Source organism: Ochotona curzoniae, unplaced genomic scaffold, assembly GCF_017591425.1.
Source record: "Ochotona curzoniae isolate NIBS_2020 unplaced genomic scaffold, NIBS_Ocur_1.0 contig_1482, whole genome shotgun sequence".
In the NCBI taxonomy this organism is placed as follows: Eukaryota; Metazoa; Chordata; class Mammalia; order Lagomorpha; family Ochotonidae; genus Ochotona; species Ochotona curzoniae.
In genome coordinates, this window is record NW_024465100.1 from 1427922 (window position 1) to 1498031 (window position 70110).

Sequence of the window (70110 nt, forward strand, 5' to 3'; positions counted from 1 at the left end):
GTAATTTCCTCTCATGATGCCAGGTTCTTTTACTCACAGTGAGTATCATGATCTGTCAGGATGTACTTTTATATGGCTTGTTTGATAAGTGTCTCACACCTTAGAAACAATGCCTTTGAAGGCAAAGATATTCTGGCTTTGTTTGTGATTTCCTATGTAACTCTACAAAAAAGCACTGGCCAGGAATGTCCCATGAGAAGATGGCAGCCAGTTGATGCCAGCCAGCTACAGGGCACTTGATGCCAAATGTCAATGGTTCACATTCTGTGTGACAATTCTTTAAGCACTTGTAGAGATGAGATGGTATTGAGTAAGCATCAGAGAGACTGGGTCTAATAGGAAGGCTGGGAGAAGGAACAGCCAGGAAGCAAAGATGGAGAGACCGTGGAAGCACTGCTCCAGGATTCACATGCACAGGAGCAGGGTTTCCTGATGTCCAAGTAGAGCTTGGACCATGGCACTGTCATAAAGGGCAACAGCAGGAAAATCTTGACATTTGGATTATATGACCTCATTTAGTTCGGCAGCTAGACATCTACTCAAATATATAAATTCGACATATATTCATATTCTAACACACAGCTTCCTAAAATGAAGTGTTTGTTTTTCCATTTACATAACCAGTGGTATTCTTCTGATTTACTGACTTACAGAGGCTTCTCTAGGACCTAATCAGTGAGGCAGATGCATTATTAAAAAGACTGAGTGTAATCTAAGCATGAAAAAAAAAAGCTATTATTACGCAGGTACAGAGCCTGATAGTCAGAACACTCCTGACTAATCGGATGCACGCCTAACCAGTTAGAACACTTGTTGGCCAAATATCAGCTACATTTGATATGGAACACTTAATCATGAATTGCCTGTCTTAAAAATATCTTTGTTTTCTTCTTCTTCTTCTTCTTCTTTTTTTTTTTTTGAAAGGTACACAGAGGGAGATGTAGAGACAGACAAACTTGATGAGGGTTCATTATCAAAAAATGCTCATGACATCCAGGGCTGGGAAAGATCAAAGCCAGGTGACCAGAATTCAACCCAGGTCTTCTATGTAGTCAACAGGGAGCTGAGTACCTAACCATCACTCCTGCCTGCTGCTAGTGGCGGGAAACTCGAGTTGGCAATGACCTACAAAATGGGGAGGGTTTCTCAAACAACAACCTGGTTGCTGCAGTGAACATCTTCCTCCAGGTACCCTTTTTCATGAGATTCTCAATTTGGTTATAATGCTCTAAGGGAAGCAAGAACTCCAGTTCTCAATTTAAAAACGGAATCAAGTTCACAGATAAGAGCTCCCCAAACAGCTGAGAGTTCTGAAGCTGTGCCTAAGTTCACATTGATTGACAGGTGCCATGGGTGATGAAACAACAAAACCAGCACATGCGCTATGTGTTTGATATCTGCTTGTGACTGAAATAGCAAACCTGCACTCAAATGCTCCTTCGAATACTGAGGAACTGTGCAACTTTAGTTGCATGGCTTTACCTATCTAAGTGTACATAAGGAAACTTCAAAGAGTTCAGGGAAACTATGATGAACAGCATATGCAAGCATTTTAAAATGTATTGTTTAACCAAATAAACTTACAATCTTTTTTTCATGAACTCTTTGAAATACTTTTGGTTCTTCTTCAACTGAACGTTTGTAGCAATAGGTTCAGGTATTTGGCGCAGCAATTTAAGATGCCATCTGGGATACTCGCATCCCATGTCAGAATTCCTGGGTTTACGTCCCCATTCTGCGCCTGATTCCAGTTCCTGCTAACTGGCTAACGCTGGGATGGAGCAAGTGCGAGCTGAAGTAACCAATCCCTGCTGCCTATGCGGAAGACCTGGGTCAGCCCCAACTGTTGCAGGCAATTGGAGAATGAATCACCAGGTAGAAGATCTCACTACCCTTCTGCCTTAAAAAAAATTGTGGTACCAGTACTCATCCTTATAGAATTAAGCAAGATAAATGCAGGAAGAATACTGCGAAGAGCATAAGGAACATTAAGTCATCAGGCTCCATGAAAGCTCTGGCTGCTGGGATGAAGGTGAGAGGCCAGCCTCCTGGCACAGCTCGTGAAAACAAGGGCAGGAGAGAGAGGCAGGAGGAAACCCAAGGCTAGAACAGACACAAGCAGGTCCTATTAGAGGGGAAGACAAAGTGATGACGTCAGGAGCAGAGACCAGGGGAAGACACATGTTGAATAGAAGGGTGTTTTAGCAGGATACGCTGTGCCTTGGCTCTTGGAATCTCCAGCAAAGTTATCCAAGCCACACTGCAGCTGGTCTGCTGGAATTTTATTATTATCATTTCTAAAAATAGCTGTTGGTTTGGGGACAGATAGACACATGAGAGAGAGAAGAAGAGAGGAAGAGAGAGAGAGAAAAAGAGAGAGAGAGAGAAAGGAAGAGAGAGAGGTTTTCAGATTCACTCCCAAATAGTTACAATAGCTGAGCCCAGGCCAGATGACCTAGCCTTAAGAGACCCATACTGGAACCAGTGCTCATTTGGGATGCCTGAGTTGCAGGCCGTGGCTTCACCTGCTGTGCCACAATGCTGGCCACTAGGTGAACTATTTTGAAACATGGTGAAAGGGCTGAATTTTAAATCAAGATCATCAGGGATCCAAAACTGGGCTTTCTCTTTGCTGTGGCAAGTGCTCAGTGAACAGTAGCCGTTGCTATCTGCTGCATTACTGCAGATGCTTCAGTATACAAACGAGCTGTAACCAGAGCAGAGAGAAGGAGAGCTCACCTGCCTTGGGTGTGTCTGGTTTTAATTACACTGCTCTTAAACGCTAGTTCCAGCTAGAGAACTGCTAAGAAAAGCCTTTGTTAAGTAAATCTCAGAACCTTGGAATATTTATAGTCTATGCTCTAGAAAGTTCTGTCTGCCAGAATTCCACATGACTCTGGGCTAGATGAACCCCTCTCTTTTATAAAAGGATGCTCCAGGAACATGCACCTGTAAGTCTTGATGACAGGCATGCAACACTTGGCCAGAGTCAACTTCTCTACCACATGCCATCTTGAGCTTTATAATCCATGTACAAGACCGGGCTCCTCTCTGTCCCTTTGTGCTCACTGCCATTTGCTGCAGTATTTCCTGCTTGCTTTTTGAATCTCACGCTCATTACTGCTTCCTGTGTCTCTCTCTGGCATTTCTGTAGCAGGGGCTACCACTCCGATCTTGAGACAGGCCCACCAATGAGTTAAGGAGAAAGAAATTGTGGTTATCATGCTGCCTAGACCCTCTCTGCAGCATCTAGAACTCAGGTCTGCATTTTTTTTTTTTAAGAGGTAGAGTCAGAGCTTCCATTCCGTGTTTCATTCCTTCTAAATGCTTGTACTAGTCAGGATGGGGCTGGGCTGAAGTCAGGGCCTGCGAACTCAATCCAGATGTCCCACATGGATGGCAGGGACTCAAATACCTGAACCATCACCTGCTGCCTCCTAGGGTCTGTGTTAGCAGAAGGCTGGGATCAGGAGCTGGAACTGGGACTTGAACTCCGGCTCTGTGATGTGGGATGTGGGAATTCTAACCAGCAGCTTAACTGCTAGACCAAACACTCACTCCTGCATTTAATAAATGTGTGGTGTGGCAGAGACTGGTTGTTTGTTCCCCTAAATCATTTCCTTTTCTTCCAGGCTTCACAGTTTCCTGGCACCCATACCCTGTATTTGAGTGCTGACCACATAAACATGGGCAGAAGTGTTGTAAACCAGCAGCAGCCCTGGTCTGCAAAAGGTTCCCAGATGATCTGGGAGGCAGATGGCCCAGTGCAGGAGCGCTTGGCCCTGGGGATGCAGCAGCTGGAGCTGGAAGGAGTCTGGGAAGATTAATACTGCCTACTCTGTCCCTGCTCTGACTTTGTCATAGCAGAAATGACTCTGTATTCTTTACCACCACTGAAATTTGAGGATGTTTGTTACAGCAGTTATGTAGCCCTGACTCAGTAAAAATGAAAAGCTCTAACAGCAAAGACTGCCTTCACCCTTGAGGAGTGAGCAGCATGGCCCCGGATAATTTTCTGATACAGTGTGAGAGAGGTGGCCGGCCTTAGTTCCCATCACACCGTGTAACCTCTGTGTATTAACATCACCATGCCTCAGGGTGGCTGTATGACAGACCTAGATGCAGTGCACTGGTGAGACACCTCAGGGAGCCGTGACAATTTATAAAAGAAGGCAGAAAGGCCTGTGGTATCTGGCATACAAGTGGCGGCCACAGTGGTACTGGTTCCTGGAGGAAGTGGTAAAGTCTCCTAGAGTGGTTAGAACCACAGATGTGGGCATGGTCTCCAGGCCAAGTATTAGACAACTGGTTTGGGTCTTCCCTTGATCAGGGTAGGACACTTAGCGATTTCAAGCTTGACCTGCGGCATCAACAAGTAATACGAGGCAGCAGGTGTGGGTTCTCTATCGGTGGAACATGAGCAGGTTGGGGAGGAAAACTCCCAGTACTGGTTAAGGTAGTGAGAAAAAAAGGTGCTCTTTAAACTTCAGGGGCTTTTGTCATAGCCTCCCCAGCCACCTTTGCTTCACTGTTGAGAGAGGCCACCTAGGTCAGAAGTTGGGGAGGTTCTGCCCGGATCTCTGGTGATGTCAGTTGGGGATAGGGTGCTGGGAGGCGGGGTGGATCACACGCTCCCTGATAACTAGAGGAGCACCCAGGCATTCCCTATGGGAGAAGGAAGGGTCCTGACTCATTTGATGGTTGTTTTGAATTCTTTCCTCTAATTAGAAGAGAAGTTCAGTATCCATGGGAGACCAGTTCCAGGGCTGTGCCCACCTTCTGCACAGATGTACAAATCAGAGCGTGCTTACACAACGTGGTGCAATCAGTACTGGCATTTCACTTGCACAGTCCCCCCACACACTCTGTTTCCAGATTACTGATAAAAACAAAACCATGTAAATGTGGTGTAAGTAATTGTTATATTAAATAATGGTATGAAAGAGGTGTGTACATGCACGGATGGATGGAACTTTTAAAAAATATGCATAGTTGGTTGAATATGGGGTTAACTATACATTAATTTTAAAAAATATTTATTTATTTACTTATTTATTTTCTTCTCCTGGAAAATGAGAGAGAGGGACAGGGAGAGAGAACTCAATATTCCATCTACGGTTTTATTTTCCTAAATGTCCACAACAGTTAGGGCTGGGCCAGATCAGTACTGAGAGGCCAGAATTCCCATGTGGTTTTCCATGTGGGTGGCAGGGACGAAGCACTTGAAAAATTACCTGTTAGAGTTTGCATTAGCAGGAAGCTGGAGTCAGGAGAGGGAGGTGGGAATTGAACCCAGGCATTCTGATGTGGGGTGTAAGCATCCTAAATAACATTAGGCCAAATACCCACCTGTAGATTCCTATTTTCCTTTATAAATGTTAATTTTTGCTGTTTTCACCCACTTGAAACAGAGTCTCTCTCTCTCTCTCTCTCTCTCTCTCTCTCTCTCACACACACACACACACACACACACACACAGAATTGGTTTACTCTCCAAATACCTGTCAGCCATGGCAGTTTGGAACTCCATCTAAGTCATGTGGCTAGTAGGCACCCAAGCAGTTGAACCGTCATTTGCATTCTCCCAGGTGGCATAAGTAGGAAGTTGGATTGGAGAAGTGATAACTAGGACTTAAACTGATGCTCTTATATGGGATTTGGGCATCCCAAGTGGTAGCTGAACACACTGTGCCACAATGTCTGTCCCACATTACCACACACGGGTTTTTCTTTTCCATAACACACATTTTTTCCATGAATGCTTTGAGGTTCCTGTGTAGACATGGCCAAGACGTGTACCACAGCCCAGACAACAAAGCACAGACTTGGCTAGAGTCCATGTTTGGCACAGAGGATTAAGCTGTCACTACCATCCCATATTGCAGCAAGGAAGGGGGGTGGGGAGGGAATGTCACTGTTCTCAGAAAATTGCATCTACAAATTACATTGACTGTGTTAAACACAAACTAAAAATTAAAAGTAAAAAGATGAAAAAGCAGGTCCATAGGTTAAATTTGAGAAATACTGTTTTCAACTTCCAGTTCCTATGTTCAGATGAAAACGCAGAGTGGAAGGATGGGAGAGATTTCCAGATGAGAAAACAAAGTGGAGGAAGGACACCGGAGGGAGGGACTCTCTGGGATCTGCTTCCCCTCCTGAAGATCCCTTGGCAAGTGCTGGAGTGACTGTGGGGAATGCTGGAACGCCAGAGAGAGGAGCTGTAGCAATCTGAGGGCTTGAGGTGCCCTGTCTGTTGGGTGTGTGTCCCTACACACAGCGTACACATAGGCGCTTGGGGGGAAATGCATGTTGAGGCAATGAAACTTTAAATGGCATGGTTTTATTTCGCTTGAATGACACAAGAAGGAACTCTCCTGGAGTACACTTTGTCACTGAGAAAAGTGGACAGCTTTTTCCCCCTTCCTCCTGTCCTCTGTCACCTCGCTGTTCCAGCCCACCTGCATCTTCTGCTAGGAACTCAGGTTCTTGTTCTTCTGCCCCGAAAAGGACGCTTCCTACATCCTGTTCACAAGTAAAGGCTCTTTTCTCCAGTCTTGCTATCTCCAGAGTACGTTCTGATGAACTCATCTGATATCAGACAAGCAACAAGTGGTTCATTGTGACTTGGAGTGCTGTGCCTCTTGCGTGACCTACATAGGCGAGAGATGGGGTGTTTCATTATGTTTCCAAAGAAGTGGCAAACGGTAAAAGCCTGGGGTACGGTGGATTGTTTCAAGAAGCAGCACATGAGTAAGCCATTGCTTTGTCTTTAAATGTGGAGTTCAAATCAGCGTGTAAATGATGGAAACCATAATATTATTAATAAAAAGAAGCGCTGATGCTAACAAAACTGCAGGTGTCAGGCACTGAGCCAGTGCTTCCCATGCATAACAATAGTACAGCAATCGTTTCGTTCCTATTCGTCAGAGGAAGAAATGGAGGTCGGGAGAGAATAAGCAACAGGTGTAGCAGCTCGGAAGCGACAGAATCAGGACTTTAACTCAGTTTTAGAGTCTGTGCTCTTACGGTGCCATTTGTTTCCGTGAGAGAGGTGGTAACAGTTGCTGCGGCTCAAGGCAGGTGGGATTACCTGAACTCTTAGGACAGTCCCAGGTCCTGAGCGGTAGAACCCTTTACACAGCTGCATTAAATGGCGGACCTCTTGGGTCTTGCTTCTTGAATTTTGTAAGCTTGAAGCCTCAGAGTGAGGGGCTGAGCAGACTTGGGAAGGGCTGGGAGAAAGAAATCAGACCGCATCTCCGGGGCACTTAAGCCTGTGCCTCGGAAACCCAAACGCACTCTGCACAGTGAGCTGTCAACACTTGATACATTTTCTCAGCAAGTTCGTGAGGTAGACAAGACTGTCCTCAGACGCACCCAGCGCCTCGCCCAAGATGGCGCAGGTAGTAAGGGATGTAGGTAGCAACCCAATCCAGTCTGTCCGATACCCAAAACCCACGCGTTTTTCACAGTCCACGCCTTCTTCAATGTCTGTTTCGTTCTAGTCTTACTGCTAAGCCCCTGGGGTAGCTACAGCTTCTGCCATTTAACTGATTGCGTACGTGTGGCTCGGAGCGAGCCAGCATCCATCCGAGCACCGTGGGCGTGCACAGGGACGTCTCCGCCGCGTCTCCCTCAGGTTCAGCTCCCCCAGCGGCTCCCACCTTTCCAGGTCCCAGCCCCACTGCGGACTACACTTCCCGGCAGGACGCGGGCGCGCGCACGCGCACCGGGGGCCTCCGCCATGGCGACTGTGCTGTCCAGGGCGCTCAAGCTCCCGGGTAAGGAGGAGTCGCAGCCTCGCGACCACCCTGCCCTCGCCGGGTTTGGGGAGACAGACAGGCGAGGCTGTGGTGGGGAACGGACGAGGCCATTCGAGCCGTGGGCGCAGTTTGCGGGAGCCCGGAGGCGAGGCGGGTGCAGCCCCCGCGGGCTGGGGTCCGTGCGCCCGCAGGGGCCGGGAGGGGCGCCGGCGCTCGGTGAGCCTGGGGGGCTTCCGGGGAAGGGCGGTCGGGACCTCGCCGGGCAGGTGACCGGAGGCCGGCGGGCGCTGCTGTGGCGTGACTGTCAGCCGTCCTGGGGAGGGCTGCGGAGGGAAGCATCCTTCCGGGGACGAGGTACCGCGGGGACTCCAGCCGCCTACGCCCAGCTCAGGACCTGGGCGTGAGCAGGGGGCGACTGGACAGCGAGGGACGGTGGACGAGCCTTCCCCTGTGGTGCCCGCGGTGACGCAGCCGTGAGCTAGGTAGTTCAGTTCGTTGGACCTCAGTTCGTTGCCGGTTTACAAGAGAGGAAAATGGCAAGATTGGGAAAGGGTTAATTCGGTTGTCCAGGAGCACGAAGGCAGGCCTTCAAAAGCCTGGCCTTGAACTCAGGGGTGTCTCCAGTTCTGAAGGTTTTGATACCCCCCCAAGCCAGGCCCAGCCAGGGGATGATTTGGCTCTTGAAAGTTGCAGTCAATGTGTGGAATATATTCCTTCAAGAAGCGTTAGGTGATAACAACTTGCAGAGTCCGATTCAGGACTTTGGGCAGCAACTTCAAGTTTTTCTTTTTTTCCATCTTAAACCCTCAGAATGGGACAGCTAGAAACTTGGCATTTCCTTAGAAGTAGATTGGTTCTGCTGGCATGAATGGTGAACACAGCATTTCTGCCTAACTAGGTGTTAGCCATTAGAGATAAACAGGTATTTGCAGATGGCTGAAGGCGTTAGAGGGAGAAGCAGTGGCTTCCCCTGCCTCCACGGATATCGGGGTTACAAGGGTGTTTCACAGTGTAGGTGCTTTGGGGGGCTGGCAGTCTGCGGCCCTGAAACAGGCTTGGCGCCTCAGATAGTGCTGCTGTTGCCAGAATTGGTGACAGGGACAGATTTAAAAAAAAAAAAAAAAAGAAAGAAAACAAGGGCTCACAAGGACAGAAGGGACTCTGATGCTCTCTGTCCTGGAATGTGTGCGTAGTGGTGAAAGGAAAGAGGAGCAGTCCCTGAACCTGCAGAGTGAATCTGCTTTGAAGAGAGTAGCCTTGGGCGATGCAGTATGGAATGTTTAGCTTTGCTTCAGTGGTTACATTTTCTTTTCAGCACAGGCAGTTGATATTCTCCGGGGCTAAGAGTACAAGACAGTCTTGCTTTAGACATTCTTGCGCTGTGGCGTTATTGCTGTTGGTAGCTGATGGGCTGGGTGAAGGGCTTCTGGCAGCCTTGTCCTCGGATCTGTTTGGCAGGCAGCCTGGCCCTTCAGCAAGGTGTGTCTGATACTGTTGCCTTACCTATACTCTTCATGTGAAGTGATTTTTTTTTTTAATTGCAGTTTTGCTTGTTTTCCTCCTGCACCACTTCCTCCCACTCAAAATACAAATTTTTAGCTTTGATATTGGATAGAAGTTGCTTTCTTCTTATTATTTCCAGATACCCTGTAATTGGGGCTGTAAGACTTCTATTTGGGCTGCCTGGTCATATTAGTTTGATTACCAGCCCATTTGTGTGTGTGAGAGAGAACAAGCGAGAGCACGCACCCATGAGGAAAAACAGAACAGAAAGGCAGCTAGGAGCCACAGCTGGGCTCTGCTTTCAGCCACCTGGCTGCCTTGTCCCAGGAAGCTCGTTTCCTCAGCTACAATGCTAGTGCCAGGATGGAGCCATCAGTGTCTGCCCCAAGCTATAGGACCCTTTACCTGAAAGGGTGATTTGGAAAAGTGAAAGGGTTGGTTGTAACTGACAGGCTTGTTAACCTTTGACCAGGTTAATGACTCAGTAAAGGTTAGCTGTTACTATTATCTCTGTCAGTCCCAGGGTCATTGATGAGCTTGATGCCTGGAGGAAGGTCAGCTGCTGGAGCAATCTGAAGAGGGCAACCTCCCGAGGAAAGAGCAGTTTCTACAATGAGTTTTATCAATTTCCCAGTTGCTCCCCAAGCTCGAGGTTCACAAAACTCCCCAGCTCAGGGTTCACGAGCTTGGGGTTCACCAAGCTCCCCAGCAGCTCTCCAAGCTCGAGAGTCACTTGGCTTGGGGTTCACCAGGCTCCTGGTGGACTGCCGGCTGGCTCATGGACATCAGGTGAGGTTAATTAGTAACAGGTGCATGCCTAAAGCCTGTGGGCCAGACATCCCATTTTAAAAGTTTGAAGGTCAAACACTGAAGGGAATTTCATATCATAATATTATTGTTAAGGTTTGTTTTATTATGTGTAACTTAGAGCAATTATGTGCCATTAGGTAAACTGGGTCGTGATATGAATTGTTTACCTTGAGTTGCACTGAGGTATATGGCATAGTAAGTGTGCAGCATAGTGCTGTAGGGTAGCGTATGTTGCAGAATGGGATACTTTGAAGGAGTTTCCCAAAAACATTTGGGGGGTGGTCTAGTCACATTGCTTTCTCATGTATGTCTGCCTTTGCATGACTTTGTAAATACTGTGACCCAACGTGCCCAGTCTTCTAAGAGGAAAACCAGTGGTGGTGGGAAGCTCATTTATGTTGACGTAATATGGGCTCAGAACCTGCCTTATGCTTTGAAAACTTTGTACTCAGGACATACCTAGCTGAGAGCAGCAAAGAGAATAAATGCTAAGTGCCTGTGGCTTTCGTATCCAGCTCCACAACCTGGGTAGGGCCGGAGCAAGTCAGAGAGCCTGCTCACACAGTCTTGGGGCACGTGTTTGGCCTAGTTAAGACACCCACAACCTACAGCACAGTGTCCAGGTTTGATTCCTGTCTCTGACTTTAGTTCCTGATTTTAGCTTCCTGCCACTATAATTGGGTCCCTGTCACCAATATGGGAGAGCTGGAGTGTGTGCCCAGTTTCTGGCTCCATCCCGGCCCAGCCCTTGCTGTTGCAGGCATTTGGAGAATGAACCAGTGTGTGGAAAATGAACCTCTCGTTAACCTCGCTTTGTCTCTGGCTCTGAAATAATCAATAAAATTGGTGGAAAAAACCCACCCAAGGCCTGGCAGTCTGTAATAATTAAGCTTAGGCTTGTGTCTGTATGATCTGAATGACATATAATATATTAGCGTCAAGATAAATATTTTACCTTCTTAAAAAGTCTGGCCCTAAATCAGCCAAAGATGCAGGAGAGTTCTTGAGTGTTAGCCTTCATGCTTCAAAGACAGAGTGGTCGATTCTGAGTTCTGGAACTTATAGCCACGCTTGCTTTCTCTGAGGGCTTTTTTGGTATTGGGCCCATTTTTGGGCATTGTCCATTTCTGGGGAAAACTTGGCCTGTTTTCATTTCCATTCTTAGTAATTTGACTCTTTTGTTTGGCCCTTGTTTGATCCCTTGGTGCCCTTGAAGTGCAGTGCCTATAACAGGCACTGTTTCTATTGAGTTCTGTGTGCTGTTGTCTGGGGATTCTGTGTATCCTTTACTCTGAAGTTTTTGGTAGAAATTTCTAAAAACATCTCTTTTCAATATTTCTTTTGGTTTCATTTTCTGTGCTCTTCTTCCCTTATGCCTATCTTGGTATCCTTTTTTCTCAGTATCCATCACTTTCTGATCTTTCTTGGAGTCTTGACCTTTTCTGTGGGAGCCACCCAGGTAGCCAGTGTAGGCTTTGAAGCCAGACTACTAGGATTTGAGCTTATTTGCTGCTTAACCATGGCTCACTGGAGTTTCCCAGTCTCCACCAAGGAGCTAATGGGTCTACCATGAAGAGTAGTCTGGATTTACTCAGCAAAGACAGGAAGAAGGCTGGGGTAGTGGCTGGCGAGTGCTCAGGATGGCCAGCCATCGTGTGATTTCATTTTGCCTCCCTTTTGCTTGATTTTCACAGGCTATCCTCTGTGTCTCTGTTTTTAACACAGTACCTTTTTTTTTTTGGCTGGTTCCAATCGCAGTTGTTTTCCTAAACTCATTGTGTTACTGTCTCCCATGTTTTCATTGAGCCCTGTTTGTTTACTTTTTGCCTTTTCAGCAGAATTGATATTTCTTTCCTAGAAAGATGATATCTTTCTGTGAATCGGCCTTTTCAGGGAAGGCCATGTTTAATTTCTTGAACTTAATGAGGTCCGATGGATCTTGTGGTATCATTAGTCCAGCACTTGTTCTCTGGCTGATTCTGTTCGCTTTGTGTCACTATGATTTTTTCTTCAATGTTTGCAAAATTCTGAAGAATGTTCTGGAGTGAGTACTAATGCTGGTGGTTCCTTCCTTAGTTAATAGTTTTATTTATTGGGGGAGTTGTTTTCCAGCTGTTGATGGTCCAGTTCAGAAGGGACAGAACCTGGGGCTGGGGTGAGGGTTAGGGCTGGAAGGACACAGGAATTTCATCTAGAGTCACTCAGATCCTTTCCCACTGCTCTTGCTTTGTAAAGGTGTCAGTCCTGGCCAGTCCGAGGCTACCTGCTTGTCACTGTGTTAGAATGCTGATTCCGCCTTTGCTTTTGTTTATGGTGCCTGTTATTCACATTCATTTGGGTGTCTGGAGATGCTAGGCCCTTTTCCAGGCTGGCTTTGTCCATCCTTGGTCAGTGTCAGCCGTAGGATGCCTGTGTGTTCTTGTCCCATTGTCACAGTGGTTCTCCTATCATTGCTTAGTAGTTTTATAATGTTAAATTTATCTTCCTTGAATTTGTGCCTCGTTTCTGTTTCCAGTGGGTTCCTTATGCTATTGTTCTTTAAGAGCCTGTTGAGAACTGATTGTGCCTATACTTCCCAGAGCTGGCATCCTGCAAGTTCCCTTCTGATCACAACATCAGCTTGCAATGTTTCTCATTCAGTCTTCCCTCCCCTGTGACTCCAGAGCGTTGAGGGGGGTTATTGGTGTGTCTGTGGTTCCAGTCCTGTCTTTCCAGAGAGGACATTACTGCTTTGGCCTCTGGGACACGAGGGTGGTTGTATAACTTGCTGGTGAGAACAAGTGGGTTTTGCAGTGAAAAGCCTGGGTTTAAATCCTGGCTGTTCTTCTAGTTAGTTCTTGTGATCTTGGGCAATTTCCATCTGTGTATTTTAGATTTCTTGTTAAAATGAGGATAATACTTACCATGTAAGGTTGTTGTTGGCATTAAATGAACTAATACCTGTAAATGATTAGATCAGTATTTGATATAGTAGCATTAGATACATTTCCAACTGCCTTCATCGCCACCACTGTTGTCATCATCATCATCATCCATTCTTTGAACTCTGCTCACTGCTGAAGCTCACTGCTCCTGCCCGGGCTGTGCAGTTCATGTCTTAGAAAGAAGATAGAATTGTGAACAGATTCAGGCGCAGATCTAGGCCCTCCAGCTGGAGCTGCGGCCTCTGCATTTGCCATTTCAACTGCTGCATTTGGTGTCTCCCACCCCGTTCCCTCAGTGTAATACATGGGTGGTTGCATTTCGCCATAGCTGTTCATAAATCTTGGTTTGGCAATGTAGCTGTTTCCTCCCTCCCTCCATTTTTATTTTGAGAGTCTGACAGAAATGTCTTCCTTTGCCATCCTTAATAAAGACAAGTTCAACAGCAGCTCCCCGATCCACCTCCAGATGTTCAAAAGCATTGTTAAGTATTTTGGAAAGATTCTATGTTTTGTAGCACATGGAGGCATGTTTGCTTCTTTTTTATGAACTACCATTGATTACTATCATGTGAGAAACATTGGTTTCTTTTGTTAGCCAATGTCTTAGTAATGCTTTCATTTCGGCAAAGGTGCTGTTTCAGGCTGGTGTGATTGTTGCAAACATGGAAGCTGATTCCTGAGGTTAAGTAGATGTTGATGCTGTCTTTCTCATTTGGTAACAAGCCTCCAGTTGCACAATTATGGAACGGTCGGAGTGTGTGTTAAGAATGCTCAGGAGTTTAAGTGGAATGGGTGCTGTGCTGAGGCTGCTGGGAGAACTACCGGGATTTGGCAGTGTGTGTTCTGAGAGCAGGCAGATGGGTGCTTCCCTGCGGTTCTCTGGCCAGTCGCATCCTGGGATTGGGAACTGCCCTTGAAACAGCCCTGGGAAATCCTAATGCATCCAAAGGAGCGTGATCAGGGCATTGGGCAGACCTGGGACCAAGCTTCCATGCATGGATCTTTGTAGGTACTTCTATCATCTGCACATTCGAGCACGCTCTTTCTCATTTGTAAGTGCACAGATTATGTCCACATTGCTTTGCAGTCAACAGGCAGAAACTTTTTTACCTGATGAAACAGAAATGCTCCACTCGTAAAACATGACTCCCCATGCCTGCTGCCTCCAGACCCTGGGACCCAGCGTCTGCTCTCTGCATCTGGGAGTGTGGCTGTTCTTGGAACAGTTCTGTGTCAACTGTTCTGTCTGGGAGTGTGACTGTGTAAGTGGAAGAGGCTTCTTTGTCTGTTGGTGACTGTCATGATGTGCTCAAGGCTTATCTGATTGTAGCATGTATCAGCATGCCCTTCTGTTTGGAGGCTCAGTAGTATTCCATGGTAGGTATATGTTACTGCATTTTGTGGGCCAATGTCAGGTATATTTAGCTTTAAAATAAATAACTAAAGCAACATCTTTTGACTATATTACAGTTACAGTAGTCTGTGGCTATGTTTGCTGGTTATGACAAATGGAGTTATCTGGGATGATTAGGGATTGCCATGACCTAATTGATAAAGTCATTTGACTTGTAAAGCAGCAGTGTAGGAACTAGCCTGAGCTTGATGACCTTATGATGAAGTCCTGTTTTGCATTGAGTTCCTAATAATAGATTTATTTTCTTATAATTTTTGCTTTTAAAAACTAAATTTAGTATAGGTGCTGCGACTCACAGCCCAATATTTCTGGCTTCTCAAGTGTCTCTATGGAAACAGGTCTGGTTGAAAACACCTTCCAGGGTCTCCCTGACTCCCTGTCTTACTCTTGCAGGGAAGAAGAGCCCAGACCTGGGGGAGTACGATCCCCTCACTCAGGCGGACAGCGACGAGAGCGAGGATGACCTTGTGCTGAACCTGCAGCAGAAGAACGGAGGGGTCAAAAATGGCAAGAGCGCTCTGGGGGAAGCCCCCGAGCCTGACTCGGACGTGGAGGCTGCAGGGACTGCCAAGCCGCACCACTCAGAGGTCACCACGGAGGGGTACCCCGCGGAGCCCCTCGGGAGCCTGGAGCAGAAGGCGACCTCCCCGCTGGTGGCCTACGTGCGCACCTCTGTCTTCCTGCTGGCGCTGGGGCTCTCCATGCTGCTGGTACTGCTCTGTGCTTTCCTGATCCCCTGTCCACCCCGAGATCTGCACAGCACGTGGAGCCGCCACTTGGGCTCCCAGGCAGGTGAGGTGCAGGGTTGTCGGCCCCTGTTCCATCTGTCTCAGGAACAGGTGGGCCCCTTTGGCATTCTGCTCAATGTGTGTGTGCGGCTGGGGGCGGAGAGAAGTGGTGTGGAAGTGAGAACTGAAAATGAAACCACTAGGTGGATGTCTGTACCCTTAGGCGCATGGCAATCACTCTTTGGTGTTGTGGTCTTCATTGGATTGCATGAGGGCACAGTGCTGCTGGCTCCCAGACTGTGCGGCTGCAGGAGAGCTGTTGACAGAGGAGTCAGGCCCAAGGCCAGCCTGACCACCCCAGGCACCTGCTCATTTAAACAGCCTGACCTCATTCAGACTTGAACATTATCTCATGTAAAAAGGGAGTTTTCTGTCTTGCTCCTAACAAGTTCCTGGGATTTTGTCTCCCTTGGGAGCAGGCTTCATTCCCTGGGGATTGTTTGGCAGTGCTGAGCCTGTCACTTGTCAGCCTAACTGGGTGGTTCCCAGGCCCCTTGCATGGTCTTACTTTTCTCTGATCACAGTTGAGTTCACTTTGACAAGTTCTGTGTTCTCATTTTCCATTTTTCCTAAGGCCAATATAATCTACACATGGAATATTTACCTGCAGGGTCAAGGTTCGTGACCTTTTGTGAGTGTACCCACTGCCCAGCCTAAGCTCTAGAACATTCTTGAGAACAAACGAGAGGTGGAAAGAAGGAGGCAGACTGGCTAGGGACTGGAGACCCACGGCACGACAAGGTACTGAGCACGCTGGGTTTGCTTTTGGCCTTGTACATCCCAGACTCATGACATTGTGCGAGCAGGTTTTTTTAGGAAGTACCATAGGAGCAAGATTTTTAAAAATCTAAAAAAACCTGCTCGCACTGATATTGGTATGGCAAAGCTCTAAAACAAAGTAAAGGCATAGCCGGTACCAAGTTCGGGAGAGCAGAACCCTCTGCTGAGTGCAGGGGGATACGGTTGGGAAGAACACACAAACCCAGGGTGCGCATTGCCTTGTCGTGCCGTGGGTCTCGCAGTCCCTAGCCAGTCTGCCTCCTCCTCTCCACCTTTCCTGTTTGCTCTCTGTCGGTTGCCCAGGGTTTTATGGTATACTCAAACAGCAGGAGGAACAGGGAGAAGCAAGCGTTCTTGGGGAGGACCAGGAAGCTGGCCCGCGTCTCTGCAGTTGCCAGCAGCGTTGTATCATCCTCTGTCGGTTTTCTAACCTGGCAGCAGAGAACTGGATGGCCGTAACTGGATGAGGACCTTACTCTTTTTCTGTGTATCAGGTGGGGATCTGTCTCCCTTGGAACTGGCTGACGTGAATGGAGACGGCCTGCGTGACGTTCTTCTCTCCTTTGTGACAGCAAGCAATGGGAGTGCAGTGGGTAAGAGAAGCGTTTTCTTTTGTTCTTAAGATACCTGTTTTAAAGGCAGAGTCACAGAGAGCTATGTATCATCCAGTGCTTCACTCAGATTTCTGCAATAACTGGGGCCAGCCTGGGCCCATGGCAGGAGCCAAGAACACCTGCTGCTTTTCCTGTGCGGGGAACAGGGGCTCGAGTACTTGAACCATCTTCTGCTTCCCAAGGGGGGTGGAAGGGGAGCTGGATTAGGAACAGAATAGTCGGGACTTCAGCCAGCCTCCAGTGTGGGAGCCCAGGCACTGCCTACCTCAGACTTGTCTTTTATTGTTGTTGTTGTTAAGATTTATTTATTTGAAAAGCAGTTTACAGAGATAGAGGGAGAAAGAGAGAGATCTTCCATGCGTTGGTTTACTCCTCAGCTGGTCACAATGGCCAGGGCTGAGAGCTTCATCCAGATTTTCCATGGGAATGGCAAGGGTCCAAACACTTGGTTCATCTGCTGCTGCTTTTCCCAGGCCATTAGCAGGGAGCTGGATCGGAAGTGGAGCAGCCAGCACCTGAACTGGCATCCCACACCGATGATGCCGGCGTTGCAGACAGAGCCTTTAACCGGCTCTGGGCTGTGTCTTCTTGAGGCTGCTACAGGTGGCCAGGCGCTAGGACAGAGTATCAGACTTGTCTCTAGAAATGCTGCAGAAGAGGATCTGCTGGGAGTAATGTCACCCAGGAGAGCCCTGCTGGTTTAGAGGAGGCCAAGACATCCGAGGGAGCCACCCCGGAGGAGCTGTTGGTGGTCACCCAGGCCAGTGGAGGAAGAGCCTGAGAGGAAGTGGCTTGTCCACACTCCGTAGTAGCAGCCAGAGAACTTGGGATTTTCGAGGTCTCTCATACTGTTTCCATCGCATGTTACCTCTGTGCTTCCATCCCACCCCCCGGCAGGAAACACCTGTTCCTGGATCCCACAGCTCTGCACACGTACATCGTGGTTGGGTATTCTCCTTTCCCTGCTCTGTTTACTCTCCAACTTTGCTCTGTGCTCAGGGAGGTTGAGAGTAACCAGTGGCTTTGATTGTGGCTTGCACCTGAACTTGGCCTGTGGGCAAGTTGGCAGGAGGAATCCTTCCGAGGTCCCTGTAGGTGACACCATCCATGACCACTTAGACTGGCAATCTTCTTACGGGACCTCCTTCTGGAGTGCAGGAATTGTTTGCTCTCTGTGTCCCTGTGTGCTTGCGGGCAGTAACAGCTCTGAGGGACATCCTGTCACTTCGGTGTCCTTTCCATCCTGCTCAGAGTCTCCTCACTGAGCCTGGAGTGTGCTGTTTGGGGAACTCCAGTGCTACACCATGTACTGCAAAAGCAAACAGAGGGTTACGTTTCCCCGTGAGTACACAGGGGCGTTCTGTTTGTCCCACAGCTTCCACACCCAAGCAGAGCTGCGGCACATTCTGTAAGCTGATCCGAGCTGGAGGCTAAGGATGCAGGTAACTACTTTTTAATCATTTAGGCCAGGATGGGGAATCTTGTTTCTGCCAAGGGCTATTTGGATATTTATAATGCCATTTGTGGGCAGTTTGGAATTATCTTAGGGCCCAATGCAATAGCCTCATGTCTAAAGTCCTCACCTTGCATGTGCCGGGATCCCATGTGAATGCCAGTTCTAATCCCAGTAGCCCTGCTTCCCATCTAGCTCCCTACTTGTTGTCTGGGAAAGCAGTAGAGGATGGCCCAAAGCCTTGGGACCTTGCACCCACATGGGAGACCCGGAAGAGGCTCCTGGCTCCTGGCTTTGGATCGATTTGGCTCCAGCTGTCGTGATCACTTGGCGAGTGAACCATCGGACGGAAGATCTTCCTCTCTGTCTCTCCTCCTCTCTCTATATATCTGACTTTGCAGTATAAATAAATAAGTCTTACAGGTGCAGGATCTCAGGCTTTGGGCTGTCCTTGATTGCTTTCTCAGGCCACACGCAGGGAGCTGGATGGAAAGCAGGGCCGCTGGGATTAAAACCAGTGCCCATGTGGGATCCCAGTGCGATCAAGGCGAGGACTTTAGTGGCTAGGCCACCACACTGAGTCCATGTGATTTTTTTTTTAATTTCTGCATGAACTTTTGAACTTAGAGATGCCTGTAGTCAATTTTAAGTGGTTTACTGTGGATTGAAACTTAAAATGAGGTGGACACAACATGGCCAACCTGATGTACCATAAATTATGAAAATAAGAGCATAGCTGGCATTTGTTGCTTTCTGTTTGTCATGTGCAAGCCTAAGCATGTAATGTCAACTTATCCCTGAGAACTACCCTAGGTAGAGTGATGTAAGGATCCTCATCTGCGGACAAGGAAGCTGAGACAGGGATGGTAGTGAACTTGCCCCAGGGCCCCCAGCTGGCAGACGGTCCAGCTGGGATTCAGGTCCTGGAGGCTCACAGTATGGTGCCTTAACCCATCGAGCTTTGTACTGCTGCACATAGAGGGACAGTGCTTTTAAGCCATTCACTTGTTCGTTGATTCATTCACTGGTCAAATGTCTGAGGTGTGGCTGGCTCTGAGGGTCTACTGGTGTTACAGAGAGTGCCAAACAAGTGGGACCTGGTATCCACCTCTACCAGCTATGGTTGCACAGAGCTGAGGTCACCATCAGCACTCTAGAAAGGAGCTGATCTGGGGTCAGCAGGTCCCTGGAGGAGGAAGAGTGGCCACAGGTCTTGTCTTAGCATCCTTGCAAAGCTTGAAAGTTCACACTTGTGGCCCTTGTTTGTCATGTCTCTGCTTCTGCCTGCAGGGTCTGACCGGGGAGCCACAGTGTGTCCCTTGTTCTTGGGTTTCTGATGTTGTTAGCGATACCAGGAAGAGGTAGAATGAAGCTTTGAAGCAATGCTTGCTTACTGCTGTCAGATGTTGCCCTGGGTGGAAGGTGTGTGAGACGTTTTGAGGAATCTGTGTCCTAAAAGTGAAACTGGCAGGAAGAGCAGTTACTGCTCTGATAACTTTATGGAGGCTTATTTGCTAGAGGTGAGCGACACTCCTGCCTTACATGCGTCCTGAGCTGTGCGTTTTCCATTTCTGCAAGTGTCTTTCCTAACTGAGGCCAGTCCAGTGCAGCACCATCACCTTTGGATGATTGTTGTGGGTGATGTTTGTTCAGGCACAGCTGTTCTGCACACAAGGAAGCAGCTGTGGTGGTGATTAGAACAAAGGTGTTTGGCTCCCTGCCCTGCACGTGTCCTGGATCAGTCTCGTGTTTCTGGGCACACATTGTCCTCTTGGTTATCTGTGTCCCAAGACGGCTTTACCATATTCGTGATTTTGCTCCTTGCTTTTATTCCATAAGTGATTGGCTGCTGTCTGAGCTAGGCACTTGGCAGGGTGCTGAGGGTACAGAAGTAAAGGAGATACTCACTGTGAGGAAGTTGGCAGCAGTGGTGGAGGAGGGCTGGGGAGAGATGCCAGATGGAGATGGGGATGAGGCAGCTCCCAGGAGGCCTCCGTGGCTTGTCTGCCATGAGTGTGCTGAGCAAAAGTGTTGCAGGAGGATGCTGGCTGCTCAGGTTAAGGGGCTAGGTCTCTGCGATTCGCTCCTGGCTTTCTCTCCTCCTGCTCCTCTCAGCCTCCCCTCTTGTCTCTGCCTCCATTCACTTCTTTCCTCTCTCGTGTACCCACAGATGCCTCAGGGCCAGCTGCTAATCTGGTGTGCCTTTCGGGCATGAATGGCAGCGTGCTGTGGTCCAGTCCCCTCCCAGAGGAGGTGCGAGAGATCAATTGTCTGGACCTGATGCCAGGAAGCCTAGCGGCCACCACCTGCCTTGTGACAGGAACGCACAAGATGCTGAATGCATTCAACGCCACCTCAGGTGAGGAGCATGGGCCACACATGTCCCACGGCCTGATGCTGGAAACGAGCAGTTCCATGGGGAGGACACATTTCTGCCCGTACGTGGTGGCGGATCTGATTTAGTGCTCGGGAGGGTAGCTATTAAGGGAATCAGAGAAAAGCTTGGCAAGATGGAGTAGAGAGAGTCATGGTTCAACCTGTGTGCCCTGTGCTGTCCCAACGGAGAGTGCCCTGAGACTCTTGGTTTATGAATAGTCTCTCTGTTCTTTTTGCCAAAGAAAACAGAGCTTTTTCGCTTTGTGTCTGACAGAATGGGATTCACACACAAGCTGGGGCATCAGCTCCTTACAGATCCCTCAGTGAAGAAACCAAAATGTACACAGAGGCCTGTGGAGTTGGCATTTTAGCATCTGGTTGCACTTACATGTTACAAGCAAGGGCACTTCAGAAAGTTTGTGGGGAAATGGAATGAAGAGGCAAGTTTACCTTAGTGCAAAAAATTTAAAAGGAAAAAAGTATTATGAAAAAAACCATGCATGGACTTCCTTTGCATGCATGCTTTTTCCTTCGTCATCGTCTTTTTTTTTTTCTTTGCAGCAAAATAAACTTTAAAATTATGTCATTTAAGGGGCAGAGAGAGATTGATATTCTGTCTATTGGTTCATTTCTCAGTTTCTTACCGTAGCCGGGGCTGTCAAGGCTGAAGGCTGGAACCCAGAACCCTGTCTGGATCTTCCCACGCGGGGGTCGGCAGTGCCACTGCCTGAGCATCCCGTGCTGCCCCTCAGTGTGCATTAGCAGGAGGCTGTAGTTGAAAGTGGAACCAGGGCTTAAATGAGGCATTCCAGTATAGAGTGTGGGCACCCCAAGTGGCATCTTAGCCACTGTGCCACACGTCTGCCCCAACTCTTCTTTTAATTCCATTTTCTCCTAAGCTTAGAAGTACCCTTTTATATAACAAAGGAAATGAAGCCTCCTTACACTGTCCTAACCATAGTACAATACACTTGTTAACACCTAGGTGCAGCCACTCTAAAGCTGCCTAAATTAGAACATTCTCAGTTTTAGCGGTTGGAAATTGGTGATGGGAAGCTTTGGAGTGGGGGAAAATGGTGAGAATTTGGCTCACTGTAGGACTGAGGTCACCTTGAAAACCTTCTGTGTTTCTCTGGTGCCTATCAGTGGATGGTTTGTAAAAATCTCCAACAGGGTGCCCAGTGGCGTGGCCTAGTGGCTAAGGTCCTCGCCTTGAATGTGCTGGATCCCATATTGTTGCCGATTCTAATCCCGGCAACTCCACTTCCTCTCTGTCTCCTCTCTGTATATCTGAATCTGAATTTGTAATAAAAGAAAATAATAAAATAAATTAAAAAAAAAACCGAAAAAACAAAAAACAACCTCCAGCAGGTCAGTTCCTTCTCCCCAGACAGGTGGTCCCCTTTCTTGGGGACACTTGAGCACCTCCCTTTTGTGTAACAAATCCAGATGGGAGGTTCTTCCAGGGAGCTGTCGGCTGGATACTTGAGGATTACAGATGACAGTCCTCAGTGAGCTGAGAACTGCTGGCAGAGGAAGTGGGTCCTGCTGGGGGTTGTGGTGGGCAGCCCTTTGAGCCTCTCTGTGCTGGCCTGCGAGCGTTGGCCTGGCTTTCCCAGAGGCAGGAAGCAGTAACGGTGACCAGCATATCTGTCCTCCTCCAGGGAAGGTCATTTGGACTTTAAACCCCAGCTCCTTGTTGAACGGCACCTTGGCCGCCCCGGCTGTGGTGCTGCCGGACTTGGATGAGGACGGCGTTAGAGATCTCGTGGTCCTGGCCATTGGGGACATGCAGGTAGGCTCTGACGTGGCTTTTATTTTTTGCAGGGAATGCTTCCGTTTTAGTCATTTCTGTTCCTTGTGTTCTGCGTCCTCTTGAAACTTTGTTTTTGCAACAGCTGAGGTTTAAATAGGTTTCCTTTGTGCGAGATGAATGACTACATGACTGTCACAGAACCGTCCTTCCCCGCATTCTCGTTGTGGTTCTGGGAACTATCGGGTGTTGGAACTTTGGAGCCATATCTGTCTGTGTTTAAATCCTCTTTTGCCACCTCATAAGCTTTGTGGCCTTAAAGCCATGGAAAATTCTCTTTGTGGAAAATGCAGGTAATTTTGCCTCATTTGATAATTTAATTTTAGCAGACCTTGTGTTCACTGTCATGGTTCACTTATACTTACCGTATGGAGTAGAGTGACAAATTCTACAAGTGGGGATTGGTGTTGTGGCGCAGCAGGTTAAGCTGCTGCTTGAGACTCCAGCGTCCGTGTTGAAGTGCTGGTGCATGCCCTGGCTGCTCTGCTTCTGATCCAGCTTCCTTCTGATGCAAATGGGAAAGCAGTAGGTGATGGCCCACCTGTTTGGGTCCCTGTAAGACGTGATGGAGCTCCTGGCTCCAGCTTAACCCAGACCTGACTGTTGCTGCCATTTGAGTAGTAAACCAGCAGATGAAAGATCTCTCCCTGTCTCCACTCCCCACTCATTCTCTGTTACTCTAATTTTCAAATAAATAAACAAATCTTCAAAATAAAATTAGTGAGGACAGTTATTTAGAATAAAACTAAAGCTCTCCATGTTTTGTGGCTTTCATCCCAGAGTACCACATACTGCCCGTCGTAAGGTTTTGATGGAGTGTCACCTGAGAATGCCAGATGATGCCTTCCGCTTGTGACACGGGGGGAGGGAAGATAATGTGCTGACTCTCTGAAGTCCTTGAGCTAGCAAGTTGGTCTCCAAATGGACCCAAGCCAAGAATTCAGGAACAGCCTGTGCGATCTTTTTATCCCAACACTGTGACTCCAGATGTTGGAGTTCTGGACAAATTACAATGATTCTTCCCAGTGGGGACTGATTTTCTTAAGGTTCCCAAGGGGATAATTTGAGGGAGAAGGAGGAGGATTTTCTGTTCGTGGAATCATGATCAGCACAGGCATAGCAGGCATTGAATAGCTTGTATGTGCAGAACACATCTGAAAATCTTGGCCCTAATACTCCTTTTGGCTTTTTAGCCAGTGGTGGCCGATGACACGGTAGGGTGGGCCTTCAGGGTCACTACATTATTAGTGAGGGAGCTGTTGCCAAAGGGATTGGTCTCTGAAATGCTCTTTCCAACATAGTGCCTCTTTTATTTCCTTGTTGTACCAGTGTGTCACTGATTTGCCTCCCAGAATGTACCCGTTTGTACAATAGTGTACAAATGTGGAGTAGTCCCTCCTGTGCTCACAAGGTAATGGGCAGTTCTAGCAAAATGTTGGCAGAGCAGTGGTATTCAAGCAGTAGCTTCATCTTGATTTTCACCTCTATGCCAAGAACCAAGAAGCAGAGGAAACTGCTAAGCTGTAGCGGGATAAGGCCATCTCCTCCCAGGGAAGGAAACCCAGTGGGTGTGTGACCATACCTGTTGCATAGAGTCGGGCAGGGGAGAGCTGGACCTGGTTTGGGGTGAGGAAGACTGGTGTGGTCCTGTGTGTGAGTGGGAAGGCACCGCGGAATCCGGGAGGTCACCCTGTTCTACTGCAGTGCAGTCACTTACTCGGCCTTCCCTGCTCACTGGCTCCCTTCTCTCCTCGTGTGCCTGGGCTGATGGGAGCATCACTCGGACGGGCAGGCCGCTTCGCTGGGGACTGGCTCTGGAAAACCCTGTCCCACTGATGAGAAATGTGCCTTCTCAGAGGTTTTGTTCATTGTGCCAGTGGCTGTCCCATGGAGCTGCTCTCAATGAAGCTAATCCCCTTTCTCCATGAAAGCCCTTGCGTCCCGACCTGCTCTCTCCCAGCTTGCTGTTCGCAAGGCCAAACAGCCCTGATTTCCACGGCTGAAAACAGTGTTTTGTTTGTGGTACAACCAGTTATATCAACCTAAGGAAATCATTACCTTTGGAAGTTTTATTTTATGTTATTTAGAGAGAGCGAAGGACATGTCCTTAACAGGTTTGCTGCTTAAATGCCTGGGAGCCAGGAACTCAATCCAGGACTCCCGTGATGGCCGGGCCCCAGCTGATTGAGCCTCTAGAAGTATGCATAGCAAGAAGCTGGGATCAGGAATAGAGGCAGGACTTGAACCCAGACCCTCCCATCTGTGATACAGGTGTCTCAGGTGGCAGCTTGGCTGCTGTGCCAGGCATCCGCTCAAGGCGTCCTTTGCTGTGGGTTCTATGTGAGGGTACTTTGGAAAGGTCACAGGTAAATGGAATTCACTCTTCCATGAGCTTTTTGAAGACTCCTTGCATTCTGTGTTTACAGCCCAAGATTGCAGTAGTCTTTTGTAATAATCATGTTTTATGATTAAAGAGCCCACGGATTTTTTAAAAAAGGTATTTATTTGAAAGACAGTGACAGAGAAAGGAGAGAGAGGGAGAGAGAGAGATCTTGTTTCTACTGGTTCACTCCCCAGATAACCCTAATGGTCAGGACTGGGCCTGTAGATCCAGGAACTCCATCCGGGTCCCCCACATGGGTGACTGGAGTACTGACAAGGAACTGGATGGGAAGTGGAGCAATGGAGATTCCACCTGGTGCTCTAATACAGGATCCTGACTCTGCAAGTGGCAGCTTAACCCTTTGTGCCACAACAACTGCCCTGAAAGCAGCTCCACCTTTTAAATAATTCAGTGTAAATCAATTTTTAGTTATTTAAATGAGTTTCTTCTTACAGATTTGATCATCTTACAGTCTAAGGACTTTCTGATTTTTGATTTTTTTTTTAAACCCTGTGTTGGCTATCCCTCAGCATTGTGACAAACTAGAATTCTATTCACTCAAGTCTTTGACAAGAAAGGTTGTAACAGCATGCTATGGTATTTCCTTAAAAATCTTCCTGTAAGGTGTGTGTTTATTCTGCAAACCACACTTCTCTGTCTTGTCTACACGCATTCATAGAATAATAAACTTTGTCAAAAGCTTTACTGCAGATAAAGAAAACATCCTGCGTATATCCCCATTGGTGATCCTGTCCCTCCCAGAAAAATCCTCCAGAGTTGGATGTGGGAAACTACGGCGTGCAGGCTGTAGTTGGGCCCTTGCTTGTTCTTGTAAATAAAGTTTTGCTGGGACACCGTCATGGCCGTTTGTTTATTGAGTGTGACTGCTTCTGCCCTAGAACAGCAGGACGAACTGGCTGTCAGAGACAGCGGCTCACTGTCTGGCAGCTCACGGAGTCTCCTGATCTCTGCTCGGCCAGTGAAGATGACAATGGCCTGGCCAGGCTTCTCCTGTTTGAATGAGAGAGCTGTGTAGGGTTGATTCCTGCTGGGATGTCTGGGTGTGAGGGGTGAGCCGTTGGGGATCCGGTATCTGAATGCAGCTCACATCTCGGCGAGGTGCTGCCCGAGCACTAGCCAGACTCCTGGGAGGTCTGGGCTGCAGTCCCAAGGACCTCTGCCTGCACCTGGGAAGGGCAGGGGTCTTGGCTTTCGCTTCTGAGTCTCGGGAAAGCCAAGTGCAGCAAGTTCAACGCTGCCCAGCCTTGGGAGGTATTTCTGAACAGCTAAGGAGATGAAGCTGACTGTCTCAAGAAACTGTTTGCTTAAGAAATCCCAGGGCTTCTTCTCACTGGATCCCTTCCTGCCCTGTCTTCCCTAGCCAGATCTGTGCTTCCTGCTGGTGTCTGGCCGGATGGGGAGCCTACTGGGCCGACCAGTCAAGTACAACATCGTGGGCGTGGGGAATCTGATTGGTCCTCAGGTTTACGTCACCGCCAGTGGAGCTGTCTACATCCTGTTTGGCTTTGGTAAGAAGCAGGAGTGATGTTCGCTCTGATTCTGCGCTGATGGGTGCAATTGGGCCTCCCTGGGGAGACAGACAGTACCACCCCTTTTGTTGCTACCTGCTGCAGAGGCCGCTCCCGCTGTCCCTCCCCACTGCCAGTTACGGCTTCTGCTCTCCCTTGCTGCTTTCTCTACGGAGAAGACTGTCCAGTGTTGGTCTGATAACTGTCCCACTTTCTCATGGCACTCGGCCAGCACCCTGCTGACACCCTGCCCTGGGCCAGCCTGGGCAGATTCTATGAGGCCCTCAGGCCAGGCTCGATGTCCCTTGGTCAGATCTCATGCTGGGGTTGTTCTGCTGCATTCAAAGTCTCAGTGTTGGTTCTTCCTGTGGTGCTAGGAAATATACAAGCTGTGGCTCTGCGGGACATTTTTGTTCAGGCCCAGAATCGAGATAGCTCGCCACCTTCCCTGCAGATAGAAGAGCCGGAATGGGAGAAGCGGAGATCTGTCAACCTGTCTGAGCTCATTGATATCTACAGGTAGGGCAGGCATGCTGCATTGGTCCTAGTGCCTGAACTTGCACTCTGCGGAGTCTCTAGGTTTGGTTGGGCTGGTGAATATGTCGGTGAAGAATTGGACAAACACTGCCAGTGTATCCGTCTTCTGATCTGGTTAGCGTGCATGAAAAGCCTTTTTTGTTTTAATTTCTATGTATGTCTTATGAACTTGAAAGAGAGAGAGAAAGCAAGAGTGAGTGAGCAAGCTCTCTCATCCACTAAGTTGCATCTCAAATGCCTGTGAGAGTTGGGCTTGGGTCATACCAAAGCCAGGAACCTGCAGCTCACTCCAGGTCTTCCCCGATGGGTGCCAGGAACCCAAGTACTTGAGCTGTCACCCGCTGCTTCCAGGTTAAATCCTAGCAGCAAGCTGCAGTTGGGAGCAGAGCTGGGAATCAACCCGGGTGCTCTGATACGCATTGCAAGTGTTCCAAGTGGCGTTGCAGCTCCCACAGTGTACCTGTCCCAGAGACATTGCCTTCTCTTGATAGAGTGTTGGTGTTTCTGAGAGTGTGTTGGGGACTGGGAGGAACTTAGAGGTAGGATGTTTGTTGAGAGTTTTGAATCACAGAGGAGCAAGAGGAAGGGGCTGCAGGCTCTTCAGGTAGGGTGATAAATTTGTTTTTTTCTACAGTACTAAAGTACTGACCTACTTTTGCTGTGTATTTTCCTCTTGGTTGAAGAGTTATTATGATATAAGCAAGCATAGCAGGCATGAAATCTTACTTTTTAATGTTATTTATGTTTTAAAACCTGTATTTGTGTTAGGTGGTAGATTTTTACCCATTTAACTCCAGACATTGGTCAAAATTATTTTGTTCTTTTCCACCAGAAGTTGTTTATAATTTTTTCACCATCTCCTTTGGCAGTGTAATGTTATCTTGGTGAATAGGACATCTGCTAAGTAAAATGGTCTCAGTGGTACAAAGAAATAATGCATTGAAGGCTGTCACCCGCTGGGTGGGCCTCGGGCCATTGTCCAAGCTCGCTGATAATTTCCCTCGTCTGTCCTGATGTCTGTCTGCCTCCTCTGCTCTATTCTTGGCCCTGTTGACGTTTGCCCCCACATGAGAGCTGTTGCGCTGTAACTCTCTGCCTGGGAGTTCCTACTGAACTTGGGCGGAGTTTTCCAGGGTCCCTAAGGTGGGGGTGAGGTGCATGAACACCAGAGCATGGACGAGCATGAGTCCACTGAGAGAAAAAGACAGAATCGATGGCCTTAGGCATCTTCTGGGAGCCAAACTAACCTCTAGGATCTGTTGGGTGCAGTGATGGCGTGGAGCTCCTCCAGTTGGTGAAGGCGCCAGACTCCAACTGCAGCAACCTCCTGATTACCACCAGACAAGGCCTGGTTCTGCTTCGGGGCCAAAGCCTGACACCCTACTGGACGCTGAGCCTGCCCGGCCTGCGCAGGTTTGCAGGGGGTTTCACACCAGGCCTGTTGTTGGGAATAGTGACCTACGATGGTTGCTTGATAAGTGTGCCTTGTGCAAGGGAGGGGCGGGAATGGGGGTGGGGAGGTCCTTGCCTTCCCTGCTGTCGTGCTCACCATCAATCGCTTCCTTGTTGCCTACAGCCAGCCTACTCCTGGGTATTTCACCGATGACCAGATCCTAGACTTCCTTCTGCAGGTGCAGGATGGTGTTGGGATGAAAAAGGTAAAATGCCAGGACTCAGTCCGCACATGGGAGAAGCAGCACCCTGTGTGGCCATGTTCTATGCTGTGACCCAGACTTTCAGTTCACACCTGTTAGTGTGCAAGCGTGTGTGTGTGTGCTTGTGTTCATGTGCATGTGCTTTTTAAAATTTATTTTTCTTGCGTATGCTCTTTGTTTTGTGCACCCCCTGGCCATGTTCACGGCTTACCTTCTGTTCTGCAGATGATGGTGGTGGATGGCAACTCCAGCTCCATCGTATGGAGTTACAGTGCCCCATGCCACGTGAAGGACATGCCAGCCACATCCGCACTGACTGCAGACCGCAAGTCCGTCTTCCTCTTCTGGGCGGAAGCACTGCCCACTGCGCCTCCTGATGCCGTGAGTGTCCCTGGGCCACAGGGCTGACCGGGGCTCAGTCACCTTCCCAGGGTCGGAGTGGAGTGGGTCAGCACACACGTGGCAGAAGCAGGAACCTCGCTTCCTCCATGCCTGTGCTTCCCACCTCTGCATCGCTGCTTGGAGATCGCTCCCTGACAGTGGCCCCTAACCGCTCGCTGCTATAGTAGGATGAGAAATTAGGAAGGCTTCTACAGGCTGTGGTGGGGTGGAGAAAGCTGCCACTTGCTCACACTGGCATCCCAGAGGTGAGTGTCAGTGTGTGTCTGGCTGCTCCTCTTCTGATTCAATTTGCCTGAGGTAGTTAGGGGCATTTTCATGAGGGAGACAACATTTAAGTGGAGGACCACATGAAGGGAAGTGTTAATATCTGTGGGTAGGGAGCATGGTTGGACATGATAAGAACAACAGCGGTTAGAGTCCGGGAGGCATGTGTTCATGTAGATTATCAAACACCCTTCTCACGAGGGCTGGGTAGGTAAGTAACAGCCGTGGAGGTCTAGAAAAGGCAGACTTTGGTAAGGTGGTCTAAGGCCTTGGTTTTCATATTCGGGAACTTTGGCCTCAACTGGTAGGCAGCCAGCTGTTTTCTGGCCATGTTAGCTGAGCCAGAGATCCTGGCTGGGATCCTAAGGGTGTCCCTCAGACACTGTGCCTTCCATGTGGGCATGGGGTGGCAAGCTGCCTGCCCCCATTTCTTCTCCCGGGGCTGAGAACTTTCTCTTCTGGCATGGAGTGTGTGGACATGGGATGACACTCACCCCAGGGCTTGTACTCCCCCAGCTGACGGAAGCCCAGGCTGGCTTGGAGGTGCTTAGTGGGGCACCGTTTACTGACATGCACTTGCACAAAGGTGTTCATGGGCATTCGCCAATGGCCACGTGGCTGCTCACATGTGCACCTGCTCCGTCCCCTCCGTGCATGGACATCGCACTGACAAAGATCGTCCCCATGTGCATGTCTATGCTGTAGGGATTGGGGACTTATGTTCAACCCCCGGGGTGGGGTGGGGTGGTTGTTTTATAATTCATTTGCTTTTGTGTGTTTATTTTAGGAACTGATGTTTGTAATTTTGAGCCTAATGCTTGCAATTAGCTTTCTTGTCCATTGGAAAGAAATATCTCTGGCTCACTAGGTTTTGGTTGTGGCTGTTGTTAAAATTTATGTTATTGATTTGAAAGGTAGAGTTACAGAGAAGAGAGAGGTCTCTGTCCCCCTGGTTCACTCCTCGCGTAGTCCCAGTGGCCATTGCTGGATCAGGCCAAAGCCTGGAACCTGGAATTCCATCTGGGTGGCAGGAGCTGAAGCAACTAAGACATCTTCCTGCTGCTTTCCCATGAATATTAGCAAGGCCTTAGGTCTGAAGTGCAGCAGCTGGGACTCCAACTGGCGTTTATATGGGATGCTGGTATTGCAGGCAACCACTTAACCTCTACTGTGCCACTGAGCCTGCAGCAGCCCTGGCTGACTGCTTGCTGTTGACCTAGTGTTGTGATATTCCCACAGGCTGAAGGCTGGATTGTCAGCAGCGGGTGGCAGTAGGAAGAGGGGATGACTCTAATGAGATTCCTCTGGAAGTGTACACATTTCCTTGGTCTGGTGAATAAGCAGTTTCTAGCCATAAATAGTGGTTTGGAGAAGTTAGTGGTTTGTAGTGTTTTGAGTTCTCTGAACTGGCTTTGAAATGTCTCTTTCACATGAGTTTCAAACAGAACATTTTTTAAATTTATTTTTATTCGAAAGGTGAATTTATAGAGGAGGAGAGACAAAGGAAGATCATCTGTTCACTGGTTCACTTCCAAAATGCCCACCGTGGCTGGAACTGAGCTGGACTGTAACCACCACCCAGGAGCCTCTTCCAAATCTCCCATGTGGGTGCAGGGGCCCACTGCTGGAACCATAAGCAAGGAGCTGGTCAAAAGTGGAATATAGATTACTGGCACTTGGCAGGCAGAGGATTAGCCTGTTGAGCCTCTGTGCTGAACCCACAAATAAGTATTTTTTAAAAGAAAAAATATTTGAAAGGCAGAATTTTAGTCAATGAGAGGTTGTTTGGTTGATTGATTCACTTCCTAAATGTCTACTATGCCCAGGGCTGGACAGACATAGGCCAGAAATCTGGAATTCCATCTGGTTTTCATGTGGGTAGCAGAGACCATCTTCCAGTTTGTCAGGTGCATTAGCAGGGAGCTGGGTCACTGATGGAGCAGCATATGGGATGCCTGTATCCCAGACACTGTGCTGACATGCAGCCCCATCAGATACATCATTATGGCTGGGGTCTGGTTTCACCTCTAAGAGGAATGAGATAACACCATCCTGCCCTCTACCTTTGTGAAAGATGCCCTGTGTGGGTGATGTGTGGGCACGTCCAGTGACCCTTGCTCTTCCTTTGCTGCTGCCCGTTGCCAGGAGACCATGCTGGGAGCCGAGCTGTCCCACCTTTACCACCTCTACCTCCTGCATCCAACCTTCCCTTCCATTCTCCTGGATCTGGCCAATACCACGGGCACTGTGACTGCTTCGGAAGGTGAGGCCCAGGGCAGGCGGGGGTCTGGGTGCCCGAGCAAGGAGAGAGCATGTGGCTGTCGACTCAGGAAGCAGAGTGCTGGATACTCGGCCACTGCTCCCAGCTGGTTTGGGTCTCCTGCTGGTCTCTGCCTCCCAGAGCCCTAAGTTCATGGAATCAGCTCTTCACCATGGAGGGTTGGATCAGCCGCATGTGCAGGGGCCTGCATGTGGCGAGGTGTCAGCTTACAGACACCTGTGACGGATCTGAATGAGCTGGTTTTTCTTTTCTTTTTTTGGAAGAGGAGAGATTGATTGATTGATCCCTTCCACTGCCTCATTTTGCTCCTTATATCTCAATATCGGTCCTCCTGGTGGAATTGAAGTTGGGAGCCAGGAGCTTGGTCCAGGTGGAAGCCCAGTCCCTAGGGCCATGACCTGCTGCTCCCCAGGATCCGAGCCAGCAGGAAGCCAGAGCCAGGGGCTGGAGCTGGGAGTTGGACCCAGACACTTTGATAGGGAACATGGGCATCTTAACCACTACGCCAGATACCTGCTCTTGTTTGTTCAATATGAGTATACAATAACATTAGTGAATATTACTGCAGAATGATAATGAAGACTCTTGAAACCATTTTTACCACAATTTTATTTTTAAAGATGAGGCACAATAAGCAGCTGAGTTGGTAAGCAGCTTCTGTGGCCACGGAGTACTGCTCGTGGGCATCCTCTCATTTCCTGAGGCTTTCTTGGAACTAGCTTCAGAGACGCAAGATGCAGAGGCCCCAAACAAACAAAAACCAGGCTGCTGTGCTGGCTTCCTGCTCCTCCTCACACTCACTGCCTGCCTAGTTCACTGGCTAGTATTGTTGGGTGCTCAATAAATTTTTTTAAAAAATTTATTTTTGGGCCCGGCGCGGTGGCGCAAGTGGTTAAGGTCCTCTCCTTGCACGCCCGGGATCCCATATGGGCGCCGGTTCTAATTCCGGCGGCCCCTCTTCCCATCCAGTTCCCTGCCTGTGGCCCAGGAAAGCAGTTGAGGATGGCCCAAAGCTTTGGGACCCTGCACCTGCGTGGGAGACCCGGAGGAGGCTCCTGGCTTCGGATCCGCATAGCATCGACTGTTGCGGCTCACTTGGGGAGTGAATCACCGGACAGAAGATCTTCCTCTCTGTCTCTCCTCTCTGTATATCCGCCTTTCCAATAAAAAAATAAAATAAATCTTTTAAAAAAAATTTTTATTTTTACTGGAACATCAGATTTACAGAGAGGAGGAGATACAGAGAGGAAGATCTTCCATCTGCTGATTCATTCCCAAAGTGGCCGCAATGGCCAGAGCTGAGCTGATCTGAAGCCAGGAGCCAGGAGCTTCTTCCAGGTTTCCCACATGGGTACAGGGTCCCAAGGCTTTGGGCCATCCTCTGCTGCTTCCCCAGGCCACCAGCAGGGAGCCAAATGGGAAGTGGAGCAGCTGGGACACGAACCAGTGGCCATAAGGGATTCCAGTACATGCCAGGCGAGCACTTTAACCATAGGCCACCATACCCAGCCCAGTAAATTTCTTGTGTGAATTACCGAGTGAATGGCTGGCTGGGCTCCTCAACTGGAGCACTCCTGTTGGTAGAAGCCAGTTGTCCTTGCTGACTGGTCTGCTTCGTCTTTCCCCAGTTGGAATTAACGACCTCTGGAAAGATGCCTTCTACGTGACCAGGATGACCGGCCCCAACTCTGAAGGACACCTAGCGTCCCTCGCGGTGAGCAAGCTTAGCCTACGGTGGGCGCTGATGGAGGGCCAAATGGTCCAGCTAAAGGAGACCACGCCCAAAATTGGCCGGGGCGAGCTGCGAAGGTTCCTCTCCAGGATCAAGTTTGTGGATTCTCCCTATCAGGTGAGCCTCTACTCAAAGAATTGGTCCCTCCTGAGAGTTTAGGGCACCTGCTGCTACAGCTTTGTTCTTTACCAAGAGGGAGGTGAGTTTTATTTAAAAAAAAAAAAGTGATTTAATTTGAAAGGCAGGTTTACACAGAGAGAGAACTTCCATCTGCTGGTCCACTCTCCAGAGTGCCTCATTGGCCCAGAGGTGAGTCGATCCAAAGCCAGAAGCTTCATCCATGTTTCCCATAGGTACAGAAGCCCAAGAACTTGAACTATCCTCCACTGCTTTCCTAGACCATAGTAGGGAGCTGGATCAGAAGTGAAGCAGCCGGGAATAGAATTGGTACCCATATGGGATGTTGGTGCTGCAAGGTGGAAGTTTAGTGTGTTGAACACCAGCCACATGGGAGCTTTCTTTAAATTAAAACATTCTTTGTAAGGTGGAGCAAGAGACACACAGGAAGAGTGGCAACTCCCAGCCATGAGTTTACTCCCACGAGTTTACTCAGCCGGCCAGGGCTGAGCCAGGAAGCTGGAGCTCAATTCTGGTCTCCCATGTACTTGGGCCATGTATTTGCAGGAGGCTGGGAGGCAGCAGAGCTGGGACTCCAACGCAGGCACTGCACAGTGGCTGTGCGTGTCCCCTGGTGCCCACCACAGACGCTTTCTTGAACAGGTGCTGTTTGGCGAAAAAGCTTTTTTTTTTTTAAGCTAGAAATGGTCCCCTTAAGGGGGACCTTTTGGAAATGTTTTTTTTTTTTTTAAAGATTTATTTTTATTATTTTTTCATTGGAAAGGCGGATATACAGAGAGGAGAGACAGAGAGGAAGGTCTTCCATCCGATGATTCACTCCCCAGGTGGCCGCAACGGGCCGATACTATGCTGATCCGAAGCCAGGAGCCTCTTCTGGGTCTCCCACGCGGGTGCAGGTTCCCAAAGCTTTGGGCCGTCCTCGACTGCTTTCCCAGGCCACTAGCAGGGAGCTGGAAGGGAAGCGGGGCTGCCAGGATTAGAACCGGTGCCCATATGGGATCCCGGGTGTGCAAGGGGAGGACCTTTAACCACTTGCGCCACCGCGCCGGGCCCTGGAAATGGTTTTAATGGCCCCTGTGACAGAGTGAACACTGCTGGAATTCTGTGTAGAGGCCGACAATGCAGGGCTTGAAGCAGTTATGTCTTCTGGAAATTTTTCTTGGGATTAAATGAAAATGCCAATGACCCCTCCTTGGCCCGAGGGACACGGGGGATGGTTGAGTTTCAGAGCCTATCATGGAGGAGGATAACATCCTTTGGCCTTTCTGGAGGGAGGCAGAGCCAAGCCACCGGGGCGAGGCGGAGGGCGGCAAACCATCCGGCCTTTAGGTTTTCTCCCCTTCTCTTTCCTGAGAAATGGTGTGTTACTTATGTTTCACTCCCCCACCCTCACCCCACAGAGCTAGTCTGATGCAGTCTGGGGTCTCAGAAGTGGCAGTCACAACGGCGGCGCCTCTTTCCTGCCAGCGTGAAACCCGTCCTTGAGACACGACGTCCGGCGTCCACGTCCTTGACCACCGCTGCGTTTGACTGTGGCAAAGCACTTGGGGAAGCGCCTTCTGCAACACAGCCTGAGCCGTACTGCACCTCTGCCCCCGTGGTCCCACTCGCTCAGAACTGGGGGGTGCGGAGTTTGGAAATGGTTTCTAAGTGTGGTTTGGTTGTGGGCTTTTTTTTTTTTTTTTTTGTATGTCTTAATTTATAAATTCGTGCTGGGAAATCAGTGAAGAGCAGGAAAGGTTGCATTTGGCATAATGCCGTGTGTGTGTGTGTGTGTGTGTGTGTGTGTGTGTGTGTGTGTGTGTGTGTGTGTGTGTGTGTGTGTGTGTGTGTGTGTGTGTGTGTTGGGGATGGGTGAAGTCTCTTTGCTGTTATTTTCCAGGTGTGTCCTAAACTTTAGGGATCCAGTTTCTCGTCCCTCTGGAATGTGTGTGGTTTGTCTTCTTGAGACCCCCAGTGACCTGGCTGAGTGGGAATGACCCTCATGATGTCTCGCCTTCTTTCCCCACTTGCTTCCCATAGTAATTTTTCTAACCGTATTTCCCAGTTGTTGACAACAGTTAAGAGGTATGAGGGAAGTACTGCAGCTTTTGCACCTCTTCCTGAAGCATCCTGTTTCCTGATCCTTTCCTTCTTTATGTGGTGACCCTCAGAATCATCTTGTCTCCATCCCAGAGGGAGCAAGAACAGCAGTTTGAGCCCCTTCCCCCGCTCACCGACCATGTCCCTGTGTTGTGTTGTATGTGGTTTTAACAGTCCTGCCAGTCCCGACTGTCTCCACGCAGTGACCTCACACACACAGGTGTGTGCATGCTGTCTTCAGCTTCGAGGCCAGCCAGCGGTCAGGAGGCAACGAGGCCCGCGAGCACAGCCTGCCTGCTTCCTGTGCTGTAGGGTGTCCTGCCTGCCGCCGCTGGCTTGGCTTCCTCTTATTCAGGGATCCGTCTCTGAACTAGGACTTTTCAGTCCAGCATGCAGAGCCATCCCCCGCTCCCAGCTCCAGGCTTCCCCTCTTCTAGAGCCCTTGAGGCATTCTATTTTGAAGAAATTCCTGGGTAAAGTTACTTTTGTAAGGGGTTACGTTGTATGGAATTGCCTCTCACATTCATTACCCCTTCTATACAAATGCGTTCTTTCTAGTAAGCTTTCTGTACTTGTAGGCCACTGGTTATATAGCCGAAGATCCCAGCATAGCTGGTGGAGAACTGCTTTTTTGCATAATTTTGATCTGACATCCCTGAATGCAAATCTGGCACTCTTTACTTGGGCTTAGCTCTGTAGCTTGTGCTGATAGATTCCAGGATATCTGTGAAGTGCCAGTCAGTGGTGTTAGGACGTCCCAGGAGGTTTGTCATGAAAGGTCCAAGCTGACGTGTCATTCCAGCCTGCAGGTTACGCTTGACAGGGGTTGTCATCTTAAGTCACCTTAAGACACCTCGAAAGCAAACTTGGCTTCAATCTTTGAGAAGATATGTGTGGATTTCAAGCTGACTTTTGGGAAACAGGAGACCCTAGTGAGGGGATGACTCCCAGATTGTTTTTTCCTAGGGTTTGCGTCTGCTTGATGAGAAGGCCTAGGGTCTGTTTTGGCTTAGTGCAGAGTTCTAAAGCCTCACAGGTGGTTGGCTGGGTGGTGGTCCTGTGGCTTGCCTGAGGACCTGTTTCTTGGGGACCTGTTTGGAGGCCACTGTTTGGGGCAAAGTAGTCCCAGAAACAGCTGTGACCCCCTCTAGGGGGAAAAATGCAATGTCACCAAATTCCTCATGGTGAGCCAATCAGTGAATGTCACATAAACTCTATGGCAAGTTTGACTTTTCCCCTCGTTAAACATGGGAAGGGGAATGGGGTAATGGGTGACTGGGGATTGAAGAACTTTACATGACTCTGATGCAGGTGCTGGTCTCTTGTCAATGTGTCCCAAGACATTCTGCTCCTTGCAGGTAGCCACCCCCTAAAAAGGTCTGAATCAGCACACACGCCTCTCTCTCCACAGTGCAGAGTTGCCGACCACAGCAGTGTGCCCATGACTTAGAAATGATGATGATGTTGGCGAATCAAGAGTCTTTCCCCAGCTGCCAGCCTCTCCTCTTTCCTTCCATCCCAGATGCCCAGCTCTAATAGCCCCCTCCTCCCTCCCTGTGGCATGGCGATCCTAACAGTCCTATGAATGTGAACTGCTCACCTCATTGTGTGTATGGAAGAAGAGCCAGCTGGTGTGTTGTCAGGAAGCACTACTGAAAATGTGAACTGTTACAGAACAAATAAACAGTCCCAGAATGTACTCGGGTGCCGGTCTCATTCTTCTTAGCCATCAGGGGTATCTTGTTAGTTTTTGTTATTGTTTTTTTTTTTCTTTATGGAAGAGAGAAAGGGAAAGTGGGTGGTTGGTCTTCTAAATGGGGGAAAAGAGCAGGGTAAATTTTCTCAAAAGCCAAGAGAAGGTAGGAATCCAGAGAGGAATCCTGTGTGATCCTTCCATGAGAGCCACAATCCCATCTGAATACATGGCAGAGTATTCTGGCAGTGAACTTGATCCTGTGGCAAGGCTGGAAGACCCTTCTCATGTTACGCTCTTTTCAGCATGGTTTCTAGGGTCCTGTTTAATAACACTCCTGCTGGTGCCTGCTATGTGGACACGGGACACTGTTGACAGGCAAGTGGGGGACGTCTGTCCCATACCCCAGAGCAGTCAGCAGTGCTTTCATTGCCAGCATGTGACTTCCGGAAGAGTTGAAGTGCATCATGGCAAGCGGAGCCACGAGCCACTGCTGCATCGCACACCTCTCTCCAGTTCCCAGATGAGTACGACTCTTATGGAAAGGAGTTGTGTTTACTGCTCTTTCTCATCACCAGGGCTTAGAGCAGAGCCTGGCACCCAAGCTGTCAGGACAGGAAAGAAGGGAATTTCGGGTACATGTGATATTGGGGGAGAACTAGACAGAACCGTGGATGGAAAGGGAACAGTGGCACTCAGGCGCACCCTTGGACTTGGACATAAAGACCCCCTGGTGGTCTTAGCCTCTAAAAATCATGCTCCAGAGACAAAAGTGTGGCTTAAGCAGATGTTAAGATACATGGAAGCTAGGGCTCAGCCAGCTCTCCAAACCCACCTAGCACCTAACACTGAGCCTCCTCTACTGCGCCCCCAATCACTTCTTTTAGCTCCTTGCTGGTGCCTTGTTGAAACCCCTTGTTCTGTAGCGCTGAGTAGAAGTCAACTCCTTCAGAGACCGAGCGCAGAGGCTGGTTGGGGTACTGGTGGTAGCTGGGCAAGAGCCCTCCTGGGTGGGCTGCACATGACAGCTGCTGAAGGAAACACCGGTGGTGGTCCGGTAGGCAGCCCGGGTTTTCTTTGAAGCTCTTACTGTGCCTGCACTTGAACTCCAACACCATCCTGGTGTAGGTATTGAAGGTGGTGACGGCTGATGCCATGCAGCAGGTGAAGGAAACCCAGGCTGTGCTAGGGACAAAAACAAATTGTGACGGTAACAAAGAAAGCTGCCATAATCACCTCATACTTAATGGACGAGGCAGAACTTCATGACAATTCAGGGATCTGGGTATGCTGCCTTTTCTCACGTTTCAGGTACATTGTGGGCAAGAGTACCTAGTTGGTTGCATTTGGGGGGATGTTCTGAATGTTTAGGAAGATGGCAACTGATGCAGAACTTAAGGCGTGGAAAGTGAAGTGGATTTATTTCCACTGAATTGGTAACATACCATCCTTGTGCCCTTTTCTACCTGCTGTACTATTGTGTGTGCATGTGTGTGTGTGTGCATTTCCCAAACTGCAAGTACCCATGTAAAAATCTCCAAAATTCTACATTCCTGCAGTTCAGCCATGTACAAGGGCAGCCTAATGCACTTCCTGCCTTTTCCCTCTTCTCCATTCCTCTCTTACCCTAATACTGCCAAAAACTTCCCAAAGATGGCCAGTGGGAGCACCATCCCTCTCCCATCTTCCTTTGTTTTGAACTGCCAGGTCTCAAGATCCCCAGAGGGGAGCCTCAGTTCAGGAAAGCGTTTGCTACAAAGGGGACGTGCTGTGGCTTACACAGTGGAATTTACTTATGAGAATGTGGTTCTTGGCTGAGGGGAGTTCGTGAGGGATGGAGGAGGAGAAGCTGTAGATAGAGAGGAACTGGGTGGATTCAAGAAAGGCAAAAAAGACACCAGGGAACTGTATCAAACACATTCCTAAAAACTTGGAAACCCCAAGCCCTAAATCTCTCCATGTTTCTGGGAAGCTCAGGAAACAGGAAATTTTGTGAGGTTAGGGAAGGATTTCAGGAAGCCAAGAGTGATGGTTAAGCCAGGCCAATGCGGAGGGAACAATGTGTTTTTATCTGCTGCTGACCAAGTAGATCCAGGCTGGAATACTTCTGGTACAAATTTTGGTGCTAAAGATAGCTTGAAGACAAAGGATGAAAAAACAGTGGGCTTGGAAAATGAGTGCAGCTGGAGTGGTGCTTGATAGAGTGGATTAAAGACTCGAGTCGGGCCCAGCATGGTAGCCTGGCAGCTAGGGTCCTCACCTGGCATGCATTGGGATCCCATGTAGGCACCAGTTCTAACACTGGCAGCCCTGCTTTCCATTCAACTCCCTGCTGGTGGCCTGGGAAAGCAGTCGAGGACAGCCCAAATCCTTTGGATTGCACCCAAATGGGAGACCCGGAAGGGGCTCCTGGCTTTGGGTCGGGGAGGCTCTGGCCATTGCAGACAGTTGGGGAGTGAATCATTGGACAGAGGATCATCTTTGTCTCTTCTCCTTTCTATCTGACTTTACAATCAAAAACAAAATAAATATACTATGGAGGAAGGGGATAGGATCCAGGTTTTCATCCTGCCTAGCACTGACTTGGCCCAGTTAATGCATGGTCAAGTTGGCAACCTTGTGAGTGTTCCTCAAGGGAGAAAGTAGGAAGCTTTTAAACAAAGGGAGTTTGGCTTGAATGCTTGTTTGCCACATTCCTGCTTCTGTTTAAGAGAAATCTAAAGTGACTAACATCTCAGTTGTTGAAGGAAGTCTAATACAGTTTGGTAGGATAAGAATGGAGATTGGAGCAGGAAGTTGTTCTTAGCTTCAGGGAGTTTAGAATGGATAGATGAGAATTCAACTGATGACTGACTCATTAATAGAACTCATCCAACTCTCAAAGCTAATTCTCCATCCTCTGCTCTCCAATATATCAAATAAAAAATTATATAGCATCATTTCCATAAACCATACAAAATCAGTCTCGTTGCTCAAGGCCAATTGCCACAGCTGGTAAGCCCCCGAATTGGAGAAAACAGCCTCATGAAGCCAACCAGAGGAATTCTCTCTGCACCTTTCAGCAGGTGGGGAAGGGATGGGCATGTGACAGGGGTCCAGCCTTAGATGTGGCTGCTGGGCTGCTGGGATGAAGGGTGAAGGACATAGGAGCAAACATCTTTCCAAGGCCAGGAATTCTGTTGCAGGTTGACTGGGGAAGGAACTGAAAAGATTTGAAATAAATGGGAAGCACTTACTAGAAGGCCCACCCGTAATTCCAGTCATGTGGTCTCCAGTCTTCTGGACCCAGGTTGGCAGTTGCTTGGAAGACTTGTGAGTACAGCATGTGGGCAACCATCCCCAGAAGGCCTACAAAGGGAAGAGGCAGGTAGCCCTTGGAGAAGGGCTGTCATTGCCACCTCCTTTGTCATGACTTTAGAGTGAGGGTCTTTGAGTTTTCCCCAGGTGCAACCTGTTTGGTGGCGTCCATTCCTCTTGTACCCCTATACTTCAAGGGAGACTAAGGGTTCGTGGGGCATCTCGTTGAATACCCATCTTTACTATGGGTTGTCCCAAACCAGGCTGAGAACTATGAAGGCCTTGAAATCAGTGCTGCACCAAGAGCTGTGGTTCCCTTTGATCCTTCCCACCTGTCCATCTTCCTTTTATACATCTCTCACTTTGTTCAGCAGAAAGAAGTTTGAACAGTTGGAAATGTGTCACAACCAAATGACAGAAATGGAGAAAGCTTGCCAATACCGGAACGCTGAGGTGAGTTGTGTTATAAAGCCCAGAATGATCTTATGTACAACGTTTCCCAGATGTCTGTAAAGCAACACCCTCCACCAGTTGTGTTGTGTTGTGTTGTGTTTTATGTTTTTGGATTCTTCTCCTCCTCCAGGCTACTGGGAGACTCAAACCTGGGAAGCCACTCACCCGACAAGACGGAGGAGATGGCAGCAAAGGCGCTCAGCTTGAGTCCGCAGCCTGGGTTCTCAGGCAGGAGCAAGTCAGTTAGAAGCAGGAGGAAGCTGACGAACTGAAGGCCGATGTAGGTGATCTGGGCTCCCAGGGATAACCAGAGGATCTCTATCAGAAACCAGAGGAAGGAATGGGACCTCAGTGGCAGTGAAACACTGGACAGAGTGTGAGCATTTGAGACCCCCCAGAAGTCAAGAGCCCGACAGTGTCCGCCAAGAGGGAAGAAAAGGGAGCATGGGTTGGGCATGTGATTGGGGAGGTCTGAAAAGGAACCCAAAAATCCTTGCCAAGCCATCATCTTGTCTCTCTTGTTCCTTATGGCATCTGGGGACAGTCAGTGTTGTCTCCTTTCCTCTTCTCTCCCTCCCTATTACTTTACGGGGGGAGGGGGAAGAGAGGAAAAGTCTGTTGTCCACAGCTATGTGGCAACAAAAGTAGGATTGGGTAGATGTTGATGGTTTTCTTCTTGTAAATTTTCTTCCTTCCTGCCATCCCCGTTGCGTGTCTGCATGTGCCTGGAAGTCAGCTGGAGGAGGAATGGGCAACACTCCCTCAGGACTCAGAAGAAGAGAAAAGCAGATCACAGCGCAGGGAAGATCCAGAGAGGCCCCACTCAAGGGTAAGTGAACAAACACATACTTGCCAGGAGCCCCAAGGGAAGGTGGGGTAGGAAGGGCTTCTCCATCAACCGCTTCCCTCCAAATCGGAGAGCGGAGTGACATGGGCCTTGCAACGCGGCAAATTCCAGTAGTCCTTTCTCACCTCTCTCGGTTGGTGGTGTGAGTTCAAGGAAACTTCGGCACCTCTCCCCTGAAACGTACAATGGGCAACTTTGTGGAGGTGCTGCCACGTTGGGCAGATGGGGGAACAAGAAGCCTTCTCTGCCCCCTCATACCGGGGCTGCCTCCGAAGCAGGTGCACAGAATATGTCTCTTTGTGCAAGCAGGGAGGAATGCATGCAAGGCTCATGGGCACAGGCTACACTCCTCTAACATCAGCTTCTTTTTCCTCCACATCTGGCTGTGAAGACCGCTCTGTGGTCTGTGTGGGTCTGTGTGAATGAATGCTCCCACGGGCATGTCAGGAAGGGGTTGTTATCCCGGGGCTCACGGTATCAACTGGTTCTAAAGTGCTTCCAGGTCTGGAGTGGAGCAGGCTTAAGTGGCTCAATAATAAATGTAAATGCAAGTGCAGCTGCATTTTCATTCCCTCTCCATCTCTGTTTCCCTTAAGCCCAATCAGGAGAAGTAGCAGTTCTCAAATTGCACGGCATTTAGAGAAACTTCACCACCAGGTGCTCTCTTCCCAGGCCGCAACACAACTTTTGTTCAGAGCAGGAAGGCAGTATCCTCCAGCCCCGCCTGTCCATCTGAGGATTCTGCCTTGTTAACACACGCACACTGTGCCTGCCTGCTGGCTCCACCAGGTGGCAAGGGACCTGGGAAGGTTTTTCATCGGCTTTCCTGAGGGTGTTCCTTGGGGGCTTCAGAGACCCACTTTTTAAAATAATTCTAACAATAATTCCAAGAATGAGAAAACCCTTTTTGGAGGAGAGATGGAGGAAGACTTGAGAGGTGACCTTCTAAGATCCTTTTTGCTCCCGACTGCAAAAGCTAAAACCTGCAGAGTGGAGTTGTGCATGGCACGTCATAGTTGGACAGAGCTGGGGCTTTTGCTACAATACTCTGTCCTCCTTGTTCTGTTTTAGACATCAGTTCTAGCTTACAAAACTGGAAATTCTGACACGTGGAAGAGCTAGTGGCAAAGCCAAGCATTACAAACTTGCTATTTTAAGCCAATTAGGCTGCTAGAGAGAGAGAGAGAGAGAGGTACCGAGCCAGGGCTTTTGACCTTAGGAAAAGTGGAAACCCAAGGAAATGGGATGTAATACAGAGACGGAAGGTTCCGGGTTGGGGGAGTGCACTGTACTCCCACATCCATCTCTGCCCCATGCTGTCCTGACTGGTTTGCTTGCCCGCATAAGCAGCTCCCTAGTCCCCACTCTGAAAACCACCTGGGTAGATGGGGTAAGGGGACTACCTGGTTCTTCCATGATTTCCTCACAGGATAGCCACATGCCACTCCGGAAGGTAAGGAAGGTGAAGCGGTCATCCCCAGCCTCCCAGCTGTATTGCACCACCTCCTGGGATGATGCGTTGGCGATGCCGGCATCCAGGGGCACCGGCATGTCAAAGCATTTGGTTGCCAGACTTTTCCCGCACACGGGCTTGGGCACCTTCTGTGTGCCCACAAACCAGTAGCTGCTGAGCAGGGATGTTGTGGAGAGGCTGAGTGATAGCAGGCCGAGGACGGCAGATAGGCATGTCCGTTGGCCAGAGCAGCCCTTCGGGAGTTCCATCTGTAACAAACACAAAGCGGGATACGGGGAGGTGAGCTTCCTTAGGCACACAGCAGGGGGCGCTTTGCTGACGGCTCCTCCCCAACACCCATAAAACCCAGCCAGTCTCTCAGAGCAGTCTGACAGCTCTGTGCAGGAGCTCGGCTTTGGGAATAGCCTGGAGCCAGCCCCTGCAGGTGATGATTCGTGAACACCTTATTCACAACTTGTATGGTTTCCACAGAGGATGGTGGCTTTCCCTGAGCAGATACAGGCACTGGGCTGGTTGTGGTACACAGCAAGACACAGAGGCTGGGGAAGAGGGACCCAGCAGATAGGACAAATGATAAGAGTACTTTCAAAGGTTCATGGAAATGAAATGCAGAGTTTACTTTGGTACAAAAATTGTTGACATGCATGCCTGGGAAGAGTCTTTGAAACTTTTCTTGAAAAAGTTATGCCTGGGCTTCAAAAATTTTTGGCACTGTATTTGCTTGTTTGCTTATTTGTTTTAGATTTATTATTTTTTATTGGAAAGTCAGATCTACAGAGAGAAAGATCCTCCATCCACTATCCTACTCCCCAACTGGCTGAGCTGACCCAAAGCCAGGAGCCAGGAGCTTTTTTTCAAGTCACAGGGTCCCAAGGCTTTGGGCCACCCTCCACTGCTTTCCAGGCCACAAGCAGGAAGCTAGATGGGAAGTGGAACAGCCGGGATTAGAACCAGCGCCAATATGGGTCTCCACTTGCTGCCTCTCAGGATGCATATTAATTAGAATCTAGAATCTGGAGAGCAGCTGGGGCTTGAATCCAGGCACTCTGATGTAGATACAGACATCTGAGTGGTGTCCCCATGACTCTGCCAAACACCTATCCAACTCCTACCTTTTAATCCCATTTCCCATTAACCTATTGAAGGGCCCTGTTAGGATGAGGTAATGTGGAAGTCAGAACCAGATACATATCTGAATCTTCCAATTCTGCCATCAAAGGTAACAATCCACATGTGGGGCCCCCAGCCAGCAAAGCCCAGGAGAATACACAGGTACCTTTGTAGAAAAGCCTCAAGGACCCCAGATTTCCCCATAGCTGGTGCCCTGGGAGCCCAGGGCTTGAGCAGGAGAGAGTGAGGCTGGTCTTTATCCAATGCTGTCCTTCTCTCTGAGATACAACCCAAGTTCCCTCTGCTATTTAGTAAGATGCACTAAGTGACACCTGCTACCAGAAGTGTGACTTAGAAGGGTTTTGAGGGCTCTTGGCTTTTGTCTCCTGCACAGTCATTTTTTATTCTCTCTCTCTAAGATTTCAAAGTGCCATTAGGCAACAATTGTGTTTAGTCTGTGCCACAGCTACTTGCACACTGGACACTCGATACTAAACTTGTGATTAAACTTGGATGAGCTGAGGGAGCATCAGGTAACAGTAAGCTCAAAGTGGGATTAAACCATGGAGGCTGATATAGAGAGGGTTTAGAGAAAGAATTGGGAACATTTCAATTGCTCTTTATGGTTACTCTTTTAGGCTTTGTTTTCTCTGAAAATCAGCAGCACAGGCTTGCTGAGGTCCGCATGACTGGGACTAGCAGTGAGTTGTAGCGGGAGACTTTCTTTACCTTAGGTGTTCACCTTGGAGGAGGAATGGGGAAGATGTCTCAGCAGTTACCTACATGCCCGGGAGCACATGGGAGCTTTGGGACCTCAAGGGTTAAAGAGGCAGTGAACCGTGGAAGCTGTTGGAGTTAGGGTGGGCGGTGTTAGGTGCAGTGGTTAGGATCCTGCTTAGGAAACCTGCATCCCACTGCAGAGTCCCGGGTTTGGGTTCCAGTCTGTTTCTAGTTTGAATTCCAGTTTCCTACTAATGAGTACCCTTGGAGGCAGCAGGAGATGGCTCACGGATGAGGGCCTTGCCGCTCTAGTGGGAGACCTGGCTCTATCCCTCACTGTCGTGGCTATCTGGGAAATGAACTAGAGGATAGGACTTCTTTGTCTGTGTGATTTCTGGAGAGATGGTGGCATTTATGGGTTCTGAGGGAGGTAACATCCAAGCCATCTTCTGCCCACTGTCACCCAGGCTACAGAATCTCAAAGGGGAGGTGGCTGCGTGGTTGTGACCATGGGGACACAGGGAGGTTCCCAGAGCCAAGTTCTTGAGACAAGGACCATGCCTGACTTATGATGGAGACATACTGTGTGACAGTAGAAAGAGCCCCTGCTTATTTTTATAAAACCAGAGCCTAAGAAAAGAGGGAGATGACATAAGGGTCTGAGTGCGGGCCTGGATAAATTAATTCGTTTTGGAATCATAAAGCAATCTGACATGCCTCACACTGGGTTAGGAGCAGACTGTGCTGCTGGGTGCACACTTAGCACAGAGCAGCCCACGCGTAATTAATGACAGGCTCTTCTTAAAGTAAACCATCTAGAGCTTTCTGGGGGATCTACTCGTATCAGAGTAGATCAGCCCTAAATCTGCTTAGCTTGAGAGATGTTAAGTAAAACCATAGCTAAGTTGACAGGCCCATAAATCTGCTTCTGTCATCACTCTCAGCTTACCAGCTTTTGCATTTAACAGAGAATATTATCTTAGTGATGCAACAGTCTGTGCTTCAGAATTAGCAGGAACCCAGACGGTACATTTGACAAAGTATGTATTAATAGCAATAAGAAATATATGTGAAACAGACAAACATTTATTCAAATGGCTTCTGTTACACAATCAACTAGATTTCATTTTTTTAAACACGCCCAACAAATCAGTTCCACAAAGAATTGTCAGTCCTTGGACTGACTTTGGCTAAGGACAAGAAAAAAAAAACATAGTAACTGGAGGAAGGAAAGTTTGTTCTGTTTTTTAAGATGATTTGTTTATGTGAAAAGCAGAGCTACACAGACAGATGGAGAGATAAAAAGTTCATGTTGAGTGCAGGGGCCCAAGCAGTCAAGCCATCCTCTGCTGCTTTACCAGGCCATTGGCAGGGAGCTGGATTAGAAGTGGAGCAGCTGGGGCTTGAACTAGCACTCATCTGGGAGTTAGCACTGCAGGTGGCATCTTTCCCTGCTATGCTACAATGCTGGCCCCAAGAAATGATCTTTATGAAAATCATTGATTATAGTCATTGTCTGTTACTGTGTTGGTTTAATCTCATATTCAGGTAATGAATCTTTACTAATGAGTAATGACTGGACTAAGGATTTAGGCAGTTTTGAATATTCTGACAGGGTTCACTGTCAGGAGCCATTTTCAATCTTGTTTGGTTTGGAAATCAGTTTGGAAATCATGCCCTGTTAGATTTAAACTCTCTTTACCATCCATTCCAAGTTACATATAATCACAAGTTCCTCTCTGAGTTATTCCAATGTGGAGGGACATTTGCTTTGTAGCAGCATGGTGACACCTAACGAGGAAGAGGAGATCTGAGAAAAAGCAAAAGATGAGAAAGAGCTCAGACTGGAGTCTACAGAAGCTCCTTCCAGAAGGAATGTCCAACAAGGACAGACACAAAGGAACCCATAGTTACGAATCACCAAATCGGTCATTGATGATAGTCTCACTCTAAAACCTTATCAAGAAGACAATCTACTCCTAGAGCACAATGCTGTTTGTTACATATGTTATTCCTCCCTCCAAAACTTGTCCTTTCTTGTTAGGATCCAGGTATCTCTCGAATGGAAGAACAAACCTCATTTTGCAATGGTTTTCTGAAGCCATCAAAAAGTCTCCGTCTGCATAGGAGACAAACCCCTCGCCAAGGTGAAAAGGAAAGGAGTGGCTTATTCAACACCCAGGGGGCTCAGACCACCCAAGAGTGCATGGGCATCAATACGTCCAGAATAATTCCATCAGCATATCTCTTTTTTTAATTTATTAATTACATTGCATTATGTGACAGTTTCATAGGCTCTGGGATTCCCCCAACCCCTTCCTGTACCCGTCCCCCGTGGTGGATTCCTCCACCTTGTTGCAGTATTACATTCAAATTCAGTCAAGATTCTTTCATTGCAAACATATACCAAGCATAGAGTCCAGCATCTTATTGTCCAGATAAATTCAATGGTTTCTTGGGGAGACCATCTCTGGTCTGAAGGCAGAGCTGGCAGAATATCATCCCGATAAATTAAAAGCCACAATATAACATGAGCAGCAATTTACAACACTATGGAATTATTTGACATGGTATTGAGTAACCAATATGTTAAAAAAATGCAAGTTCTTAACCACATCCTGTGACTACTTCATTGACATTTCAATTTTAGTTTATATACGACTCACTTCTATATACCTTCAAATGGCTATAGGGTACTATTCAGCTGTCTTGTGTCTATTTTCATTTTAGTATTTGGCAGTTCATAGTGCTGAAGCATAATTTTGCTGAACTTGGCAGATTTTAAGGATAGTCTAAACTGGCTTATAACTCTAGCAAGGCATATGTCAACAGTTGAGGTGCAGAACTAGTTAGGACACAAAGATTAGTTACTCCTCACTAAGGTATTGAAGATTTCTCTGCACACTCCTCCACCAGCATATCTTATTAGAAAAAAATTCAGCATCAGCATAGGTTCGTAAGGACAATGAACCGGAGAGGCAGGCACACCTCCTTAAAGGAACCACATGAGCTGTGGAAAGTATCTTTTGGGCAAGAGGAGGAGGAAGTTGGTTACCTTGGCCATGGTCAGTGTCTTGCGGTTTGTCTGGGAGGACCAAAGGCTGCCATCCGTGCTCCAAGTCCCTTTGGTTGAATGTGGTGAGAATGAGAGCTGCCAGCCCACCCTCCCTCCCTCTCCTTCCCAGCCCTCCCCTTCTAGCTCATATATTTTGGATTGCCTCATGATTAAATGCTGCCTTTCAGGGCACATGGGCATTTAATAATTGACAATGTAATCACAGGCCAGCTGTTCTGGGAGATTACACTGGAGAGCCTGCCAATGGGGATGTGGAATTAAGCACAAAGAAGCAGGGACCTGCACTGACTGGTAGAAGAGCCTGTCTCAGGGGTAGGTGATGGGTTAGCTTGTTTCTAGCCGTCATTCCCTAGGTAAGCGGTGGAATGGATTCAGTTTTGTTTTGCAGCAGACACAGAAAATATTGCAAGGTCAATGATACTGTGAAAATTCTGTTGAATTGGGTTCTGTGTCCCTTTGAAGCAGCTCTATTTTCTGCAATGTTCTCAGGCGCACAATGAGATGAATGAGCTTCCTGGTGACATGGGTGATTTCTATGCCTTCTAGCTAACCCTAACTGGTAAAGATCATGGAGAGTACCACTTTCTACACGGAGTGCTGAAGGACAGAGTCATGGGGTGCTGGGAATAAATACCAGCCAGGGTTCAGTGCTGCTATGACTTGTATACTACTACTTTAGTATACTACTATTAGGGAAGGAATTTTTTTTTTTTTAATTTATAGAGTTTCTAAAATCTTAAAAAGGAATCCAGCAAGTCAACACATTGTTTTGCTGCCATACCTTAGACGTACAAGTTGTTCTTTCTGCCTTCAAAATTGCACACAGTACTTGGTGGGCAGATTTGGGAGGCGATTCTCTAAACGCTCTGTGGACTTGACCTGCCACGCCTTGATTGAGGCGCTTCCTTTAGCCTTCAGTGCCTTGCATCCCTCCTGCCTGGGCTGCTCATCAACACTAGTGTGAACTGCCTTTGAGAAGGTTGTTTTCCTCCCCGAGAGAGAGAGAGAGAGAGAGAGTTTCTTCCTCTTTGTCCTGGTCACACTGTACTTCTTTCTCAGCTCTTTCTATATTCCATCGGGATTGTTGGCCTTGACTATAGTTTCTCCCATGGCCTTGCCTTCATTTTAAAGCAAAGTCCTCGGTGAGTTCCATTCAACACAACGCTCTCTGGAAGATGGGAGAATATATACTTTTCTGGTCCCCACTTTGAGATTCCATACAAGTCCTGAGAGTTGGTAATGTTATAAAGTTCTTAGTAGATATCTTGGAAATTAATGGACAGTGACACTGTGTGTCATAGAAACTTGTCTTTTTGCTTTGAAGGCCTCTGAATTCTGCTCTGCCTTCCCCCTTCTCTTCCAGGTAAGTCACAAAGTCATGTTTTTCCTTTACTGTGTTTGTGCATCTAGTTTCGGAGAGCCAAGTCAGGTTTCCTGTAACTTCACTGTCTGAATTTGTTCTGGATTGGCCAAATGACTCTCTCTGGATCTTGTTTTCGCCCCTCAATACAGTCTCAGACTGACGTGAACAGGCAAAGTGGATACACATGGAGAGCTATCCAGGCACATTTTCTGTCTCACCCAAACCAGCAGGGATTGGGTGCTCACTTTTACAGTTGAACTGGCTCTGGGTTTCTTGACTCCGCAGTGCCAGGACAACGCTGGGTGGTGCTGTCCCCTCACACTTCCTTCTCTCTTCCTGCTTCCTCCCACCCGGCAGGCAGTGAGATGTGGGTGGAGGTGGCAGCTCCTCCCTGCAGGACTGCCCTTTTTTTTTTCCCTCCTCTGGCCTCATTGCTCACTCATGCAGGAACCCCATGTGTCAGTCTCATGGAATTCAGGGCTCACAGTGAACTCCGGGGACACCCAGTCACTCCCTGGGGGCACTTCTTGGGGGATTGCTTCCGGTAGCACATTTTTGTGTGGCCAACTCCACTTCTTAGTGACTCCAAATACCCTCAGAGACTTTCCACAGGAAACACACCCGCACCCCATCGGAACATACAGCTGGCCAATGCTTCCCGGATGAGTTGTATGTGCATTTTTCTTTACTGAATGGTATCCTTCTTACACCCTTCAAATACTTGCAGGCACTTCTCACATCCCGCTTGAGTCACTGTTGGCAGTCCTGGCTCTTTGCTTTTTATTGCCTCTGCTCATAAACCGCACCCCTTGTGCCTTAATAGCCTCAAGTTCGCCTTCTCCAGGGAAAAGGGGAGAGGAGTGGTTAGAGTCCTATCTGTGTTACAGGAGCAGCCCAGGGATGGATTCAGAGTGAATGGAATGAAACTTCGGCTTCGTGGTCGCCTGCTTACTTGGGGCCCTTCTGAGACCTGGTTGCCTAATTTCTTTCTTATAACTTTATTCATTTATCTCTTCAAGAAAATCTTTAGAAACATATGATTTTAGGCCTCCACGGAGCAACCCTTAAGAAGCTGTATTTTGGGTGTGGGCTTGCTGGGCTGCTGGATACACCCCATCTTGAGTTTCCCCCTTCTCCCAAGAACTTTTGAGCCGCAATGTCTAATTTCCTCTTTTTGACAAAACATGGGTTTCTCTGCCCAGCCACAAAACTCAGAGTCCAGCAACCCACTCACTTCCTCTCATTGTAATTTGGGCATATATTTTCTTCTTCTTCTTCTCCTTCCTCTCTTAGAAAAAGTAATTGCCAATCAATGCAACATGAATGTAATTGGGCTGGGTTCCGAAGCTGGTGACTCAGTCCAGACCCAAAGATTCCACATGCCAACGTAGTGTTTAACAGGATGACTTCCATGGCGACCTGCATGCAACCACCCCGTGTGTGACGTCACAAAGCCAAGAGATGTGACCGACAGGATTTACTGAGGTTCTCGGTGACTAGCCCCCGTACTGTTAAAAAAGGAACATTACTAGGCAGGTGTAAAACAAAAACGATGGTCTTGGACACTCTCCAGCCCGTGGTGGGTAGGAATTCAGTGCACTGCTTTGTCAAGGCGAGGGGATGGGAATGATGGGTGGCACTGGGCTTGGATAGGTGGTGCAAGAAGACATTTCCTCAATGCCAGAGCCTGAGGTGAAGGGACCCAGCGTTTGGTTGTCATTTTATTTTTTGCATGTCATCCTCTGAAGTTTCACCGCCCCTCCCTGGTAGTGGTTTCTCTGAGAAATTTCTGATCCATGTCTCATCAATTCCTGTTACTCAGTAGCGAGAAGCCTGGAGTGGAATGTAGCCCTACTGTCTGCGTCCTTGATTCCTGTCCCAGCAGGCACCTGTCTCATGAAACTCCTCACACAGCGTGCTTGTGTGTTACCAAGCTCATGTGACCTTACATTGCCTGATAGAGTAACAGCTGCATTTTGCTCATGGTCGAGCCTCCGAGCTTAGTCCTCGCTTAATGCCCCCAATGAATGAAGGAGGTTTGCCACACAAAGCCTTATGGGTAGAGTTAGGGAACATGCAGGCAAAGATATGAAGGAGGCAGTGTCCAGACAGCCCCGGTTGCTAAAGCAGGTATGGTTCCTCCCGATTCACATGCATAACAGCAGCAGGAAGCCACCAAGCGGTCCACGACTCCGGACACACCCCATGTCTTTCCACACAGATGCACTCAGCGTTTTACTCGGTTCCCTGCCAGTACATATCCTCCCACCTGTGGAAACATTCCTGCTTTTCAGCAGGCAAAGCCCAGAGCACAGCAGTGAGCTCATGCACAAGGATTAATTGTAGTTCGGCAAAGCCCAGGGAACAAACAGATCACTGGAGGGCCAGTGACAGTTCGGAAACGTGATGTCCTTTCTCAGGCTGGGTGTCACAGAACCTCGTGACCCCAGGGGTGAGGGATGTTCTGAGATTTTACTGCTCTAATCACAACGTTTACTTCAGAGCTTGACACTCGAGATCACCTCGGGGGTGATGAGTAAAGAAATGTCCTCACCCGGGATATTTTTTTTTTATTTCGTGGCAGAGTGTTTGCCACTAAGATGACTTTGCTGGGAGGTCAGCGTGCCTACAACGGCATGGGTCATGGCTGTGAGATTAATTAGGAGACTTCGTCCCTGTTTGGGGCTCACAGAGCCTCAAGCATTCCCAACAGTGAAAACGACCCCAGTCTTCCCGAGGCCGGGAACACGTCTGTTCAGGGTTGAGGGGGCATCTCCAGGCCTGCTTCTCGCCTTTCTGATAGCGGCGGGCACGCTTCAGCTGAGGCAGTCACTTCCAGGAGGGGAAGCCGCCTGCTGTCCATGCACCACAGCTGCGGTGAATACAGAGGGTGTCACATCTACACTTCCTGTGGAGCAATCGCTCACGCGCGGGGACCTGGGGGGCTCTTGGGGACCCGGGACAGGGTGTGGGCTGTGGCGTGGTGGTGATGGAGCGGTGCTTAGGGTGCGGCCGCCGGCAGGCGTGGCTCGGCCTTCCCATTCCCATTTCCTTGCGCGGCCCCTCCGTCCCTCCCTTTCCTGCCCTCGCCCTCCCCGTGCCGGGCCAGCTGCCCTCCTCTCCCGCCGTGAGTCATTGCCCGCCCGTGGTTTACTACGCTCCCCGGTTGCCTAGCAGCGGGCGCGCGTTGCTAGGGCACCGCGCGGGGGTGTGGTCTAAATTATGCCGCGAGGCCCCGCCCCGGAGGCGGCTGCGCGCGCGCGCGCGCGGAACCTCGGGAGCGGGCGTGGCCGGGCGTCTCCGCACCTGGGGTTCCTCGCGTTCACCGAGAACTGGGACGGGGCCCTAGGGGCACGGGAGCCCAGGGGGCGCCGGTGAGGGGGTTGGCCGTGATGTCCTACACATGTTTTCCCTCCCTTCTTCCTCTCCCCGAAACGTGCAGGCCCCTGGCGCCTCTCATGAGGAAAAGGACGCGCACCTTTGCCCCTTTTGTGGGGCTCCACGCCCGCGGGCCTCGCAGCGTCACTTCTCCACCCACGACTTCCCCGAGGCATAAATGTGCCCTTAGGGATAAAAATAAGGGCAAGGGTTGGCTTTGTCCCCGTTCCCTGTGAAGAGGGGAAGGCGTGCCACATCCTTCACACACAGGTTCCTGGAAGGTGAGGCTGAGGCGCCGCTTCAGGTGGAGGGCCCAGGCCACAAGGCCGGCTTCAGTACGCATAACACTCCCATCCCCTTTCACCAAAGTCCCAGGTGGCGGTCCTGGCTATGAAAAGAGATGAACTGTTTTCCTACTGTACACTTTTCGGGTGCCTGTCAGCAAACACTCTCCCATAGTCCCTGTCTTGCTTAGGAAAGCAAAGGTAGAAAACGATAAAATGCACCTTCAGCCACCGCTGGCTTTGCCTGCGTCGTCTCAGAGGGCTTTGTTGCTTAGGGCCTGGTTGCGTTGGCCTTGGTCAGAGCCCAGCTACCTCAGTTCTGGGTCTTCAGGGCCCACTGTTGTGGCCCTTGATGCCCAGTGTCCTGGCAGCTCTAACTCCTAAGTGTCCCACAGCCTCGCTTTTCTCAACCCTGTGTGTTTCAGTTTCCTAGCTTTCCTGAGTCTGAAACTTCATTTTTCTCCCTGAGAAAGGTGAGAGCTTTGGGAACACAACACCGCTTTCTTGTTCAGTGGCTCCCTGGAACTTTCTGGATGTTTGATCCAAATCCAAGGACAAGCCAAGATGTCTGCTTGTCCAGAGAGCCTTCCTGTGTCTGGAAGGATCGTTGAGACCCGAGGCTATGAAGGCCTCTCCTGGGGTTCCAGATCTGAGCTGGCTTCCAGCAGGACCTGGGGGGCTGTGTGGAGGGGTTTTCTCTTTCTGTTGTCAGGCACAGAACTTAATGTCTGTCCTTTCAGGCTATCTGCATCTCTGTCCTGCCCGTCCTCACTGGGCGTTGGCCCTAGGACTGGATTTTTGGCAACTGAAACCAGACAGATGGAAGGGAGAAAGAAGAACTGAAGGGCTGTCGGCAGCATTGGGAAGAAAGAGGAAATGGAAAAAGAAATAAGAGTTTTAATGGGAGACAAAAGAGCAAGAGGCCAAGGTATGAGCATGCCAGATTCACCCATTAAACACTGGGCTGCAGTGACAAATTTTCATTCCATTTCGTATAGTCCTGTAGTGTATGTTCCCAAGCGCCCTACTGTGAGCAGTAGGTTAAATTGATGAATTAGTATAACCTGTATCAGACAAGATCTCAAAAACAGTCCACCTACCTTGTTCAGTCTACCTACCTTCTGGGTGAGACAAACATTTTTAGTCAGTTGAGGGGGACTGGTCATCCACTGTTGTTCTTTCGCTTTTTGGCTGGATCTTAGCTGCGTGGAGTGAGTGTTGATCTGAGGATGAGCCAAGTCCCCTCTTGCCAGCAGAGGGATATGGTGGTATGGGTGGGTGGGCTGGAGAGGATGGGAAAGATGTCCTTCAGGTGGGAAACCTGTTTGGGTGTGGTTGGGTGACCCGTGGACTCTCTCTATGATGTCACAGTGGCCAGCAGCAAGGTTCTCCTTGCTACTCTCCTGCCTCCTGTCCCCACCCCCACTCAACCCCCACCTGGAGCAGGCTTTGCTCCACCTATGGTCTGGGCCCTTCCCAGGCCTTCTATCCGTGCCTCTCTCACTGTGTGTGGGAATCACTTGGGGAGTGAGTTAAATGTGAATTCTGCAGGTCTGGGGTGACTCACACCTGATGCAGACCAGACCACACTGAGTTGTCAGGCTCTACTCTAGAGCCACCTAGGTAATTTACAATTCCCCAGTAGCTGCATCTTACCAAGTAGTATCTACACACATGCTGCAGGACACAGCAATGTGAGACACAACACTATAGCTAAACTAAAACGTAGTCTTCTCCGGGGTACATGGTTGGCTTCCATGGAAGTATGTATTACATTGTTTCCGTTTTAAAATTCAAGCTTAATAGGCATTTGGCACAGTGGTTGTACTAGTGGTTGAGATGCCACATTCCTTATTGGAGTTCTTGGTTCAGGTTCCAGCTTGCTGTCCATGCTACCATTCTGGGAGCCAGCTGATGAAAGTAGCTGGGTTCCTGCCATCCACACGAGAGGTCTAGAGTGAATGAACCAGCAGAGGTGATCTCACAATCTTCCATCTTTTTAGCTTAAAAAAACTCATTTAAAAAGGTTTAAATATAATTGTTGCCTCAGCTGTCCCATCATATTGGCTTAAGGGCCAGCTGTGGCAGTAACTATAATGGGGCTAGCACAATACAGAAGGTTCTCTGGAAAGGCAATGCAGTAGAGATTGTACCGTTCTAGAAGACGGGTGTCTGAAATCCTGGTAGGCATTCTTGAAGGTGATTTGAATGAATGTGGAGTGGGATTTGTGACTGCTTACACAGAAGGCTGAGTCTCTGAGGCTTGCAGGGAGGGGGCTGTTGGCTTCCGCAGTCCTCTAGCCACACACCTAGGCCTTCTGCTCCAGCTGTTCCATTGCTCTCACTTCACCTCTGATCCTTGGCTTGCTGGGATTCCATTTTCCTTTTGCTGCTCTAGCTACATGTCACATTTCCTTCAGGGTTGTAACAGCAGTCTCACGCAGTATCTTATTCCCATCGTCTCCCTCCTGCGTTCTTTATTTCCTCCTAGCTGCATGGTGTGAGTGTGCTTCTATCATGAAATTCTAGATTGCTTGAGGACAGAGCTTGCTTCTGCACGTCCACAGTGTCTAATGTAATGCCAACTTCTGCATTTCTGATGTGTCTAATGCAACTTGCTTAATAATGATTATTTGACCCAGTGTCCTAGGATGCCTCAGTGAGAGGCCAGGAGAGATTGTTAGACCTGGGAATAGCTTGAACAGAAAGAGTAACATGAGTACTTCTTGGTGTGGTCCACTTGACTAAGATGTCAATTCTCCCTAAGTTCATTGAAAAATATAATGTAACCCTGATTCAAATGCCAAAGAGCATTCTAAAAGACCAAGACAAATCTGACGTTAACAGTTAGCCTAGTGGTTAAGATGTGAGCCTGTATTCCTGGATTTGATGCCTGGCTCTCACTCCTGACTATAGCTTTCCTGCTCCTGCAGGCCTTGGGATGCATCAGTGATGATTCAGAGTTGAGTTTCTGCAGACTGTACGCAGGAAATCCTACCTGAGTTCCTGGCTGTTGGCTTGGGCTTGGTGCACTGCTTATGTTGAAGGGACTTGGGCAGTCAGTGGAAAGGAGCTTTTACTTTTTAAAAATTTGTTTATCTTTATTGAAAAGATCTATACAGTTATAAAGAAAAGAGAGACAGACGGATATTCCATCTACTGGTTTACTCCCCAAATAGCCATAATGACTGGAGCTGGGCTGGTACAATGCTAGGAGCGAGAAGCTTCCTCTGGGTCTCTCATGTGAGTGCAGGGTCCCAAGGCTTTGGGCCATCCTTCACTGCTTTCCCAGGTCACAAGCAGGGAGCTGGATGGGAAGCAGAGCAGCTGGGGCACGAACCAGGGCTTGTATAGGATGCTGGGGCTATAGAAAGAGGCTTGGCTGGCTACAACACTGTGCTGGCCCTCTAGGTAGGTGGTTTTTCCACATCTGTCTGATTCTCTGTCTCTCTGTGTGCGTTTCAGATAAATCCATAAGGTTAGTGTCTTTAAGTGTACAAATTGTCAAAATTTTCATACTGGGATAAAATGCACAAGGGTAAGTAGGAAACCCTACAAGGGAAGAGTGCTAACATGACATTAAATCCGCTAGGTGCTGAAGTATTCTCCCTAGCCTGCAAGGTACCTGGCTAAAGGAATAGAACAGAACGTTGAGAAACAAACACAGGCTCTGACAAAGGTACTGTGATCTTTAGAGCAAACACGAGCATTTTAACAAATAGTGTTGTTATGAAGTGAATAGCAATTCAGAGAAACAGAAACTGTGCTTGTTTCCCCATGTCCTATAGAAGGCTAAGCTTCAAATAGGAAAGTATGCACACACTAGAGGGAAGCATGGACACATTGCTTTACAAGTTGGCTATACAGAAAGGTTTTGTAACAGTGACCAAGAAATCCGAATTCTTGATAAGATGGACGGACTTGACTATACTTAAAACACCCCAGAGTTTTACATGAGGAAGAAGTCACCAAAAACAGATTGTATATTGGAAGAGAATGCTTGTAGTGCATATTATAGATAAAAATCTGATGTTTCTGCCTAAGAGGAGAGTTTTAAAAGTTCATTGAAATGCATGTTTTGAGAAAACGACATGGATTTAAAAATTTTTTGTAGCAAAATGAACTGATCTTTGAATTCTATCTTCTGCAAAATTTTGGAAGTATTCTTACATAAAGAACTGATTTTAAAAAGTGGAAAAAGGATCCAAATTGTATAGATAATTGGATGAAGTTCAGGAATAGTTGATTTGCAAAAAGAGACATGCAAATAGCTCTAATTAGATGAAAAAGACATTCAAGTCAGTCAACAAATGTAAGGCAAATGAAAACAGTGATGAGATGCCACTTCTCACCCACCAGGCTGGCACAGTTGAGAAGCTTGACAGCACACCATTAATGGGGCTGGTCTCCTTAGGGAGATGTAAGGGTGACATCTAACACAACCCCATGCCTTCTGCCTTTGACCCAGAAATCTGTTTACAATAATCTACTTGGAAGATGTACTTGCAACAATATGAAAATATATTGCCCAGACTTGTTTGTTGTAACGTTATTTATGGTCATAAAACAGTGGAAACTACCTGAACGTCCAAGTATAGGGAACTGGTTGAATTAAATACCTTATATACTCATTCTGGAGCACTGTGCAGCTATAGAAAATGAACCCAAACCAGGGAGATTTATGTGAATGAACATCGAATTATATCTAGAAAATACTAACTGGAAAAATTAAGTCTGAAAAATTCTAAGTTCAGAAGAGGATTCACAATACCTTATCTTTTGTGTAAGAAAGGGAAACAAAACTTGCACAAGTCATGTGAGTGTCTATGTATGCGTACCACTGCCAAAAGAAGTACAGGGAGAATTATCCAGAAAACAGTTACTGGAAGGAGAGAATGGAAGTGATTCCTGAGGAGTAACGCTTCTCTGAGGACATTTTTGGTATAGTTGCGACTTGTGGAAGCATGTTCATGTTTTACATATTCAAATATAAAGGAAGGGGAACAGAGCTGTAGCCTAGTAGTTAAGACACCTACATCCCACATTGGAGTTCCTGGACTCAGCTTCTGTCTCCTGCTCCCTGTCTGTTAAGACCCTGGGAAGCAGTTGGTGATGGCTGAAGTAACCAAGTCCTCACCTCCCTTATGGGAGACATGAATTGAGTTCCTGGCATCTGGCATCTGGTTCTGGCCCTGCCAGCTGGTGGTGCATTTGGGGAGTGGGTCAACAGACAGGAGCCCTACTTTTCTCTCTCTCTCTCTCTCTCTTTCTCTCTCTCTCTCAAAAAAAAAAAAAAACTTTAAACAAATAAGGTGGGGGGGAGAACCCTAAAACTGAAAGTAAGCAGACAAGTGAACTAAATTGTATTTCAAGTGTATACTTGTAGCCACAGTGAAGGAGGAAAGCAAAACAACTCAGGAATACAGTGTTTGCCCAGGGTCAGCCTGGGGCGAGTTGAGTGTAGGTAAATTGGATCAGCTTCTGAACTCATTAGCAGATGTACGCTCTTCATCTTTGGTATCTGTGTGAAGCTGTTTGGAAACTGTTTCAGGTGTGCTCTGGAACTGGGCACATGAGGAAATGGATTAGTGGTTTTGTGAGTCAGAGTCCTCATTTGGGAAGTGACGTCAAAGTGTGGAATGACGAAAGGCAAAAAGTGGCTGCATGGGCTGGATTGGGAATAAAAGCCTTCATGTGATCTCATGACTTCAAAGGTCTTAAAAAGGTTCATGGAAGATGTTTTTACTGAAAAAACTATGCAGGGATATAAAGCACCACAATGAACTTATTCTCTCTGTTTAAAGATTTATTTATTTAAATGGCATAGTTAGAGAGGAGACACACACACACACACACACACACACACACACACACACACACACACACACACACAGATATTCTGTCCATACACAGATCTGCCATCCACTGGTTCACTCCTCAAATGGCTGCAGTGGCCAGGGATGCTCCAATCTGAAACCAGGAGCCAGGAGTTTCCTGGGTCTCTCCCACGTGGGTTCATGTAGGATGCTGGTGCAATAAACAGTGGCTTTTACAGGCTGCACCACAACACTGTCCCCTGGAATGAACTTCTCTCCTTTCTTTCTTTCTTTCTCTCTTTCTTTCTTCTTTCCTTCGAATTAATTTCTCTTGATTTTTCTTCCTTCCTTCTTTCCTTTCCTTTCCTTTCCTTTCCTTTCCTTTCCTTTCCTTTCCTTTCCTTTCCTTTCCTTTCCTTTCCTTTCCTTTCCTTTCCTTTCCTTTCCTTTCCTTTCCTTTCCTTTCCTTTCCTTTCCTTTCCTTTCCTTTCCTTTCCTTCTTTCCTTCTTTCCTTCTTTCCTTCTTTCCTTTCTTCCTCTCTGTCTTTCTTGTTTTTAAAATTTTTAAAATTTATTTGGCCTGAAGGCAGAGTTAGACAGATGGAAAGAAAATTTCCGAAAACTCATTCACTTCCCAGATGGCCATAATGGCCAGGACTGAGCCAGACTGAAGCAAGAAACCAGAAGCTTCTTCTGGGTCTCTTAGTGGGTCCAAGTCCCCAAGCACTTCTGCTTTCCCAGGCTGTTATCAGGGAGCTGGGTTGGAAGTGGAGCAGTAGGAATGTGAACTGGTGCCCAAATAGGATGCCGCCATCACAAGCAGTGGTTTTACCAGCTATGCCACAGTTCTGGTACCTCTATTATTATTTAAAATTCTAATTTTCTAATACAGTTTTTGAAGACTCTGTATGTATATGTATGTAATTTTATGATAGGAAGTATACAAATGCATAACATAAATATGCAAATACACACATGCATAAAACATACATATTCGTGTATTTGTGCATGTATATATGTGCATTGTATTTGTGAGTATGAATACACATGTAGCATGTGTGTTTTTTTTCTGCCAAAATTGCCCAGAAACAAAGACTTCAAAATGACCCACAACAAAGGCTTCTGAGTAGCAATGAACTCCTAGTATATAGATCTTGGTCTTTAATATTGCAAGGAGTCAGAGCTTCACATAGGAACCAGAGATGGGACAAGGGTGAGTGTAAGATAAACTTTAAGATCTTGTTATTCTGGAAAACCAAGAAATGCTTGGGAAGAAAATGAAGGGAGTGACAAGGCATTTCAGAAGGGTGTCAAGTCTCCTGATAAATTGTATGATGTGACCATAAAAATAATTTTGGAGTTATTGACCACTGGAGAAAAAAAAGGGCGGGGGGGAATTCATGAGCCTATAGTGATTACACATAGGCAGTAAGTGATAAAGCAAATAAATAAATGAGAAGAAAAGGCACCTGCCTCGTGGATGAAGCAAAGATCAGGCTGCTACACCTGCAGGGTGCGCTCAAGCTGGAAAGTTGTCATTCTACAACTGTTATAATAAAGTTGGCTTTAGACACACTCATCAGGGGATGGTGAATATCTGGAGATACTTCCAACTTTATAGAAAATGCAATTAAAAGGTGTTTATTTTGGTGCAAAAAATTGTTGGAATTCATGCCATGAGTAGTCTTTAAAAAGTTGGTAAGAATGTATATTATGAAAAGTATGTATGGATTAAAAACTGTTAAAATCAGTTTGCCTTTTAATACCATTTCTCTGCCAACTTGCTGGAGCAGCCTCATGGGGGGAATTTTGATGGGGAACAGGCTAGTTGTGTGGTTTTACAGTGTCTCCCACTGATAGTAATTATTCAGAAAAATGTAACTACAGTTGAGAGCTCAGATAGCACCGTGCGGTCAAGAAATCAGGTAGCACTTTGTGTAATTGAAATTGGTTTCAGTAATTAGGAGCAGGCGGACCTTGCATGTCATCATGTCATTCTAGATATGAAACCCCTGAGGAGGACATCACATCACTCATGTAGTATTCATGTGGTCACTGTGTAACTTGAGTCTGAGCTGTAGAAGACATGACACAAATCCAAAATAAGTAATACTCTATATTTCTTAAAGATTTGTTTATGTATTTATATTGGAAAGTCAGATTTACAGAGAGGAGGAGAGACAGAGAGAAATACTCTATTTGAAAGTTGGATTTGGGACCTGGTGTGATAGATAAGTGGCTAAATCATCACCTTGTTTCTGCCAGGATCCCATAGGTTTTCTGGTTCATATCCCAGCTGCTGTACCTCCCATCCAGCTCCCTGCTTGTGGCCTGGGAAAGTAGTTGAGGGCGGCCCAAAGCCTTGGGGCCCTGCACCTGTGTGGGAGACCCAGCGGAAACTATCTCCTGGCTTCAGATCAGCTCAGCTTTGGCTGTTGCGGCTACTTGGGGAGTGAGCCAGTGGACAGAAGATGTTTTTTTCTATCTCTCCTTCTATGTATAAATCTGACTTTCCAGTAAAAAATTTTAAAAATTGGATTTGGCCAGCATCATGCCACAGTGGGTCAACCCGCATCTATTTAACCCAACATCCCACATCAGAGTATGGTTCTAGTCCGAGTTGTGCTCCCTGCTTGTAGCCTGGGAAAGCAGTATAGGACAGCCGCAAACCTTGGGACCCTGCACCCTCATGGGAGAACTGGAAGGAGCACTTGGCTGATGGCCTTGGATCACCTTAACTTTGGCTGTTATAGCCATCTGTGTAGTGAACCAACAGATGGAAGATCTTTCTGTCTCTCCTTCTCTCTGTAAATGTGCTTTTCCAATAACAATAAATACATTTTAATAGAAATGTATATAAATAGGTATATTGTGTGTAAAGGAGCAAAAGCTCTGAGACATAACAGCTTCTTCACACCCGTGTTTCCTCTTTCCACAGGTATGCATTGCCCAGCTTCCATAGTGACAGACAAATACAGCATTGGTCCAGAGACAGGAAGCTCTGTGGCAGTATCTGAGAGTGGATATGACGTGTGTGCGGCAAGGCACTCCAGTGTAGATGGAAGTTAACCGTCCCACCAGGAATCCAGAGGTAACTGCTATTTCACAGTGGGTAAATGCTCCAGGGACTGTAGCATCTGACTACTCCTGGCATCGTGTGGCTTAGATGGGATCTCAGGAGTTCTCTCAAAGTTAGCTCATTTCTAACTTGGCTTTGAGGATTTCAAACTGTCTCATTCTCTACTGGATAAAGGGAAGGATTGTCATGTCAATGTTTGGGTCCACCGCTATCTGTATAACAAAGAACAATAAAAAATGAATGGATTTATATCCTGTTCATACTGAAGTCTTAATGAATATTGTGATATTCTGGGTTTCCTTCTTGATGCAAATAGCTACTGATATCTTAGAAAGATGATGGGATGGATTGTAAATAGAAGCAGAGTTTGAGGTCTAGACCTGAAATTCCTAGGTAAATCACTGACCCTCTAGGCGAACCCATCTTTCATATGGGGGTCAGTGAAGCCTGCCTTCCTAGCGATGACATAATGTTAAGAAAACAAGCTTCTAAGAGTTTCGGATTTAGACAGGTCTTGGTTTGAATCCTCTTTTGTTCCACTTTACCTAAGTGACTTTGCTAGGTTTATTCAAAATCTATCTGGTCAATTCCATACTTGAAGAGTGGAGATAATACAAGCTACTTTATGGTATTAGAGAAGTTAATAAATCTAGCAGTTCTAGGAGTGGCATGCACAGAGTAAAGAGTTAGTCAAGGCTATTATTACCAAGGATCCTAATTTAAATAAAAGGGATTAAAAAGTTAAACAAGAATGTTATTTGTAGTAGCACATGTCAGGCTTGTGAGATTGAAACATGTAGGTGAAAAATGTGCAAGTATGGCTCTATTTAATAATGATAGTGAGCAAAGCAAATATTATCCCAGCAATTAGCTTCAGCCATAGAAGGATGACAAACCCTAATGATTTTCCAGTGATTGAGGTATTGTCTGGCTATACTGAAGACTCGTGGTCTAGTATTCCATGAAGGAGTTTATGCCCTGTGTTGCTTGATATGCAAATTATCCTTCCTTCGAAGAGTGTTAATTCCTTGAGAATAAAGACAACATTTTCTTCATGACTGTAACCCCCCCCCCCCGTGCTCCCCCTCCCCCACAAGGCTTGGAGAGGATTGTGTGGATGTTCACTATATTAGGTGCTAATTGGTGCCTGAGGGAAGCTGAGCTTTTTATTAACTTTTCCACCAGCCTGTTTTTGGGGAGTGGTGTGCCCTGAACTCCTGGGAGCTCCTGGGGCGAGACCAATGATTTGCCAGGCATTTGGACCCTCTTACAAAGGAGCGTGCTCCCAGCTCTCTCCCTAGGGCTTCATCCAGCAAGAGTGGGAGTGAAAGGGAATCCTGGCAAACGGAGAGGATGGGTTCTGCCTCCTTTTGCCCTCTTGAAGTGCTGCCTTCTGTTAATTTAGGCACGAGGCTCCACCCTTTGGCCCTGCCTGGCTGTTGGATCACACCTGGTGTGTTTCGTTAGGTCCACTTGGGGACTCTGTGTTCTCACTTGTAGATCACGAGGAACGTGTCCATTTGCTTTACTGTATACCATCACTGTAAGTAAGCCTCCAGTCAGCTTGCAGTGAGTGCCTAAAAGCTAAACCAGATAGTTGTGTCCGGTGCCATTATGATGTCACTCAGTTGAGTTGTGGGCCTGTCTTGGTCTTGTGTCTCAGCCACCTTCAGAGCATTGTGTGCAGGAGGGGTGGCTGTGCAGAGTCCTCTGGGGTCTGAGTCCCTTGGTGGGGACCTTAGTGCTCCAGGTCGCGGGCTGGGCTCCAGTGCTCCCCAGCAGCACAGACCAACCTCCCTGCTCTTGAGAAGCACAGGGAGCTGCTCACTGATGTGAGTGAGCTCTCTTCTAACACTTGTGCTTTTTGCACTGCTGGCCCCTGTTTCTCTCAGAACAACCCAGGGTTTCTAGCCAGATGTTGGCAGCAACCAGCTGTGGTAGGGGTATTTTAGGACCCCAGAAAGAATTTCCTTATCCAGCCCCTAAAAAGCTTCTTGGTGTTTTCTGGGTCTTCTGCAAATGTTTCAATCCTGACATCCTTCATGTCTGTTCCACATTTTGCCAGATTTTTCTTTCCAGATTCTCTGCTTTAACTGAGGATGTCAGTTCATCCACCTGTATGTTGGCCCATGGAGTATTAGCCATGAACTAGCTAGTGACAAAGGTAGTTGCAGATGTGAGCTAGAGCTCCTGACTGTGCCTTGTCGGGTCCCTTGGAGAAAGGGTCACTGTTAGCGCTTGCGTTACTACCCAGCACCTCATTGTTGAGATTTCCCGAGAGTGGGTCATCAAGCTTTCTTTTCTCCACCTATTGGTAACCAGGAGGCATAGAGGAGGTCCAAGGGAGCTGGTCCTTAGACCAATCTTGGGGGCTTTACTCATAGGCTCTTTTCCTTTGACAACCACTTCAACAAACTCCTGGAAACTTCTTTTCCTGCTGATCTCTGATTGCATTCCTTTACTTTGAGGAAGGTGTTTCCAGGGCTGAGCTAAACTGCTTTCAGTTTAAATCGCAGACTCAGTGCACTTGTTGTGAGGAGGTGGATGTGGCCTTGAGGCAGAGTGCCCAGGGAAGAAGAGAGGTAGCCCAGGGCCCTTGGCTGTGCAGGAGAAGGGACTCCCAGCCAAGTGCTTCCTGGCCTCTCACACTGCACTGGACTCAAATTCCTCTTTGCATTAATTAAGGAATTGTGAATTGAAGGAAAACTTGCAGGAGACTTACTCCTCACCTGTTGTGGAGGTGACATGGGCCTGGCACCCAGAAGATAGGAATATCTACTGACTTCTTCCACGTGACTTTCTTTCATTGAGGTCACTTCCCAGTCCCTCCTTCTCTCTGCCTGCTTCTTCTGTTAATTCCTTCTTTCCTATAATCTGTTGTTAAAAACAACTGTTTCAGCCAGTAGACATGTGGTGCATTTTCTTCAAACAACAACAAAGCAAAATAGAGCAGAGCTACCTTGTGTCCCAGTTGGCTGCTGTTTCCTGCTGGGGACACCACAAGGAACGACATGGATACCAGCCTGGCCCTGCTCACCGTTTTTTGCCCTTGCTGCCAATTTTTTTCTTTTACAGATTTATTTATCTTTATTTGAAAGGCAGATTGTATAGACGGAGGAGAGATATAGATGCCCTCCATTTGTTGTTTCGCTCTGCAGATGGCAGCAACAATTAGAGCTGAGCTGATCCAAAGCTGGGAGCCAGGAGCTTCTTCCAGGTCTCCCACATGGGTGCAGGGTCCCAAGGCCTTGGGTCACTCTTCACTGCTTCCCAGGCCATAAGTTGAGAGCTGATGAGAAGTGGAGCAGCTGGGACATGAATTGGTGTTCCAGTGCCACAGGGCAGAGGACAACCGGAGTTGCCACTGTGCTGGCCCCTGCCCATTTGTTTTGAACTTAGAGACCTTCACCAAGTTCCCTAAGAACACTCTGTTCAGAAATCTCAGTCTCTCCTCCACCCTGCCTGCTGCAGGCTGTGGACTTCAAGTCCATCAGCTATTTCCTGCCTTTCTCATTCAGCTCAACACCGCTGGGCTTGTTTCTGCCGCTGGCACAGAGCTCCCGTGGTGAGGAAAGTGGAGCAAAGCATTGAAGGAATGTGTTCAGCTACCACAATGGAAAAGATGGAATCATAGTAGAAAGTCTAAAACATGTGGTTACAGATCATTAAATAGTTTACTGATGGCAACAACAACAAATCTCTTATATGCGCACATTAAAAATTATGTGTTCAGAACTATTTTGAGGGCCACACAAAATACCCAGGGGTTAAGAGCTGTGTTCTCTATCCTTATGATCAGTTAAATGCTACCAAGACTCTGGGGATGGAAACCAGGAGCTGGGAAATCACTCTGGTTTCAGTATATGTGACAAGGACCCAATCGCTTCGCCGTCATTGCTGCTCCCGGAGTCTGCACTGGCAGCAAGCTGGAATCACCAGTTGCAATTGAAGCCATGCACTTCATCTTAACTTAGATCAGGCGCCTGTCCAAATGCTTTCCAAAGTCCTTTCGTATAAAGTGTTTAAATTTGAGCAAGTTACTGAATCTCTCTAGGTGCCTCAGTTTCCTCATTGGAAAGTGTAAAACCATGCCGCTGTGGTAAGATTGAGATGGAAAGTACTGAGAGCAGCATTTGGCAAGCTGGTCAGCTTGCTCATGGTATCGCCGTTGCGGTTGTGGTTGTTTATCAGAGCCTCCTTTTCTCTCGGTGCCATCAGTCACCCCTGGAGAGATTTTTCTGCAGCAGCAAAAGTGCACATCACCAGAGTGTTTTCTGGCTAAAAATTCTCTCCAGCTCGTAGATTGCAGGTGTCTCTGTGGGAGGATTCTAACACCTGAGTCTGTCATTAATCCCTTCCAGCCTCCTGGGGCTTTTCATCCTGGATGATTCCTAGGCCTTTCAAGAAAAGAAGTAAAAACAGTCATTAAAGCATTAACATTTGTATGGCAGGTCACCCGCTACACCCCTTGTAGAACAGGCTTGTTATCAGAAGCGTTTTAGTGGTTTTAAGAGGGGAGCTTATTCCCAGTAATCTTCAAGTATCGGGGACCTAAAGAGCTTAACCCAGAGCCACCTTTCTCTTTTCCTTCCCCTCTGGCAAACCTGTGGCTGAAGCTTGGCCCCAGCGCCTCCAATCTCTGTCTCCTTGGATGCGTACAACACAGCAACAAAGAGAGGGCACCTGTACTGGCTGTCTGCATATTGCCACCCACAAACAGTAAAGAGAATGGGCCTTTTATTTTAAAATCTCAAAGCTATTTATATTTTATGTATGTGATGTCTACTGCCAGGTACTATTGTACTTAATTTATGGCAAGGATTTTTACTTGACCAGTATTGGAGTTTCACTTCTCAGGTATCAACGATGAAACAGTAATATCTTGGCTTGTGAAAATGTTAGTGCGTTGTTTCTGATTTTTAAGAAATGTTGCAACACTTAGCACTCACTAATATGTGGAAGATTTACTCTAGTCCCCATTCAGGGCAGCATGTCTGGCCAAGCTGCTTGCATTGGAGTGACCTAATAGAAGGTCATTTAGAGATGTCACTTTTACAGACTTCAGTGAGTGAAGACTTGACTTTGAATCTCATTGAGTATGACTCAGCTGCATTGCATATCCCTCATGCTCTATTGAAAGAAAGTGATGGCAAAATTTCATTTTCCTATCGTGCATTATTGACCAATGTCAATAGGGCGTGCCATCTGCCCACAGATAAATGAACCTATCAGAGCAATTAGAGTCTATTAATCCAGGCAGTTCACTTCACAGCACAGGCTTTTTGAAGATGAGTGTTTCCATCTACAGTGGCAGCAGATGCCATGGGAGTTTCTGTTTGGATCCTGCACAGGTGGGTGTTACTCTCAACCTCTGGTGGAAGAGAGAAGCAAATTAACCTTTAGCAAATGCTTATCATGAACTAGATACATTGATCTTATCCATCTCATAGATGATTTCACAGGTTGTAATGTTACCTGTGATTCCTGATTCTTTTTAAAGATACAGGTAGATACCAATCACATATAGCTTAGATTATACCATAAGCAAAAGGACAGGGAGACGCTCTGCAGAACCTCCTCTGCTTTCTGCTCTTTCTGGTCAAATGTTCAGACTGTCGCGTTAATGTATAAATACGTATTTGGACACTTTGTGGGCTCCCTCTCTCTCCTCCATGTTGAAGATTTTAAAATTTTCATTTGAAGAGCAAAGATACAGACAGAAGGAATTACAGAGAGATTTTCCATTCTCTGGTTTACTTCCCAGATGGTCACAAGGGCCAGAGTTCAACCCATCTGAAGCCGGGAGCTCCTTCTGGGTCTCCCACAGCGTGCAGGAGCCCAAGCACATGTGCCATCCTCTACTGCTTTCCCAGACCATAAGCAGAAAGTGTGGATTGGAAGTGGAACAGCTGGGACTCAAACCAGCACCCATATGGGATGTCAGCGCTGCAGGTGGAGGCCTATGGGGCAAAGCCACAGCACTGGCCTTGGGCTGTCTCTTTTAGTGATAGCAGCACTTCAAATCTAAAGTGGTGACTCTGTAGAAATAATTTACTGTCTTCCATATAACTCCTTGAGAGAACGTTCTCAATTCTTAGCTATGTGTCTGAGGATCACAGTTCCTAAACTTCAGTTAAAATTAGGCCAGTGCTACTCACTGCTGGGCAAACAGTTCACCACAGAGAATTGATGCAAGGAAGCATGTTTAGTCAAGGGGTTGGCAATACTGGGGCGAAAGCAGATCTCTTCAATCTCTAAAAGGCGTGTCCCAATTTGCAAGTCATCAGGAAGACTTAAAAGGAGAAAGGGAAGTTGGGAGAAGGGTTAGGGAAGCTGTGGGTTCAGTTGATTGATAATCAGGCAGGGTCCCAGGGTCAGTCCCAGTGATCCTTTGGATTGAATGGAAATTCCTTTGGCATAAGCTTGGTGTTTACAGCTGGTCACTGTGGATCCTTGACCAGGAAGCGATGTCAATGAAAACTAGACTCATTTACTACAAATTCCTTCTTTGTAGAGGTCTGCCTTTGTCATCCCTGGATTTCTGCTTATTTGAGCAAACACTCAGATTAGTTCCCAGGTCAGCAGTTAGCTTCTGTTAATTAGAATATGAAAAGGAAAGGAAGATATATTCCTTTATCTTTGCAGATCTATGGTTAGGCACAAGATTTGGATGTCAAAAGGGATGGGCCGTCGCTCTGGCACTCTTGGCCAGGACAGACTCTGAGGACAGGTAGCCCCTGAGCATGGCCCCTGTGTGTCTGAATTCCTCACCCTCTGTTTACTGCTTGGGTGGGACAGTAAAGATAGCAATGCTAAGATGCTTTTATTTCTAATTTGTGTTCTATCAGGAGTTCCAGGAGAGGTGAGGCCTAGCAGTGATAGAATATGGGCAGAGAAGCCAGGGAAAGGTGAATTTGTCTGCAGCTTTGTGTTTCCAGGTTATTCATTGCATGTGTCTTAGGATAATTTATACTGTTGGGGAAGCTGGGACATAGGTCTTCAGCTTAATGGATGGACTTCAGGGTAATAACCATTTGTTCCTCTTGGGATTATGATTGGATTGCCATGTGGACTTGTGATTTGTTATTTTTAGTGGGCCCTGTTATCACCAAGCATGGTTAATAAGGACTCCTTAATAAACCTTAAAGAAATAAAAAGGATGGGAAGATACATTCATCTTGGTTATATTAGACTTGAGGACATAACGGAGGCACCTCTTCCCACCTTGCAGACAAGTAGGCTGGAGGAAATACGTGACCTATATACCCCATACATATTTAATGCAGAAATAGCATAATCATTTGTAGTATGCCCTTAATTTTGGTTTCTATTGCTTTATTTTTGCTTTTGCTCATAAGAATTATTGTTTACTAACCATAATAGTTGAGGCCTTAATTCCATGAACATCTTTTCTGGAATAGATGGCATGCATTGTGGCTCAGGGATCCCAGGAACAGAGCGACAATGTGGCTTCTGAGGCTTGACCCAGACTGTTTCCTGTGGGTGAGCAGACGGCCTGTTCCACACAATGAGTCGCTAGAAAGAACTAATATGAGTTATTGTGGCTTACTTTGCATATCTAAGTACTTGAGGTTGTGTTTAATAATACACTTGATGCAAATATCCTATGAACACATTAGCTACTAATTATCTGTTCAGACTCAGATAAGTTCTGTTGGCTTTCCATTCCACAAACAGTTTTTATCAGCCTATTCTCTCTCCTCGCTCGAAAACTGCTAATGCAGAGCCAGTAAAGCCGATGAAGAACTATTAACACTCTATTACCTTTTCTTAAGTGTCCCCTGGTAATGGATATATAGCATGGTGTGTGTGAGACTCAGGGAGTTGGCAGATGTTAACTCGCATCTACTGTAAAGCTCAGAATAGATGCCTGCTCTAGAACAGAAAGTGTGATTGCCACATTTTCTTATCTGCAGATAATGAAGTCAGGGTGCTAAAATAACAAAGAAGTAAAAACACGCATGTATAAACATGTGACTAATTTCTGAATGTGACTGAATTCTGAAACAAAAGGATGTATTAAGTCTTAAAGATGGTGAAACTTTGTATTAATAATAATGATTATTTTTCAGAAATTTATTTATTTTTTATTGGAAAGTCAGATATTCAGAGAGAAAGAGAGACAGAAAGGAAGATTTTCCATCCATTGATTTTATCCCAAGTGGCTGCAGTGGCCAGAGCTGAGCCAATTTGAAGCTGGGAACCCGGAGCTTCTTCCAGGTCTCTCATGTGGGTGCAGGGTCCCATGCATGGCTTTG

At 47.7% G+C, this 70110-nt stretch overlaps 2 protein-coding genes and 1 long non-coding RNA gene across 3 annotated transcripts; 2 read left to right on the forward strand and 1 right to left on the reverse strand.

The window, feature by feature from the left end:
* The first annotated feature begins 7744 nt into the window (after window positions 1-7744).
* Window positions 7745-34930, forward strand: FAM234B (family with sequence similarity 234 member B). The gene is made up of 13 exons (XM_040967245.1): window positions 7745-7781; window positions 14808-15206; window positions 16477-16575; window positions 20220-20408; window positions 22090-22220; window positions 26003-26150; window positions 26528-26669; window positions 27957-28100; window positions 28264-28345; window positions 28568-28723; window positions 31154-31271; window positions 32918-33138; window positions 34560-34930. Exons 1-13 carry the CDS (start codon window positions 7745-7747, stop codon window positions 34563-34565), a joined length of 1872 nt encoding a protein of 623 aa, XP_040823179.1. The 3' UTR covers window positions 34566-34930.
* A 2783-nt stretch (window positions 34931-37713) lies between these two features.
* On the reverse strand, window positions 37714-54297 carry GSG1 (germ cell associated 1). The gene is made up of 6 exons (XM_040968239.1): window positions 54055-54297; window positions 42935-43253; window positions 41534-41704; window positions 40850-41002; window positions 40171-40282; window positions 37714-38119 (listed from the first exon to the last, which is right to left on the reverse strand). Exons 1-6 carry the CDS (start codon window positions 54100-54102, stop codon window positions 37777-37779), a joined length of 1146 nt encoding a protein of 381 aa, XP_040824173.1. The 5' UTR covers window positions 54103-54297; the 3' UTR covers window positions 37714-37776.
* Window positions 40149-40897, forward strand: LOC121147399. The gene is made up of 3 exons (XR_005882378.1): window positions 40149-40246; window positions 40606-40684; window positions 40815-40897. It is a non-coding gene; the product is annotated as an uncharacterized LOC121147399 (long non-coding RNA).
* Window positions 54298-70110: the final 15813 nt, after the last annotated feature.

Coding starts and splice junctions, on each gene's coding strand:
- FAM234B (XM_040967245.1), top strand. CDS start 7,745: ATGGCGACTGTGCTGTCCAGGGCGCTCAAGCTCCCGG. Junction 26,151..26,527: donor CTACATCCTGTTTGGCTTTG/GTAAGAAGCAGG, acceptor CTGTGGTGCTAG/GAAATATACAAGCTGTGGCT. Junction 28,724..31,153: donor CCACTGCGCCTCCTGATGCC/GTGAGTGTCCCT, acceptor GCCCGTTGCCAG/GAGACCATGCTGGGAGCCGA.
- GSG1 (XM_040968239.1), bottom strand. CDS start 54,102: ATGACCAGTCCCCCTCAACTGACTAAAAATGTTTGTCTCACCCAGAAG. Junction 40,283..40,849: donor CATCTCCTCCGTCTTGTCGG/GTGAGTGGCTTC, acceptor TTCCCTTTGTAG/GCCTTCTGGGGATGGTTGCC. Junction 38,120..40,170: donor AATTACGGGTGGGCCTTCTA/GTAAGTGCTTCC, acceptor TTTTGTCCCTAG/CACAGCCTGGGTTTCCTTCA.